Genomic DNA, 71,839 nt, shown 5'->3' with positions numbered 1-71,839 from the left:
TATTTATAAATAAATATTTATATTTATTTGGGGTCTCACGACCCTGCCCTGATCATTTTTTTATTTTTTGCAAAATTTCTAAATTGTTTATTTATAAACAAATATTGTTTTATTTTTAAATAAGGCAATGATTGTGTTCAACCACAAACGATAAATATTAAACAAAGCATAGAAAATAAATGAAATTAAAAAAAAGAAAAACACAACATTAAATAACACTCCCCAAATATATATATAAATTAGAAAAAATAAAAAACAAATGTTTTTATTGATTAATTAAATATCATTATTTTATGGTTTGTTTAATAATAAAGAAAATTTAAAAAAAAGAAATAAACACACATACATTGTTGCTGTTCACACTTAATTATTTTTTTAATGAGGTATATAATGATTAATAATAAAACAAAATTAGCAAAAAAAATATATACAAAAATTTCAAAATTAATTTCGAAAGCCAAAAAGAAATCGCTTTAATTTTATTTTTATATTGTTGGATTAAGTTATAAATAAATCTCGTGTTTAAAAATATACTATATGTACATAACATTATAAATGACAACAACTTTTTTTGAAAAAAAAAAAAAAATAACTAATAACAATATTAATGACGTCAATTGAATAATTAATGGAGAATAGTGATAGTAGTAGTAGAAAAAAATTTAAAAAAAAACTACAACTTTGAACAATGCATTTTAATTCATATTTAAACATCTGTGTGTATGTTTGAATTTTTTTTACAGACAAATCCATAACAAACACCAGTGTACAAAAACAACAACAACATCATGATCTATTACAACAATAACAACAAAAAATCGCAATAAGTTTGATTGCAAACAAAGAATTTGAATTTATAATTATAACCTCACAGCCAGCTAGCCAGGCAGGCAGGCAATCAGACTGGGAGGCATGCATCCGACTTTAGACGTCAATTTCATAATATGTATTTTCGAAAAAAAAATCTACGTCATCTGAGATAGATAAGTAATATTAAATAATTTTTAAATTAGTAGACCCCAGGCGGAGATCAGTCATAACGTTATATGGCTGATTTGAGGAGAAAATGTTAATTTGTTATAGTGATTTTGAAATGGTATTAAATTTCAACATTAATTTTCACATTAGCGGGTTGATGTTAATGGAAAATATATTCTACATGAAATTTCACTAAGGGTCTTGGAGTAACAGAAATCGGTAGCTATAATATATGGCAATAAAATATCGGCAACAATTTTGGTATAAAAACTAAGAATTTTATTTATGGTATTATTTTGAAGTGAGATCAATATTATCGGTAGTACTTCAATTTAGAGGATTGGTGTCAATGGAGGAAATATTCTACATAAAATTTCACTATATGTTCTCAAACAACAGAAATCTACAGCTGTGATATATACCAATAAAATATCAGCCACATAATTGGTATATAAACAATGATATATGATTTTGGGTAAGTTGGGTATTATTATCGAAAGTGGCCAATTTTGGCACACCAACTTTATTTTAGAGGTATGGCCGCAATGGAAGTTATGTTCTACATACAATTTCACTATGGGTTCTCAAACAGCAAAAATCTGTAGCTATGATATATACCAGTAAAATACCAGCCTCAATTTTGGTATAAAAATAATGAAGTATGATTTTGGATCAATTGGGTATTATTGTCGAAAGAGGCCAATTTTACCCTTACTACCTTATTTTTGAGGTATAGTCCTAATGAAAGTTATGTTCTACACTAAATTTCACTATAGGTCACCAACCAAAAGAAATGTCTAGCTATGATATATACCAATAAAATATCTACCTCAATTTTGGTATAAAAAAAATGAAGTATGATTTTGGGTCAATTGGGTATTATTGTCGAAAGTGGTCAATTTTACCCTTACTACCTTATTTTAGGGGTATAGTACTAATGGAAGTTATGTTCTACACTAAAATTCACTAGAGGTTATCGACCAAAAGAAATCTTTAGCTATGATATATACCAATAAAATATCTACCTCAATTTTGGTATAAAAATAATGAAGTATGATTTTGGGTCAATTGGGTATTATTGTCGAAAGTGGCCAATTTTACCCTTACTACCTTATTTTAGGGGTATAGTACTAATGGAAGTTATGTTCTAAACTAAAATTCACTAGAGGTTATCGACCAACAGAAATCCGCAGCTTGATATATACCTAAAAAATATTAACAGCAAATTTGGTACAAAATTTAAGAATTGTGATTTTAGCTTAATTGGGTGTAATTCCAATTGGATGCCAATTTTAGCAAGACTACTACAATTTACAGGCTTGTGCCTAATGGAAGATATAATCTACAGCAAATTTCACTATAGGTCAAAGACCAATAAAAATCGGTAGTGTTAATATATACCAATAAAATATTAATCTCAATTTCCATTTAAATCGAATAATTAGGGTTTGCTGCAAATTGGGTGTAATTCTAATTGGAGGCCAATTTTACCAACACCACTTAGTTTTAGAGGCTTAGTCTTAATGGAAGTTATGTTCTACACTAAATTTCACTATAGGTCTCGGAAAAGAAATCTGTAGCTATAATATATACCAGTAAAATATCAGCCTAAACTTTTGGTATGTAAACAATGATGTATGATTTTGGGTCAATTGGGCATTTTTGGCGAAAGAGGCCAATTTTGTCATTCCAACTTTATTTTAGAGGTTCAATCTTAATGGAAATTATGTTCTACACTAAAATTCACTATAGGTCACCGACCACACGAAATCTGTAGCTATTACATATATCAATAAAATATCGCCTTTAATTGGGTATATCAATATTTTTGGGTCATTTTGGTATTATTCCCTTAATGGGGACAATTTTACCATCAATACGGCATCTTAGAGGGTTGCTGTCAAGGAAAAAATAATCTCCATCAAATTTCACTGTAGGTCACCGACCACAAGAAACCTGTAGTTATCACATATTTCAATAAAATATCGCCTTTAATTGGCGTATACCGACCTTGAACAATTTTTGTGGGCATTTTGGTGTTATTCCCAAACAGGAGCCAATTTTAACCTTACAACTGCATTTTAGAGGTTTGGAGTCAATGTAGAAAATAATCTCCATTAAATTTCACTATAGGTCACCCACCACAAAAAATCGGTAGCTATGACATAAAGCCTTATAACTGTCCCCTCAATTTTGGTATAAAAACAAACAATTTTATTTTTGGGTCAAATGGGTATTATTTGCAATTTAGGCCAATTTTACCAACATTAATGCATTTTTGAAGGCTCGAGTCAACAAAGGAAATATTCTACATAAAATTCTAGTATAGGTCACCGACCAACAGAAATCTATAGCTATAACGTATATGCTTATTACCGCCCTCTCAATTTTGGTATAAAAACTAAGAATTTTATTTTTGGGTCAATTTGGTATTATTTACAATTTGGGCCAAAATAGCTGCATTTTAGAGGCTTGCCATCAATGAAGGAAATAATCTACACAACATTTCACTATGGGTCACCGACCACAAGAAATCTGCTGCTATGACATATAGCTGCAAAATTGACACCTCAATTTTGGTATAAAAACAAATGACTTAATTTTTGGGTCAATTGGGTATTATTTGCAATGTAGGCCAATTTTACCAACATTGGTGCATTTTAGAATTTGGAGTCAATGGAGAAAATATTCTCCATCAAATTTCACTATGGGTCACCGACCAACAAAAATCGGTGGCTGTGCCATATACCCTTATAACTGCCCCTCAATTTTGGTATAAAAACAAAGAACTATTTTTTTGGATCAATTGGGTATCATTTGCAATTTAGACCAATTTTACCAATATTGCTGCATTTTTGAAGGCTCGAGTCAAAGTAGGAAATATTCCACATAAAATTCTAGTATAAGTCACCGACCAACAGAAATCTATAGCTATAACGTATACCCTTATTACCGCCCTCTGAATTTTGGTATTGAAACAAAGAACTTAATTTTTGGGTCAAATGGGTATTTTTTGCAATTTAGGCCAATTTTACCAACATTACTGCATTTTAGAGGGTTGAAGTCAATGGAGGAAATATTCTACATACGATTCTAGTATATGTCATCGACCACCAGAAATCTGTAGCTATAACATATACCCTTAATTCCGCCCTCTTAATTTTGGTATAAATACTAAGAACTTTTTTGGGTCAAATGGGTATTTTTTTGCAATTTAGGCAAATTTTACTAATATTGCTGCGTTTTAGAGGATTGCAATCAATGGAGGAAATATTCTCCACCAAATTTCATTATGGGTCACCGACCACAAGAAATCTGCAGCTGTGACATGTAGCTGCAAAATTGACCCCTCAATTTTGGTATAAAAACAAATGACTTCGTTTTTGGGTCAATTGGTTATTTTTTTCAATTTAGACCAATTTTACCAATATATCTGCATTTTAGGGTGTTGCAGTCAATGGAGGAAATAATCTTTATCAAATTTCACTATGGGTCACCGACCATCAGAAATCTGTAGCTATGGCATATACCCTTATAACTGACCCCTCCATTTTGGTATAAAAATAAATAATTTTATTTTTGGGTCAAATGGGTACTTTTTGCAATTCAGGCCAATTTTACCAATATATCTGCATTTTAGAGGGTTGCATTCAATGGAGGAAATAATCTACACAAAATATCACTATGGGTCACCGACCACAAGAAATCTAAATGAATAGAATTTCACATTTAAGTGGGATATAGCAACCTAGAATAACTATTTTAGCTCATTTTGATATTTGTGCAATTTTGACAGTATAACTTCATTTTACAGGATCGCTGCCAATAACAAAAATAATCTCCATCAAATTTCACTATGGGCCACCGACCAACAGAAATCTGAATATAATACTCGTGGGCCTGAAATACCACCCTCAAATTGTTATATGCCTTGTTTTTTTAATTACATGCACGCTCGGCTTAGTTCACCTCATTCATGTTATTGTTCTGACAGCAATAAAACAACAACAACAATACACACTTTTTATTAGATTAATTAGAGCTTAACAAATTTTACTGTTTTTGCATTTTTTGTAATTAAATTTTCACTACATAATAAAAAATAAAATAAAAATATTCAACAAATAGAGCGCCACAACGTCTATCTACCCCATGGAACAGAATTTTTGTTGAAAGCCGCCAAGTCACGAAGCAATGTTTGTGGTTGGGATCCGTCGCCGCCGTTTTGGCTCACTGGATGAGTATGCGCAGCAGGTTTTTTTTTATTGCTGCTATTGTTGTTGTTGTTATATTTTTATTTGTTGTTTAGAATTTGTGTGCTGTGTGAATAAACGATGTTGGGTGCCTGGCTTTTGGGTTTGCTGATTGCTGTTGCTGTTTGTTAACGACCCAGTGACACAATTTAACATGTGTAATTTTTTTTTGTTGTTGTATTTTATTGTTGTTGGCTTTTTTTAACTCCTCCTTTTTCAATTTGTTTTTCGTTCTACGATTTCTAGCATTGGCGAATTTGTATTTTATGTTTGCATGAATATAATTTGTTTGAATTTTTGTTTGTGAGAAACAAGTTTGTGTACTACAATCATTTTTAATATTTTTTCTAGCTGTTTAAATTTTTCATTTTTTTTCGAACCAGTTTCTATTTTCATATGTAACAGTTATTACATATACATAAATATAGTTTTTGTACAAGTATAATCTTGCCAATCAACTCTCAATGGCCACTAATGGGGTGGACAATTGTTTCTTTATATAAGGCTTTCGAATTTGTTGCGACTTCTCCCGTTTAACTTCAAATTAGCAGGATGGTCTCAAAGGCGAAAATATTCTACAGCAAATTTCACTATAGGTCACCGAACAAAGGAAATTTGTAGCTATAATATATATCAATCAAATATTGTACAGAAATTGGTTATAAAAAACGATTAACTTAAATTTTGAGTAAATTGGGTATTATTATGGAAAGTGGTCAATTTCATGGGTAAATCTTTAATGTAGACGGTTGATGCCAATGAAATAAATAATCAACATCGAATTTCACTATAGGTCACCGACCACAAGAAATCTATAGCTATGATACATAACCTTAAAACTGCCACCTCAACTTTGGTATAAAAACTAAAAACATGAATTATGGGCAATTTGGGTATTATTTTCAATTTAGACCCATTTTACCAGAAATGTTTCATTTTAGAAGGTTGGTACCAATGTAGAAAATATTCTACATCAAATTTCACTATAGGTCACCGACCACAAGAAATGTGTAGCTATGACATATAACCTTATAACTTCCCCCTTGAATTTTGGTATAAAAACAAAGAACTTTATTTTTGGGTCAAATTGGGTATTATTTGCAATTTAGGCCAATTTTTCTTACAATTCTTCATTTTAGAGGATTGGTGTCAATGAAAGAAATATTCTGCATCAAATTTCACTGTGGGTCACCGAAAACAATAAATCTGTAGCTATGATATATACCCTTATAATTGGTCCCTCAACTTTTGGTATAAAAAGTATGAACTTTATTTTTGGGTCAAATGGGTATTATTTTCAATTTAGACCAATTTTACCTACAATTCTTTATGTTAGAGGATTGGTATCAATGAAAGATATATTCTTCACCAACTTTCACTACGGGTCACCGACAACAATAAATATGTAGCTGTGACATATACCCTTATAACTTCAGCCTCAATTTTGGTATAAAATATAGAACATTAATTTTGGGTCAAATGGGCATTATTTTCAATTTAGGCAAATTTTAACAGTATTTTTCAATTTTAGAAGGTCGATGTCAATGAAGAAAATATTCTTCACCAAATTTCACTATGGGTCATCGACCACAAGAAATGTGTAACTATGACATATACCCTTAAGTCTGCACCCTCAATTTTGGTATAAAAAGTATGAACATTATTTTTGGGTTAAATTGGGTATTATTTTCAATTTAGGCCAATTTTAGCAGGCTTTTTCTCATTTTAGAAGCTTGATGTCAATGGAAGATATATTTTACATTAAATTTCACTATAGGTCACCGAACAACAGAAATCTGTAGCTATGACACATAACCTTAAAACTACACTCTCAATTTTGGTACAAGAAAACAAATTTTAATTTTGGGTCAAATTGGGTATTATTTACAAATTAGGCCAATTTTATAAGGAATTTTCCATTTTAGAAGGTCGATGTCAATGAAGAAAATATTCTGCATCAAATTTCACTATGGGTCATAGACCACAAGAAATCTGTAACTATGACATATACCCTTATATCTGCACTCTCAATTTTGGTATAAAAAGTATGAACATTATTTTTGGGTTAAATTGGGTATTATTTGCAATTTAGGCCAATTTTACCAATATTTCTTCATTTTAGAGGTTTGATATCAATTTAGGAAATATTCTTCACCAAATTTTACTAGGGGTCACCGACCACAAGAAATGTGTAGCTATGACATATACCCTCAATTTTGATATAAAAACAGAATTTCAATTTTCGGTCAAATTGGGCATTATTTTCAATTTAGGCCAATTTTAGCAGGATTTTTTAATTTTAGAAGCTTGGTATCGATGAAGAAAATATTCTGCATCAAATTTCACTATGGGTCACCGACCAAAAAATATCAATAGCTGCGATATATACACTTCTAACTTCCCCCTCAATTTTGGTATAAAAACAGAATTTTAATTTTTGGGTCAAATTGGGTATTATTTTCAATTTAGACAAATTTTACCAGAATTTTTTCATTTTAAAAGGTCGATGTCAATGATGAAAATATTCGGCATCAAATTTGACTATGGGTCACCGACCAACAGAAATATGTAGCTATGGCCTATACCAATAAAAATTCACCTTCATTTGACGTAGATTTTGAAAGAATATTTTTTAATGTAACAGCTGTTTAGTAGGCGTGGATTTTTAAAGAATAGTTTCTAGAGCATCAGCTGATAACAAGGCGGGTATTTTTATAGAATATTTTCTAAATCATATGCTGATCCCAAAGTCGTGGAGATTTTTTTAATATTTTTAGAGCGATTTTACAAATTCTAATTGGAAAAATTTACTCATTACACCTGTTCAACAACAGCTGCTTTTGGAATCAGCTGTTCTATTGATCATATGTTTAATTTATATGGCCTTTACATTTAGAAATAAAATGAGAAGATGTAATTTAAATGGACATCTTCTTAATTTTGTAATAATATTGAAAATTTTTTTTTATTTTTTTGGAAATTTCTGCCCCATATTTTCTTACCTTTTGAAAAAAAAAATTGTAATCCTAAAACGCGATCTTGGGAATTTTTACACAGATTTTAATTTATTTTTTATTTATTTTGTTTTTGTTATTTATTTTTTATTATTTTTATTTATTTTTTATTATTTATTTTTTTATTATTTATTTTTGTATTATTTATTTTTTTATTATTTATTTTTATTTCATTTTTTTTTTTTTTTTGTCAAACATCAAAACTTGTTCTCTCTAGGCCAAGAATCGAAAATGTAACACACACAAAAAATACATAAGCCAGGCCAAAAACTAGTTTTGATTTATTTATTTTTATTTTATTTTTGTTGTTTTAATTTCATTCATTTGAGGCGTTTGACGTAAATCTCAGCATTTCGAAGAACAAGAATTGGAACTTTGTTTTAAGTCGAAACTGCAGAAGATGACGTATTTTATTTCTTCTTGTTCTTCTTCTTTCTCTTCTCTTCTTAAAGCGAAAAATGTGAATGGCAAATTCTTCACAATTATTTAATACTGGGGGTGTTATTTTTTACATAAATTGATTAATTCAATTTTTTTCAAAACTCTTCAAATTTTTTTTCGTAATATATTTTAAAATATTTTTTTATAAATTCCAATTTTTTAATATTTAATTCAATATATAATTCTTTATTTTCACCGAAAACCGCCGCAAAATATCGCCACGCCGCGCCTTTCATCGACGAACGAATTGAAAAAAAAAAAAAACAAATTTTTTGGAGGTTTGTTTGGTTTTCGGTCTTGGGTGTTTGAAGCTTTTGATTTTCGTGTTTTTGTTTGTTTTTTTTTATTTATTTTCCAATTTGAATTTTGTTTTTGTTTCTGTTTTTGCCTTTTTTGTTTATTTTTCGTCGCTTCTATCCGAAAAGTCAGACTGTTGCCGCGCGCGTTTTTTACATTTCTGTTTTTTCATTCTTTCATTCGGTGCTGCGGCTGCTGGTCGGTCTGGTGCTGGCTGCTATTCTCTGTGTGTGAGTGTGTGCATTGAATGTTGGTGTTAATGTTTTGCCGCTCGGCTCACGATCGCAACTACTTACGGGATTCGTTAAACAAAAAAATTGTTATTTAAGAGTGTTTTAAGCAGCACTACACACCACTAATCCGATCTCATTTAGTACACTTGAAGAAAATAGAAATGGGGTCTTGAGAATATCAGCTGTTTACTAGTCGTGGGTTAAACATATTTTCCAAAGGAACAGCTGACTTCAAGGCATAGATTTTTAAAGCACATTTTGTAGAGCATCAGCTGTTTACCACATGTGGATTTTTTTAATAATTATTTGTAGATTATTATTTTCATGGAATATTTTATAGCTAACGATTTCTGTTGGTCAGTGACCCATAGTGAAATTTGATGGAGAATATTTTCTCCATTGACATCAACCTTCTAAAATGAAGCAATGCTTGAAAAATTGGCTCTTTTTGGAAATAAATGCCCAATTTGACCCAAAATAAATTTGTTTTCACACCAAAATTGAGGGTAAAGTTATAAGGGTACATATAGCTACACATTTTTTGTGGTCGCTGACCCATATTGAAATTTGCTGAAGAATATTTCTCCCATTGGCACATACCTTCATAAAATGAAAAATTCCTGATTAAATTGGCCTAAATTGAAAATAATGTCCATTTGACCCAAAAATAATGTTTTTATTTTGTACCAAATATTAAGGGACGAATTATATGGGTATACATCACAGCTACAGATTTCTGAGGGTCGATGGGTAAACACATGTTCTCTTATTTCTCTTCATGTCAGTAGTTGTTAATGGTGAAATATTGGTAAAATTGCACACACTTGCTCTCAATTTAATTTTGCCCAACACTGTTTTATACCAAAATCAAAGGACCAATTATAAGGGTATATATCATAGCTACAGATTTCATGTGGTCAGTGACCTATAGTGAAATTTGATGTAGAATCTTTTCTTCATTGATACCAAGCTTCTAAAATGGAAAATTCCCGATAAAATTGGCCTAATTTGTAAATAATACCCAATTTGGCCCAAAATTAATATTTTATTTTTATACCAAAATTGAGGGGGAAGTTATAAGGGTATATGTCACAGCTATTGTTTTTTGTTGGTTGGCGACCTTTAGTGAAATTTGATGTATAATATTTCTTTCATTGATACCAAAGCCCTAAAATGAAGAATTGTAGGTAAAATTGGCCTATTATGGAAATAATACCCAGTTTGACCCTAAATTAAAATTCTTTGTTTTTATACGAAAAATTGAGGGTGCAGTTACAAGGGTATATATCATAGCTACAGATTTCTGTTGGTTGGCGACCCATAGTGAAATTTGGTGAAGAATATATCTTTCATTGATACCATTACTCTAAAATCAAGAATTTCTGTAGAAATTGGCCTCTGTAGGAAATAACATCAAAATGACCCAAAAAATATAGTCATGATATGCTCAGATGACAGTGATATTTTTTTGCTATATATATTATAGCTACAGATTTTTGTTGGTCGGGAACCTATAGTGAAATTTGATGTAGAATATTTTTCTCCTTGACATCGACCTTCTAAAATGAAGAATTAGTGGTAAAATTGGTCTAAATGGGAAATAATATCCAATTGACCAAATAGTACAGGTTATAGGTTTTATACCCAATTTGGGATTGATATTTTATTAATACCTATTATACATATTTCTATTGGTCGATGATCTATAGTGAAATTTGATGGAGAATATTTCCTCCATTGACACCAACCTTCTAAAACGAAGAGTTATTGGTAAAATTGGTCTAAATGGGAAATAATACCCAATTGATCAAATAGTACAGGTTATAATTTTTATACCCAATTTGGTATGCATATTTTATTGGTATATATTATAGCTACAGATTTCTATTGGTCGATGATCTATAGTAAAATTTGATGAAGAATATTTCGTCCATTGACACCAACCTTCTAAAGTGAAGAATTGGTGGTAAAATTGGTCTAAATGGGAAATAATACCCAAATTTACAGGTTATAGCTTTTATACTCAATTTGGAATGCATATTTTATTGGTATATATTATAGCTACCGATCTCTGTTGGTCGGTGACCAATAGTGGAATTTGATGCAGAATATTTTCTCCATCGACACCAACCTTCTAAAATTAAGAATTGCTGGTAAAATTGGGCAGAACTGGTTTTAATACCTAAGTTGTCCAACATTGCAGTTCATAGTTTTTTATAGCCAAATTTGGATTGATAATCTATTGTTATATATTATCGGTACCGATTTCTGTTAGTCGGAGAACTATAGTAAAAAATCGTGTAGAATAAATCTTCCATTGACACCAACCCTCTAAAATGCAGTAATGTTTCTCAAATCGGCCTCAATTGGGAATTAACCAAACTATGTTCCTCTATAAGAATAACATTCGGTGTTTTTTAAGCAGTTAATTTGGCCATCTTTAAGGAGACCTTTTGGGCTTTAAAAAACCTTATGGGCTTCTATAAATTCCATAAATGTTGCTGAATATCATTTTTTCGAGACATCTCTTTTTGTTTTTAATTTCACCATCTCTCCACCAGTGTCCATTTTGTCTCCAAGACTCCTTTTTTATTTCGATTTTCCTGAAAAAAAATTTAGAAAAAAAATGGTTACTTATTTCCTCAGTGTACCCAAAATAATAATATACAAACTACACAACAACAACAAGTGCAGCTCTTTATTTTGTTGTTTTTCGTATTCTCCACACACATTCTTGGTCATGTACTTTAACGTCCATTGACTTTGCATGCATTCCCTTTTCATGTTCATGTACTGCTGCTGCTGTTTGCCAACCCAGTTCACCCAGTATTCCAGTCGGAACATTTTCAATACACTTCGTATTTAAAGCTGCAGCTGGCACTGGGCTGGCTATCTCCACTAAAACATACATGCAAAACAAACAATGAAAAGAGCAGCTCTGAACAGAACATGCAGTTTGACAGGCAATTGACTCTCCCCCAAAACAGCAAACTCACACACACACAGAGATTTATATTCACATACGGCAGGTGTGTGTCGGTGTCATTTTTTTTTTAACTGAGAAATTATGTTTTCATTCATAAAATATATTAAATAATAAACAAAGTTATCAAATTGCCTACTGTGCTGCAATGCAAAGAGAGAGAGAAAAAGCAACATTCCCATTTATGGCAAATTTCACACCTATCAACAATGTAAACAAAAACAAACACACACAAACCCTGGGTTGATGTTTACAAATTAGAGCGGCTCACATGCCGCCATGCAAAATCAGCTGTCAATGGCCTTATCAACATCTTGTCAAAGAGAGAGCAAATGAGAGAAAGAAGTTAGAATGAAATGAGAATATTTAAATAATTTGTTAATTTTTTTTTAATTAATAAAAGGAATTTTTTCTAGCTGGCGCTAATTAATCAATTTTTTATTTTAAAAAATAAGGCTTGGTTCAAGACCAACAACAAACAATCAATTGTATTGTTATTGCCAATTAAATACACGTATTAATTGTCGAAGTGTTAACAAATGACGTGTGAGTGACAAACAGACAGACGGACACATTCCGGCGAATAATGGTCGATTAATTACAAAAAATTAAAACAACAACAATAAAAACAATTGTAATATATCATTTTAATTAAATAGCACCCTGGGTCCAACACAAAGGGTTGATGGGAACTAATCGAACTCTATTAGGAGAGGTTCAAATTTTCTAAAGGAAGACCCTTTGGCACATCCTAGAAAGGCCTTCTATAAGGAGATTTTTTGACCACTTCTTTAAAAGACCATTTCGTCTTCCATAAGTAGAAGTTGCGATTTTCTGTAAGACCCATTGATACTCCAACAGGAAGATCTCTTTGGGCTTGTTTAGGAAGTCTCTTAGGGCTTCATTAAGAATATAATCTGGCCTTCTATGGCGATTTATTCAGAAAATGCTCATAAAAGATTTACGCCTAGTAAAAAGGGGATGCTCTAGAAATTTTTTTGCATAATATCCACGCGAACTTTACAACTGTTTTTTCAGAAAATATTCTTTTTAAAATCTCCTCCTTATGCTCTAGGAAATATTGTGGAAAAATTCAAGGCAGAATTTCTTAAAGTATTCTTAAAAAATCCTCGCCAAGGTGCCCTACAAAATGTTCCTAAAAGTCTTAGCCTTGTGATCAGCTGATCCCTTAGTGTCCATGCCAAAAATCAGCTGATCCCTTAGAAAATATTCTTTAAAAATTCATGGCTAGAAGTCAGCTGCTTCCTTAGAAAATATGATTAAAAAATCACGAATTGTAATCAGATTATTCTTCAGAAAATATTCTTAAAAATCCACAACTGGTGATCAGCTCATCCCTTAGAACATTTTCTTAAAAAATCCTCTATTTGGAAATCAGCTGATACCTAACAGAATATTTTTTTTTAATCCATTCCTAAAAATCAGCTGATCCCATAGAAAATATTATTTAAAAATCGATGCCTGATACTCAGTTGATCCCATAGAAGATATTCTTAAAAAATCCATGTCTAGAATTCAGCTGATCCCTTAGAATATCTTTTTAAAAATATTCATGCCTAGAAATCAGCTGATCCATTAGAAAATATTCTTAAAAAATTCGTATCTGATACTAAGCTGATCCATTAGAAAATATTCTTAAAAAATCCGTATCTGATACTAAGCTGATCCATTAGAAAATATTCTGATACTGTGAGATCAGCTGATACTGTAAAAAAGTCCTTAAATCCACGCCTATTAGACAGCTGATCTTCTTTAAAGAAAAATCCACGCCTATTGAACAGCTGATCTTTTTTAAAGAAAAATCCACGCCTATTAGACAGCTGATCATTTTAAAGAAAAATCCACGCCTAATAAACAGCTGATCATCTTTAAAGAAAAATCCACGCCTATTAAACAGCTGATCTTCTTTAAAGAAAAATCCACGCCTATTAGACAACTGATCATCTTTAAAGAAAAATCCACGCCTATTAAACAGCTGATCTTCTTTAAAGAAAAATCCACGCCTGTTATACACCTGATCTTCTTTAAAGAAAAATCCACGCCTATTAGACAACTGATCTTCTTTAAAGAAAAATCCACGCCTATTAAACATCTGATCTTCTTTAAAGAAAAATCCACGCCTATTAGACAGCTGATCTTCTTTAGAGAAAAATCCACGCCTATTAAACATCTGATCTTCTTTAAAGAAAAATCCACGCCTGTTATACACCTGATCTTCTTTAGCGAAAAATCCACGCCGATTAAACAGCTGATATTCTTTAAAGAAAAATCCACGATTATTTGACAGCTGATCTTCTTTAAAGAAAAATCCACGCCTATTAAACAGCTGATCTTCCTTAAAGAAAAATCCACGCCTATTAAACAGGTGATCTTCTTTAAAGAAAAATCCACGCCTATTAGACAGCTGTTCTTCTTTAAAGAAAAATACACGCCTATTAAACAGCTGATCTTCTTTAAAGAAAAATCCACGCATATTAAACAGCTGATCTTCTTTAAAGAAAAATCCACGCCTATTAGACAACTGATCATCTTTAAAGAAAAATCCACGCCTATTAAACAGCTGATCTTCTTTAAAGAAAAATCCACGCCTATTAGACAACTGATCATCTTTAAAGAAAATCCACGCATATTAAACAGCTGATCATCTTTAAAGAAAAATCCACGCCTAATAAACAGCTGATCTTCTTTAAATAACCTATTAAACAGCTTATTAATCATAAAATACTGAAAAAAATAAAAACCAATTAAATAGTATGTCAATGGAACTACGAAACTTCTACAAAATATTTTTAAAATATTACACGATTTTTAACCAGTTGGTGCTTTTAGAGAATCTTTTTTAAAAACTCCACGTCTTTTAAACTGCAGTTGATTTGGAATAAAAAAATCCTACCAATATTATTTATTATATTTCTAAAAACTACCTCGAATTACATCTCGCTTTTTTTCATATAAAAATATTTATATAATTTTCGCTGAAACTCCTTCCTAACTATTTTCTCAAATAAAAAACAAATACCAAATTCTATATCTCTTAAAAAAAAAGAAAATAAATTTCATAATAAATTGTGCGAAATATCCTTTTTTATTTTCATTTAATACGGCATTAACATTAGAACTTTTTACCGGGTTAACCTACTTTATGAGGATTTATTTGGCATATATTCAAAGAAATTGAAAATTTAAACCCACTACGTTAACCAAATCCGGTCTAATGTAAACGACCTTTAAATTAACTTTCTTTGCATCATAAGGACTTTTAGTGGGGGTTCACATGTCATGATATGTATGGCAACACTGCCATTATTTCTCACAGATGCAACCCTGAACTGTGATAACCTAAAATAACAACCCTGTTGACAAACACTCTTGTTTTTGACATCTTCTGCTTACACACACACAAAAACAACAACAACGCACACACACGCGCTTTTACACTGCACCAACGACGAACGAAAAGACTACAAGAGGAAGAAGAAGAGACAGAGATTTTTTTGCATTGTTTTAACAAAGTTAATTTCGTTCGTGCGTGTTTTTGGAGACATTTTTATAAAAAATAAAGCAAAAATATTGAAAATAATTCCCTATAATATATAAATAAAAGATTCCAGTAATTAAATATGCCCAAACCCCGCGGTGGCCAGCGTCCAAATTACAATAGTGGACAAGGTGGTGGTTCACGATATGCAGCACTGAACGACTATCAAAATGGTGGGTATTTATTTGTTGATGATGAGACAAGCAAGACATTGCGAAATACCTGCTGCGAAGTGGTGTAAACAATTTTTATCAATTTTTTTTCAATATTATTGTTTTTAGATCACGATGATCGCGGTAATGATGGCCGCAAAAAGGAGCGCAATACCACACGAAGGGTTAGTTTTAAGCCCTCAGCCTTGCAGAGTAAGGGCGGCATTAAGGGTCGTGTCAATGAGTTGGCCCTGCGTTCCCGTTTGGAGGATGATGAGGATATGGATGGTTTGGTTACCAATTTAAATGTAGGAATCAACAATTTTTTATTACGTCTTCAGGGTTTTGAAGTGAAATATTGAAATATGTGTTTTTTTCTAGTATGAAGATCGTTCACAAGGCCCCCGACGCAAAGGTTCACCCATACCCAAAGGCAAATTTGGCAAGGGCCGTAAATTGGGTATCAGTCAGTTTGGATGGTATCAAGTAACGGTGAGTCGAAAATGGATTTTTTTTTAAATTATTTATTCAATTCAATTTATTTCATAAACGAGAACCTAGCCCAAAGGGCCATGAGGGATTCCAAAAACTTTATTTAATTCTAAGATAGTATGTAGGGGAAAGACAATATTCGGGAATTGGAAAATTGTCCTCTGGAAAAAGCAATTCCAGTTGTTGCTAGAAAATGTAAATAAATTTGAAAAACAAAATTAAAGAATAGGTAGGAAAACTGCTGAAAATATCAATTTCTTAACGAAGGAATTTCAAAGTTCCTGAAACTTACTCAATTTTGGACCTCAAAAGCAACTACAACAACTAAAATCTATTCCGACGACAATCGGATCTACGCTCCAGAACGACCCCAGTTCGACTCGGCCAGGGATTGTCAACTCAGCGAAATCTATACCAAACGAAACTACAACAACTAAAATCTGCTACATTTCAATATATAAATTTACCGGAGTCCAACTCGTTTAGTGGCTGTTACAACAATCAATTTTTTTATGAAATGCTACAACAACAGCAACAACGAAATTTATGAATTTCCACGACAGGGAGGTCTATGATCGGAAACGAACCGAGTCTTACCTGGCCAACGTCTGTCATCTCAGTCAATTGTGTAAAAGCAATAAGGCTTCTACAACAACAATAAAAACAACGAACGTAAAGAATGCCATTCCCGCCAAAGGCCCTATAGAAAAAAATTCCAAAACGGATTTCCTCATCGTATAGAAAATTTCTAGAATTTCCATGTGTTGTTCTGAAGACATTTTTTGGCGGCATTTTTTTGTATGACAAAGGATATGATCAGCATGACGTCTCCGCATGTCCTTGTCCAAATTTAATTATTTTTAAAATGTGCCCTCACAGCAAGAATTCTAAGGTCAGGGTACCATTTATCTAATAAACAGACTAATGAGGTCTTCTCCACGCCTAAAAAGCGGTAATTTTTCAAACAGGACACTCAATTAGCGGTTTAGTCACAATGGCGGAAATATTCTTCATCAAATTCCATTATGGGTCACCGACCAAAAGAAATCTCTAGAATCAATGTATGTCCCTATAAAATCGATTATAATTGGAGGTTAGATTTTTTTTTTTGCTGAAAGATTTTTTGATTTATTTTGAGTCAAAGGCTTTTTCTCAAACATGGGTTCTAATTAGCGGTTTGGTCTCAATGGCGGAAATATTCTCCATCAAATTCCAGTATGGGTCACCGACCAGAAGAAATATCTAGAACCGATGTATGTCCTTATAAAATCGTGTATATTTTGAGGTTAGCTTTTTTGCCAAAATTGTTTTATCTATTTTATGTCAAAGCCATTTTCAACCACAGGGCTTTATAATATCAGGTTGGTTTCAATGGCGGAAATATTTTCCATTAAATTCCATTATTGGTCACCGACCAGAAGAAATCTCTGGACCTCTATAAAATCGGTTATAGTTTTAAGTTAGCTTTTTTTTTGCAAACAATTTTGTATTTTTTCCATTCATAGCCATTTCACCCTCAGGCCTTTATAATATCGGGTTGGTCTCAATGGAGGAAATATTCTCCATCAAATTTCATTATGGGTCACCGACCAAAAGAAATCTCTGGACCCCATATATATATTCCTATAAAATCGGTTAAAATTTGTGGTTAGATTTATTTACTTTTTTTATTTTTGTATATTTTAAGTTAAGCTATTTTCACGCACTTGGCTTGGAATTTTTAAAAAATCCACGCCTAATGTTGGGGCTGAGAAAAATATTTAAAAAAAAAATCACCCGTAAGACATTTATCTCGTTTAATTTACTACATTGTCTGTATATATCATCCACAGCCAGTTCTAAAAATTTTACAATTTTATTTAATCTAAATGTAAACAAAATTTTGTTGTCGGCAATATTTCTTGTTTTTATATTTTACAACCCCACCTACCTACCTCCCTTCCTCCACCACCTCCTCCTACAAACACCTCAAATAAATAGCAATATTTATTAACGACATTTAACAGATGCAAATATAATTAAAAACAAAATGCAACAAAACATTTAAACAAATGATAACAAACTGCAATGTAATAATGGAATAGATTGGCAAAAAAAAAGGAGACCACCTAAAACAGGTGGAAGGAGGAGAAGAGGATGTTGGTGGGGGGGACTTGAAGACAATACATAATAGAAATTATTAACTTTATTTTTAATAGAGCAAATTGGCAGAGAGAGAGAGAGAGAATAGAATTTCTTGTAATACCTCTATAATCATTTTCAAACTTGAGACTGTTCTCAATTATTCGAAACTTCTCTATTTATTATTAAAATATTGGTTTTGCTATGCGAATCTTCGTTGTTGTCGGCAAATAATATGTGGCGGCATATTTCCTTGAGTTTTGAGAATTTTGTCTTTCAGCCTGGCTGTCTGCTTGCCAGTTGTTTATATTTGCATAGCATATTGCGTGTGGATTTTTTTCAAGACCTGTGTCTTTATCTTTAGCTCTCTCTCGGTGTATCTTTTTTTTTAATACACTGCTGTGTCAGCTACATATTTATAAAAATCGGTTATAATTTGAGGTTAGATTTTTTTGCTACAATTTTATCTATTTTTATTTAAGGGGTTTTTCTAAAACATAAGTTCTAATTAGCGCTTTGGTCTCAATGGCAGAAATATTCCTCATCAAATTCCATTATGGGTCACCGACCAAAAGAAATCTCTGGACCCAATATATATCCCTATATAATCGGTTATAATTTGAGGTTAGATTTTTTTTGCTAGCATTTTTTGTTCTATTTTGAGTCAAAGCTATTTTCAACCACAGGACTTTCTAATATCGGGTTGGTCTCAATGGCTGAAATGTTCTTCATCAAATTCCATTATGGGTCATCGACCAAAAGAAATCTCTGGACCCAATGTATATCCCTATAAAATCGGTTATAAGCTGAGGTTAGCATTTTTTTTGCTAATTTTTTTTTGTTCTATTTTGAGCCAAGGGCTTTTTCTCAAACATGGATTTCAATTAGCGGTTTGGTCTCGATGGCGGAAATATTCTTCATCAAAATCCATTATGGTTCACCGACCAAAAGAAATCTCTGGACCCAATATATATCCCTATAAAATCGGTTATAATTTGAGGTTAGATTTTTGCTCAAATGTTTTTGATTTATTTTGAGTTAAAGGGTTTTTCCCTATATGGCTTCCACTTAGCCCTTTGGTATCAATGGCGGAAATATTCTCCATCAAATTCCATTATGGGTCACCGACCAAAAGAAATCTCTACAACCAATTTATGTCCTTATAAAATCGGGTTTAATTAGAGGTTAGAATTTATTTAAAGAAAATTGTAAGTCTATATTGCCATTATTATTGTTGTTGTTCTCTCATTATATTTTTTTGTATTCTCAATTTCCGTTAATCTCATAGTTTGTTATTATCTTAAAAAAATAATCTACAATTTATTCTTTATCTCAATTCAATCGACAAAACGAAACATGAACAACGTACAACCATTCGATGCATTTGTCGATTGTAACTGGTTGAAATAGGAAGTCGAAGCAGCAACAGCCAATATCTACTTTCTACGTCTGGGGTGGTGTGATACCAAGCAAAATTCCTTTGATTTGTTTTGGCAAAAAAAAAAAAAAAAAAAAATCGGAAAATCTGACCAGACACTTAACAATAAAAAAAAAAACAATTATAAATCTTGTTATCTAAATCGAATTAGAAATCTATATTTAATCTAGTTTTTTTCTTATTATTATTTGCTGGAGAGTCGAAGAAAAGCGTGTGTGTGTGGGGTTTTCGGGAGGATCATAAACAATCACTTATTGCTCTACCCTAAATAATCGGTTATTATTCTCAGAACTATTTGTTTTCGTTTTGTTTTACCGCGACAATTGTATAATCGACGATTGTATATGTGCAGTACTGGCTGGTACCGACTGCTGCTGGATTAATGTCTGATCGACGGACTCCGTCAGCCAAGTTTATATTACCTTGACGCCTATTGTGAAGATAAAAAAGAGTTGAATATCGGAAAAAAATAAAGTTTTAAATAAATAGTTCGCCGTCAACCACCACCCCAAATCATTCATCTAAAAAACGTTTAACTAAAAAGGTGATTATCATATATTGAGATTATAAAAACAACCACAACAACAAATATTTAAAGAAAATCGAAAAAAAATTAAAAAAAAAAATAGTGAGCGAAAAAATGTATGAAAAAAATTTGTTGATTTATAATAAAAAAAAACTGTTGAGGCTAATGGAAAAAACAATCCAAATAAATAATAACATTTTTTTAATAAAATAATTAGTGAAATTAATTAAAAAAAAAATATTTTCCCCCCTAATATGGAGATTTCTTATATCGACAGATTATATTTGGTTCATTTCTTTTGAGGCCAATTTCCAAAACAATGCTTCCATATAGCCGGTTGGTGTCAATGGAGGAAATGTTCTCCATCAAATTCCATTATAGGTCACCGGCCACAAGAAACCTGTGGACCTAATAGATATCGCTATAAAATCTGGTATATTTTAAGGTTAGAATTTTTTTTCCGCATTTTTTTTTCTATTTTGAATCTAAGCCATTTTTTCCCACTTGGATTCCAAATAGCGATTTGGTCTCAATGGAGAAAATGTTCTCCATCAAATTCCATAATTGGTCACGGACCATAAGAAACGTGTGGACCTAATATATATGCCTATAAAATTGGTTAAAGTTTGAGGTTAGATTTAATTTGTGTGATTTTCATATATTTTTAGTTGGTGCTAATTTTTCGAATTAGCGGTTTGTTCTTAATGGAGGAAATGTTCTTCATCAAATTCCAGAATGGGTCGCCGACCATAAGAAACCTGTGGACCTAAAATATATATCCCAATAAAATTTTGAGGTTAGCATTTTATGGGTCATTTTTGAAAAATTTTTGTTGAAAAGAAGTTAATTACTCCCTCAATACCTCCATATGGGGAGTAGCTATCAATGAAGGAAATATTCTACATCAAATTCCATTATAGGTCACCGACCAGAAGAAATCTCTGAAACCAATAGATGTCCTTATAAATTCGGTTATATATTGAGGTTAGATTTTTTTTATTGCAATGTTTTTGTTAAAATAAAAAGCCAAAGCCATTTTCTCCCATAAGGGTTCCTAGTAGCTGGTTGGTCTCAATGGCGGAAATGTTCCTCATCAAATTTCATTATAGGTCACCGACCAGAAGAAACCTGTAGTCCCAATATATATGCCTATAAAATCGGTTATAATTTCAGGTTAGAATTTATTTGTGTGATTTTAATATATTTTTAAGTTGGTGCTAATTTTTCCAACGGGGCCTTCAATTAGCGGTTTGGTCTCAATGGCTGAAATGTTCTCCACTATATTTCATTATGGGTCACCGACCAGAAGAAATCTCTAGAACCAATGAGTGTCCTTATAAAATCGGTGATAAATTGAGTTTAGCAGTAATTTTTATTTTTTTTTTATATTTTGACTCAGAGCCAATTTCTCCCATAAGGCTTTATAGTAGCTGGTTGGTCTCAATGGCGGAAATGTTCTCCACTAAATTGCATTATGGGCCGCGGAACACAAGAAATATGTAGAACTAATATAAGTCCTTTTAAAATTCGTTTATAAATTTGAGGTTAGATTTTTTTGGTAATTTTTTCCCCACATGGCTTCAAATTACCGGTTTGCTCTCTCTCAAGCCAGATGGTAACAACCCACAGGCGGAAGTATATTTTCATGGCCATTCCAAAAACATAAACAAATTGTTAACAATTTATGACTCCCACTTATCTTAGTGGGCCAATAACAATCTGGCGGAAAGGCAGAAAACAAACTTCTTATCACATCTCCATATCTTGAGAAGATCAAAAGTCAATAGAAATCTCTATAATAACTAAAAATTGAAAATCATTTCCGATTATTCTTATTTCCATATATTCCTGATAATTCAATATTCCCAATAATTGCGGATTTTCCACTTATCCAAATTATCCTCTTCACGGGTTTCCCATTTCAACAATCACTTGATTCAATTATACGCATACTAAATATTGCAAATTATATTTAATCTTATCTACTATATGAACAACAACAATAAATAATAATTGACTATAACATGCACAAACATGCTATATCTCCCAATAATAATCTGAAGAAGCCCAATCAATAATAATATTGAGCAGCAGATATCCAAGATAATCCTGCCGATTAAATGTGTGACGTTTTGACAAGGTAGTAACAGACTTGAAAATATAATTAAAGAAAATATATAAAAATAATATTAAAAAAAAAAATATTAAATGTATAAAAAAATTGTAAAATATTTAAAAAAATATATATATAAAAAAATTATAAAATATATAAAAAAAATTATAAAATATATAAAAAAAATATTAAATGTATAAAAAAATTGTAAAATATTTAAAAAAATTTCTTTGAATATTATTAGATTTTTTCGATTTTCTTTAATATTTATTCATATTTTGCTATATAAAAAATTTCAATAAAAACATGATCAGTCATGTTTTGAAATAGATAATTACCAAGATTTTGCCAAAGGCATTTTGAAAAAAAAAAATAATTCTCTGGGGTTTGGAAAACATTTCCCCCCAACCCTATCCGCTAGAGGTTTTTTGTCAATGAAAGAAATATTCTCCATCAAATTTCACTATAGGTTACCAACCACAAGAAATTTCTAGAGTCAATGGATGTCCCCATAAAATCTGTTTTAATTTGAGGTTATAATTTTTTTTTTGCTACAATTTTTGTTCTATTTTGAATTAATGCCATTTTCTGCCACTAGACATTCAAATAGCGGTTTGGTCTTAATGTAGGAAATATTCTCCATCAAATTTTACTACAGTCCACGGACCACAAGAAATTTCTAGAGTCAATGGATGTCCTTACAAAATCGATTTGATTTAAGGTTATAATTTATCTGTGTGATTTTTGTATATTTTTGATTTGGTGGCGATATATCCTCCAATTAGCGGTTTGGTCTCAATGGCGGAGATATTCTCCACCAAATTTCATTATGGGTCAAGGACCAGAAAATATCTCTAGAACCAATGTATGTCCTTATAAAATCGGTTATAATTTGAGGTTAGCAGTAATTTTTATTTTTTTTTTTTATATATTTTGATTCAGAGCCAATTTCTCCCATAGGGCTTCCTAGTAGCTGGTTGGTCTCAATGACGGAAATGTTCCTCATCAAATTCCATTCCATTCCATTATGGGCCACCGACCACAAGAAATATGTAGAAGCAATTTATGTCCCCAAAAATCGGTCATAAATTAAAGGTTCGATATTTTAGCCAAAATTTTAGTTCTACTTTGAGTTTAAGTCATTTTCTCCCTTAAAGCTTTCAATGAGCGGTTTGTTGTCAATGACGGAAATGTTCCTCATCAAATTCTATTATGGGTCTCCAAACAAAAGAAATCGGTATCTGTAATAGGTACCAGAAAAATATCGATTCAAATTTGGTTTTTTTTTAATTTTAAAGGATATTTTGTCTAGATGCCAAAATTTTGCTCTCAACGTCCTTGTAGCAGTTCGGTATCAATGGAGGACATGTTCTCCATAGAATTTCACTATGGGTCTCCAAACAAAAGACATTGGTATCTATAATATTTCCCCAAATGATATCGGTTAATATTTGAATATGTGAAAAAATTCGATTTTTTTTTATTTTAAAGGTTTTTTAGTCTTGGGGGCAAAATTTCCCACTTAGCATCCTTGTAGGGGTTCGGTATCAATAGAGAAATTTTTCTTCATCATATTTCACTATGGGTCTCCAAACAAAAGAAATCGGTATCTGTAATAGGTACCAGAAAAATATCGTTTCGAATTTGAATATATTAAAAAAATTTCATTTTAAAGGTTATTTAGTCTCGGGGCAAAAATTTTCCTCTCAACGTCCTTGCAGCGGTTCGGTATCAATGGAGGACATGTTCTCCATCGAATTTTATTATGGGTCTCGAAACAAAAGAAATCGGTATCTGTAATAAATCTCAGAAAAATCTCGCTTCGAATTTGTATATGTACAAAAATTCAATTTTTTTTATTTTAAAGGTTATTTTTCCTAGGGGCCAAAATTTCGCACTTAGCGTTTTTGTAGCGGTTTGGTGTCAATAGAGAACATGTTCTCCATCGAATTTCACCATGGCTCTCAGAACAAATAAAATCTGTATCTATAATATTTGCCCAATAAATATAGGTTCGAATTTGGGTATATAAAATTATTAATTTTTCCCACTTAGCATTCTTGTAGCGATTCGGTATCAATGGAGGACACGTTCTCCATTAAATTTTACTATGGGTCTTGGAACAAATGAAATTTGTATCTATAGTATTTCCTTAAAAAATATCGCTTCGAATTTGTATATGTAAACAAATTCAGATTTTTTTAATTTTAAAGGTTATTTAGTCTCGGGGCAAAAATTTCCCTCTCAACGTCCTTGTAGCGGTTCGGTATCAATGGAGGGCATGTTCTCCATCCAATTTTACTATGGTTATCCAAGCAAAAGTAACCTCTGGCTATGGTATAAATACCTAAAAATATTGAAGCAAATTTTGGTATTGAAAAAAAATCCTTGGCAAAATCTTGTAATTTTTTTCGATTTTATCCGACTTATATGGCAAAATATTGTTGTGGTATCGAATTTAAAAAAAATCAGTTTTGGAATTAATAATGAATTTTTCTCATATAGAAACAACAACAAGAACAACAATGATCAATTAAGTATTGAAAATACTGGAAAGAAAGAAAAGAAGTTAAACAAAAATCCCTGCAGAACCTCAAATTTCCAGCCTTTGAAGCAGAAAAAAAAACCAAAAAAAAATGTCCCAATTTGGAGTATGGGATTATACCATTTTGGCCATTGTCCTTGCCGTATCGGCTGGCATTGGTATCTATTATCGTTTCACTGGAGGCAAGCAGAAAACCACCCGAGAATATCTTTTGGCCGATCGTTCCATGTCTGTGACCCCAGTGGCCTTTAGTTTAATGGCTAGTTTTATGTCGGCCGTCACCTTGCTGGGTGTATCCGCCGAGAATTATCAATATGGCACCCAATTTGTCATCATCAATTTTTCCTATGTGATTGCCACCCCGATTGCTGCCTATTTGATCCTGCCCGTTTTCTATCGCCTGAAAACGGCCAGTGTTTATGAATATTTGGAATTGAGATTTGGTTATGCCACCCGGCTGTGTGCCTCCTTGGCATTCTCGCTGCAAATGATTCTCTATATGGGCATTGTGTTGTATGCCCCTGCCTTGGCCCTGGAAGCGGTGACCGGGCTGAATTTAGTCTTCTCCGTTATTATTGTGGGTGTGGTGTGTACCTTCTATGCGACATTGGGTGGCATGAAAGCTGTCCTGGTAACCGATATATTCCAATCGTTGCTAATGTTTGCCTCCATCTTCGCCATCATCATATGGGCTGCGATAAAAGCGGAAGGATTTGGCGAGATATGGGAAACAGCCCGTGAAGGTGGTCGCCTGGAGTTCTTCAATTTCAGTGTGGATCCGACGACAAGGCATAGTTTTATTACACAACTGTTTGGTGGCATGGCAACCTATTTGGCCATTTATGGTGTCAATCAGACCCAGGTGCAGAGGCTGCTTTCGGTGAGCACCTTGAAGAAATCCGCAACGGCTTTATGGTGGAGTTTACCAATTTTGATGTTGCTCAGTATCTCCACCTGTTTTAGCGGCTTGTGTATCTATTGGTACTACAAATCCTGTGATCCTTTGCTGGAGGGTAGAATAACATCCCGCGACCAATTGATGCCCCTCTTTGTGGTGGACACCATGGGCCAGATACCAGGAATTTCCGGGCTCTTTGTATCGGGTATGTTTTCTGCCAGCTTGTCCACCATATCCTCGGCAATATCATCTCTGGCTGCTGTCACCTTGGAGGATTACATCAAACCCCTGGTTAGCTATCGCAAGGGAGGAGAGGAGCTAAGTGATGCCCGAACCACTTTCTATTCGAAGTTGTTGTCCATAATTTATGGTGGTGTGTGTTTGGGTTTGGCCTTCTTGGCCGGGTCAATGGGAGGTCTACTCCAGGCAGCCTTATCCATTTTTGGCATAATTGGTGGTCCTCTGCTGGGGCTCTTCACCTTGGGCATGTATTTCCCCAGAGCCAATCAAAGGGGTGCTTTGGCGGGTTTGGCCCTCAGCTTGGCGTTTTCATTTTGGATTGGTTTCGGGCAACCAAGGCCACCGATTAAAAGTCTACCTCTCGAAACTGATGGCTGCCCCAATAACGCCCTATTTAATACCACCCACATTGGTGAGGTGTTTTACAATCTCGGCAAAGCGGAGGAGGTGGCCCCCAAAGAAGACTCCGATTACTTCTATCTCTATCGCATCTCTTATATGTGGTATGCCGTATTGGGTTTCTTCATTACCCTGATCGTTGGTTGGATCTGTTCATGGCTATTTGAAAAGCTGCAATGGGCCAACAACAACCAAATCTATACGGACACATCAAGGACCCTTGTAAAATATGATCTCTTTGTGCCGCCCATTGCCAAGAGGATACGACAAAAACAAATGCCCTTGGTTGTGGTCACAGCCAGTTCGGAAATTGGTGGAAATTCTTCGAGGACGCCAAGCTTTGTGGAAGAGGATTCGACGACGGCGTCGACGGGTAATAATTTAACTAAAACTTATACGAGATCTACGGAATTAAATGAAATTGAGGAGGATAATGGACCTACTCATCGGCAGGAGGAGGGGAAGCATGAAGAGTTGAATGCAAGTCGAAAAAGTTCTACAAGCAGTGGTAAAGGCAGCATGGAGGAGCATGATCATACGCCGCCGCAGCATCAACAACAAAATAACTCCACACAAAAATGTTCCGAATGAAGAAGGAAAATCCGAACAATAAAGTATTTTTTAGGTTAAATTTTTTTCTACGTATTAAATAAAATTTTCCTACCCTTTAGGCGTGGATTTTTTAAATATATTTTTTATGGGTTACCAATAGGTTAGGTTAGGTATGGGTATGTGGCGTCACTTTTTATCAATCCCGCTGCCTTCCAAATCGCAAAGATTTCAGCTTGGAAAACACGACAGTTGCAATCCAGCTTGTAGGTTAACTCAAGGCCTAGCCTTTTGGTAGACAGAGTCAGCCAAATGGATCTTGACACGTTGCACCTAGGCTCGTTGTGCCAATTTTCAGAGGCGGTTCTTTCGTCGAAGAACCCCACAAAGTTCTACTCTATAACGACATCTACACATCGTCAAGTTTCAGGACTAGTGATATATAGTCACTTAGTTTTACGCGTTGGTCCAATGTCATACCAGGCTCGTTCAAGATACGACCATGCCCAAAGGTACAACTTCGCCAGAGGTTTTGTTCATGCAGCCTTAGGGCGTTACGCGCGGCCTGACACTTAATGCTGAGGCCCAGGGCCTAAAATTCACCATTGCGTTCAGAGCGGTTTGTAGCGTACTTCTGGCTCCTGTAACTAAAATCGAGGCGGCTCTTTGTACCTTATCTAATTTACTGGATGTCTACTTGTGGCGCTGACAGTTCCACCACACAAGAGAACCATAGGATAGGATGCCTTTCCCGAGGAGGTTTATGCCTTCTCTGTACTAGGCTGTTTCTCCGCCCTTTGTTGTCCAGCCACAGCCGCATATGAGGTAAAAGGGTCTGCCAGACGAGAAGTCATCGACTTCTTATGTGAAGGTTGCGGACCTTCTGAAGAGCGGATGCGCTTCACAGATTTGCTCTGTGGGGGCGACATTTGATCTCCCAGGAGACGATGGTTCCTTGCCTGACTTTCCATTCTTCCTATTTCGATCATTAGTGGATTCACCCAAAACTTTAGCTCTACATTTATCGCTAGGCGTAGAATCGGGCTTTGAGACAGATCCCTCCACACGTTCATCACCCTTGTACGTGACATTTTGCTTCGGGATGATTTCAATAGCCTTTTCTTGTGTCTTTTCACTAGGGTTCGGCTTCGAGCTGGGCTTCAGGTCTGAAGTCGGCTTAGCAGTCTCAATAGCCTTTTCCTGTGCTTTTTCACTAGGGTTCGGCTTCGAGCTGAGCTACAGGTCAGAATTCGTCTTAGCACCCCCTGTCAGAGACAGTGGTCTTCGCCGATTCTACCACTATTATGCGAGCAGTAGGATTCGGGAGGGAGATCCTGTCCATCTCAAGTTCGCGATGGAGAGCGTGCGGATAGATTCTTTTTAACTTCCTTACGTATCTCATTTTGCCCTTGATGAGGTGCACCCCTTGTCAGAGACAGTGGCCTTCGCCGATTCTACCACTATTATGCGAGCAGTAGGATTCGGGAGGGAGATCCTGTCCATCTCGAGTTCGCGATGGAGAGAGTGCAGATAGATTCTTTCGAACTTCCTTACGTATTTCATCTTACCGTTGATGAGGTGTACCTCCCTCTCCGAAATCAAATTCGCTTCTCGCCCCACGAATTTGCGGAGATACCAAACATCACGTTTGTAATGTTTCGCATCAGCTACTTCTCGGGCCTTCCCAACTTTTGATCCGTTGACCGTTGCTGGGGTCTCGACAGATTCCCCATCGTCGGACATCGCCTCCGTCGCAGATTGCCTCTGAAGTTTACTGTCGGCAGGTGCCGACACAGAACCTGTTGTAGTCAGACTTGATGTTGGTCGGTCAACAGGGTCCTTTGTTAATACTACAGCAATGCCCCTGTGTAGACTTGGCTGGGATCACCGTGGAATCCAGCTCATCATCATCAGTTAGGGTCAGATTCAGTAGCAGTTCCTCCGGAAGCGTATCTAACTGGTCGAAGAGTTCCTTAATTTGCTCCTCTAGACTATCGCGGATAGCGTTTAGAGTCCTGTCAGCCAGGGACAGATTTTCTTCAATTTTGGTCCACGGGGTATCCGAAGATCCCCAAGGTTTCCACGAAGTGCAGAGAAAAGTTTTTAAATATATATTTTTTTTTTTTTGGTTTTAAAAATTTATTATGGTACATTACGGTTCACCCTGTACCCCAACCAAATAAATACACCATCTTCCACCAAAAAATTTGGTTTAATGAATTTCTGTATATTTTATTTGTATTTAAAAAATATAATAAGCACTTGGTAAACAATTCCGCCTCTCACCTACTTCCCCTCCCCTTCCCCTCCGTCCATAGAACTCTTATCAGTTGTTTTATTTGTTGTTGTTGTTTTTGGCATTAATACTACCGACAAATGAATCTTAAAACAATTTAATTAATATTAAATACAAATGTTCGGATTCCCTCTTCTTCTTCCTCTTCTTCTTGGTAATTAGCCCGCTCCCTCAGTGGATTTTCGTAACATTTTCAGGTTGCTGCATTTTATAGAAATTCTGTTCATGTTCCAATTGCCATAGGGCCAAATATTTCATTAGCTCTGTATAGGTCAGTGTATCTTCACCACCTTCTTCTTCTGCTTTGGGGTCGGTCACGTCTGGCATAGTTTCGGCATTCCCGCTCAGCTTATCACTGCCAATGAAATTGATTATTTCTTGTAGATTTTCAGGTTCTTTTATCTCGGAAGGTTTTACAATTTTTCCAATATAGCCCAAGGTGCTGGTATCTCCTTCGCCCAGTGTTTCGGTAACATCATTACGACCTTCATCATCGATCATCGATTGGGTGGTATCTATAACAACATAACCACTCAATTGCTTTACAAATAATCCGACGATTAGAAGTAATTTGAAAAAATTAATCATTTTTTTCTAGATTCGAATTTGATTTTTTTATTTGTTTGGTTGGTTCGATTCGGTGCGGTTCGCTTCACCGAGTTTTCAATGATTTTATGACAAGTGTCAAATTGAAACTAGACTCAAATCTTGAGATTTTTTTTTGTATTATTTTTCTTTATTTGATTTCTTTTTTTTGTATTTCCTTTATTGTCTTGTGCTTTTGGGTTCACAGAAAAATTGATATGATGCTGCTGTTTGGTTTTTTTACAGCAATATTAGGGGTATGAATAATAAATGGCAGATGGAAAAAATATTTTTTTAGGAACCACGAATAATTAAAAATGTTTTTATACTCTACCTTAGGCCGTAGATTTATTAAAAATATTTTTCCAAAGTCTATTAGTAGGTGCGGATTTTTTAAAAATATTTGTTCAAGGTCTATTGATATGAACTCGATATTGATTGGAACTCCTACAAAGCTAGTTTCACACGGGCAAAGAAAAAGTCTTGGATACATTTCTGTGAGTCAACGATAGAAGTAGTCAACGACGCTGCAAGGTTCCGAAGATTACTATCCAAGGATCCGAAGTCCATCGGAAGTATCAAGAAGCAGGATGGAGCGTGGATGGACTCTGGTTCTGAGACTCTTAATCTCCTAGCTGAGACTCAATTCCCAGGTTGCAAAGATATGGTTACCATCGGCGGTGAACGTGATGACCCTCAGCCTCTTGTGACTCTAGATTTGGTTCTCATTGGCAAGGTGGTTAACAGAAATAAGATACGATACGGGCAGTCAATACATTCAAACCGTATAAATCGCCAGGACCAGAAGATGGAATCATATCGGCGATGCTTCAATTTGCCTCGCCAAGTATATATCTGATCCTTGAGAGGATCTATACGACGTGTTTGACTCTCTCGTATGTTCAGGATCTATGGAACTTACATTCCCAAAGTGGGGAAACCAAGCCACTCTGCACCAAAGGACTATAGACCCATTAGCTTCTCATTCATTCTCCTCAAGACTCTCGAAAGACTGATCGACCTGGAGATTAAGAGTCGTATAGACACCACCTGTCTTAGCTCAACTCACAACAGGCATACATAAATGGCAAGTCTGTAGAATCTGCACTGTACGAGATGGTAGGTTACATTGAGAGGAATATGAAAAATTCAAATTTTACGCTGGCCGCCTTCCTAGATATAGAGGGAGCCTTTAACAACATTAAAATTGAATCCATAAACCACTTACTTAACGAAGTTGGCATTCCTGATATCCTTACGTATTGGATAGATAAAAATGTTTAAGTGTGGGGCATGCAAAAATATCAGGAAAACGGTAACTAGAGGCACACCGGACGACGTGGTGATATTGATTTCCGGAAAATTTCCGTCAACAATCTCGAAGCTCTTATGCAAAGAGCCTTTCTGACGCTGTCGCGTTGGGTCAGGGCGAACGGTCTTGGTGTAAATCCAACAAAGACGGAACTGGTAATGTTCACCAGGAAGCGTAAGCTCGGCGTTTTAGCTCCACAAACACTGGATGAAATGCAACTTCATCTATCTCCCGAAGCAAAGTACCTCGGCACAATCCTGGAACTACAATGGAATTGAAACGCTGAGGAACGGGCGAAGAGAGGGCTGATTGCACTCTATGCATGCAAGAACTCTGTGGGAAAAAGCTGGGGGCTAAAACCATCGACTATACACTGGTTGTATAACACCGTGGTAAGGCCCATCCTATCCTATGGTTCTCTTGTGTGGTGGAACTGTCTGCGCCACAAGTCGACATCCAGTAAATTAGATAAGGTACAAAGAGCCGCCTCGATTTTAGTTACAGGAGCCAGGAGGAGTACGCCACAAGCCGCTGTGAACGCAATGCGGAATTTTAAGCCTCTGGGCCTCAGCATTAAGTGTCAGGTTGCGCGTAGCGCTCTAAGGCTGCATGAACGAAACTTCTGGCGAAGTTGTACCTTTGGGCATGGTTGTATCTTGAACGAGCCAGATATGACATTGGATCAACGCGTAAAACTAAGCGACTATATATCACCAGTTCTGAGTTTTGACGATGTAGATGTCGTTATTCCTAGTAGAGATTGTAGACTGGAACCGAAGTAACCCTCCTCTGGGTGGTCTGGCCTTCTATTCAAACCGATCCAAGATGGATGGAAGGTACAGGGGCGGGCGTCTATTGTCGCTTAGATCTGTCCTTTGTAAAAAATTTTTTCATGGCCTACCATTAGGTGCGGATTTTTCAGGGTCTATTTTCTGGATCTGGTCTGGATTTTTTTAAAAATATTTTCTAGGGTATATTTATAGTTGTGGATTTTTAATCTATAGTTCTAATAGTTGTTGAAATATCAATCTCTTTTATCAATAATAATAATAATCTCTTGGAATTTCGATTTTAAGTTCTACCATTAAGTCCAAGCTATTTCCTATCTGCTGACAATCTTATCAAATTTTTTATTGTGTTTCGACAAAAAAAAAAAAAAAAATATTAGTCAAACTATATTTTTAAAAAACAAATATTAACGTCATTTCAGATAAAACTCCCAATCCAACACTAACAACTAATTGCACTTAGTCATACCACCAATATTAGCTCTTATTAATATTATTACGACGCTTCGAGAGTTCAATTCTTTAGATAAATTCAATTTGGAATTTTTTTTTGTTCTGCCCCAGACATATACGAGTCGAAACAACGACGCATTTCCTGTGGAGTTTTTTTTTTAATTTTTATTATTTTTAATTTATTTTTTTTTTATTTATTTTTTGTTTCTCTTAAAAATATTAAAAAAATGATCTTATTCTTATAAAATATAATATATCGTTTTTATATATTTATTTTTTGGTATATCTGTATGATTTTTACATCGATTCTCGTGGCGTTTTTGTCTCTTCGACTTCTGTTACCATAACTGGCGGTATTGTCAGCTCGGTTGTGGGCGTTGTAAGGGTTTTTCGAAAGGTACCCGTGTCACTGGGCTGCGCAACAATTGTCGATGTTGTGCTCTGTAAAATAGAAAACAGAAAAATAAATAAAAATTAATCGGAGGTAGGGCCTTGAAAAAATATAGAAAAAAATCTTTGCCCATATTATGTACTTGATTCAAGGTCAATTTCCCACACAAAATGTGGTTTAAGCGTAATCTTTTCAATGGATAAAATATTCTCCATCGTATTTTACTATAAGTCTCCTAACACAGGAAATCGGTATATATAATATATAACCACAAAAAGCCTGATCGAACATGAAAAACTATTTTTAAAAATTTTTCATGTTTTTTTATTGGTTTATTTTTGAATTTGGCCAAATTCTCAGCCAATACTTTATTTTAGAGAGAGGGTTTCAATGAAAAAAATACTCCTTATCATATTTCACTAGAGGTCCCTGAACACAAAAAATCGATATATATATACTATATATCCAAAAAAATATCGGTTCAAATACAAAAAAAAACATATTTTAGCCTATTTTTTCTATTTATTTTCATATTCTATCGATTTTTGGTCAAAATCTTCCCTAATACTTTATTTTAGAGCTTGGGTTTCAGTGGAAAAATTGTTCCTTATTAAATTTCACTATGGGTCTCCGAACACAAAAAATCGATATATATAATATATATCAATGAAAATATCGCTTCAAATGTGAAAGAAATATGTTGGACATTTTTTTCAATTAATTTTCGCACGTTTCCGAGTTTTGTTAAAAATCTCCTCTAATACCTAATTTTATGGACTCGGTTTCAATGGAAAAATTCTTCCTCATTAAATTTCAATATATATCCCCGAACACAAGAAATCGATATATATATATAATATATATCACTGAAATATCCGTTCAAATGTGTGACATTATTTTTGGGAAATTTAAAATTTTAATTTTTAGGTTATTTCCGATTTTGTCCAAAATCTTAGTTATTTCTTTATTTTAGGACCCGGGTTGCAATGAAAAAATTGTTCCAAACATATTCTCCATAAAATTTCCCTATAGATCCCAACACAGGAAATATATGTGGCTTTACTATATGTTCGGAAAAAATCACCAACAATTTGGAGATATTGTTTTTGGGCAATTTTTCGCTTTTTTTCTGATTCCATGTCAATTTCTGCCACAAAAACTAATTTTAGGCAAGTGATTCCAATGGTGGAAATATTCTCCATTAAATTTCACTATAGGTCCCCACACAGCAAATCTTTGTGGTTCTACTATATATTCGGAAAAAATCGGAAAATAAAATTCGGAAATATAAATTCTTGATTATTTTTGATTTTGTCTCTTACGATGTCAATGTCTTCCACCAAAACTAATTTTAGGCAAGTGATCCCAATTGAGAAAATATTCTCCATAAAATTTCACTATAGGTTCCCACACAGGATATCTTTGTGGTTGTACTATATATTCGGAAAAATTGCCAACAATTTGGAGGTATTGTTTTTGGGCAATTTTTCGTTTTTTTCTGATTCAATGTCGATTTCTGCCATAAAAACAAATTTTAGGCAAGTGATCCCAATGGCGAAAATATTCTCCATAAAATTTCACTATAGGTCCCCACACAGGAAATCTATGTTTCTCTACTATATATTCGGAAAAAATCGTCAAAAATTTGGAGATGTCGTTTTTGGAAAATTTTTTCTAACTCCACGCGCTCAAGAACACCAAAATATTGAAAATTGGGGCGGTACACTGGGGGCTACCCGAAAAACTGGGCCTATATTTATAATTTGGACCTTTATTTATTGGAAAAATTGGACCTATATTTATAATTTTTAGTAAAAATATCGAAAATTGGGCGGTACACTTATATGGGGGCTACCAGGAAAAGTAGACCGATATTTATAATTATTAGTGGAGACATTTGGCATCCAATAAGAACCCATTGTATCAAATTTCAGGGAATTCGGTTGAAAAACGCGCTCAAGAACCCCAAAATATCGAAAATTGGGCGGTACACTTATATGGGGGCTACCCGAAAAAATGCGCCTATATTTATAATTTTTAAAGAAGAAATTAAGCACCCAAAAAGAACCCATTGTACCAAATTTCAGTGAATTCGGATGAAAAACGCGCTCAAGAACCCCCCTAAAAATGTCGAAAATTGGGGGGTCCGTTATATGGGGGCTACCCGAAAAAATGGACCGATATTTATAATTTTTAGTGGAGACATTTGGTATCCAATAAGAACCCATTGTACCAAATTTCAGCGAATTCGGTTGAAAAACTCGCTCAAAAACTCCAAAATATCGAAAATTGGGCGATACCCTTATATGGGGGCTAGCCGAAAAAATTGACCTATATTTATAATTTTTAGTGGAGACATTTGGTACCCAAAATGAAACCATTGTACCAAATTTCAGCGAAATCGGTTGAAAAACGCGCTCAAGAACCCCCCAAAAATACCGAAAATTGGGCGGTACACTTATATGGGGGCTATGCCATAACGTGGACCGATATAGACCGTCTACGAACTTGACCTGCCTGCAGACAAAAGACGACTCTATGCAAAATTTTGGCGAACTATCTCAATTCCTTCAGAAGATAGCATGATTACAACTGATGGATGGACGGTCGGACCGACGGACGGACATGGCTAGATCGTGCAAATTTCAAAATGTCATTTTTTTTTTAACACAGCACTTGATTTTTGAACACCACCTACATCATTATTGGCCTCCGAAGGACTCCATGATTTCTTTTTATCCAAATCCTTTGATCCGCAGCAACCCATGATGAATTTTTTTCCGATTTTTTTTTTAAATTTTTTTTTTAATTTTTTTTAACTCCAAATATTTTAATTTCCACTTAAATGCAAATTTTCAAAAAAAAAATTTTCAAAATTGAAATTTTTTTAAATTAATTATTTCGATTTTCCTTTATTATTATTTTTTTTCGATTTCACTTTCGAAGAGCTCTCGTAACGTACTGAATTATTATGATTTGGTTTTTTGAGAAAAAACCGCAACTTCACCTCAACGATTTGTGTGTGTGTCCGTCTGTCTGTCTCGCTGTTCTTAATGCGGTCTATTTTCCCCGCAGTTTGTGTGCCGCGCCGCCTCCATTCATTCATTTGTACATAATATGAGGGAGCTACTGCAGCACCAATAACAACAACAACACCAAAGATAAAGTAAATAATAAATTGGCAAAAAATGAATGACAACAACAACAACAACACAATGTACATGTGTTGTTGTATATATATATACAATTCATATATATTTTTTATCAGAAAAAATAATAACACAATACAATTTACTTACAAACCAATTCAGTCCCGACCCATACTATGAGTAATAAGACATGGAAGTGAATGTGTTCTTATTTAAGAAAAAAACAAAATAAGTCATGTTTCTTTTTTTTCCAAAGCTGATAATCGCCCGGAAAGCGAACGGGAGAGAGAGAGCGTGTAGTTTTTTTTCGCAACTCCTGTTGCATATTTTTTCTATTTGGCCTTGAGGGTTACCAAGTTAGTTAAGATTGGAAAAAACAAATTAAAAATTACCTGACCTAGCTTTACACAATGTGTGTTAAGTTAACTAAGATCTCAAGGTGGTTATGGAAAGGGTGGGAATGTAAATTGGACCCAATAGACAACATAACATCTACAAGAAAAAAAGGGTTTTCAATTTCCTTTAATATCTACCATAAATTGTCATTTTATAATTGTGGTTCCAATGGCAAAAATATTCTTAACAAAATTTCACTATAAGTCCCCGAACAAAAGAAATTTGTGGCTCTACAATATATTCGCAAAAAATCGGAAAATAAAATTCGGAAATATACATTTTGGCTTATTTTTGATTGTTTCTCTTACGATGTCAATTTCTTTCATATAAAATGATTTTAGGGAAATTTTCCCAATGGCGGATATATTCTCCATGAAATTTCACTATAGGTCCCCACACAAAAGATATTTGAGGACCCACTATATATTCGGAAAAAATCGGGAACAATTTGGAGATATAGTTTTTGGGTAATTTTTCGGTTTTTTTTCAGATTCCATATCGATTTCTGCCACAAAAACTAATTTTAGGCAGTTGATCCCAATTGCGGAAAAATTCTCGATGAAATTTCACTATAGGTCCCCACACAAGAAATCTATGTGACTTTACTATATATTCGGGAAAATTTAGAGATATAGTTTTTGGGAATTATTTTTTTTTACTTTTTTCGGAATCCATGTTGATTTCTCTCACAAAAACTTATTTTAGGCAAGTGCTCCCAATGGAGAAAAAATTCTCCATAAAATTTCACTATAGGTTCCCACATAGCAAATCTTTGTGGTTCTACTATATATTCGGAAAAAATCGGCAAAAATTTGGAGATATAGTTTTTGGGTATTTTTTCACTTTTTTCTGATTCATGTCGATTTCTACCACAAAAGGCAATTTTTGCGAAAAGATTCCAAGGGTAAAAATATTCTCCATTAAATTTCACTATATGTCCCCGAACAAAAGAAATTTGTGGACCCGCTACATATTCGTAAAAAAATCGATAAAAATTCGGAAATACGAATTTTTGGTTATTTTTTGCATCTTTTTTGATGCACCGCAATTTTCTGCCACAAAAAACAATTTTAGGAAAATGATTTCAATGGCGAAAATATACCCCATCAAATTTCACTTATAGGTCCCCGAACAAAAGAAATTTGTGGACCCGCTATATATTCGTAAAAAAATCGATGACAATTTCGAAACATGATTTTTTGGTTATTTTTAGACTAATTCCCCGATTTACCGACTAATACTTCATTTTAGAGGTTAGGTTTCAATGGAGAAAAAATTCTCCAGAAAATTCCATTATAGGTCTTCGAACACAACAAATCGGTATATATAATATATATCAAGAAAAAAATCGGTTCAAATATGGAGCATGATATTTTTGTATTTTTTTAAAGTTAGTTTTTTAGGTTATCTCCGATTTTTGCCAAAATTTCGGTTAATACTTCATTTTGGAGGTTGGGTTTCAATGGAGAAAATATTCCTTATCAAATTTCATCATAGGTCTTCGAACACAAGAAATCGGTATATATAATATATATGCAACAAAAAATCGGTTCAAATATGGATCATGATTTTTTTTTCATTTTGAAGTTTATTTAGTTATATGCGGATTTCGCCAAAATTTCGCCCACTAGTTCATTTTAGCATCTGGGTTCCAATGGCGAAACTGATCCTTATCAAATTTCACTATATGTCTCGGAACATCGTTAGGTCTGGAACCTCATATATACCCGTCAAAAATCGGTGACAATTTTGACTTAACTTTTCTCTTGTTAATTAAAGACGAAAGGTCAAATTTTATCCCCTTAATCCTTATTAAGCTTTTTTTTTTTTTTTTGGTTGAGTGGCAACCCTATTTCTTCCTCCCTCATTTAATTAAGCGACTTCAAAAAAAATTTTGCCATTACCGATAACAAGTGTTTACCTTCATGATGATGAGTTATTCACTTCGCCGGTATGTGGATAAGTAAATAGAAAACTTTTTTTTTTTTTTTTGAATAATTTGTCAAAAAAATATACCTGAGACTCATTTCAAAATCATTAGTAGGTTATGGTCACCCAACCCAAAACTCCCAGAAATTCCTTTGTGTCTGTGTCAGAGCGAACATTTCGTTTTTTATTGTTATTATTTTATTGGTCCCAATGTCTGTGTCGGATGATATTTGCGTTTGCATTTAATTTCCTACGTTTTATAATTGTTGTTGTTGTTGCTGGAGGTCATCAACAGTGCGCTGGTGTTGTTGTTGGTGTGTTTCAAGAACAAAAGGATTTATTTTTTTATTATTTTTATTCGATTGTAATAAATAAATAAAAATGGATTTCTTTGCTGGAAGGCACGTTGCATTATCAGGGCAGATTTTTTTATTAAAGGTTTCAAGTGGCTCGAGTTTTTTTATATATAAAAATATATGATATATTAGTTGCTTGTAGGGTTTGTGACAAATCCAGCTCCACGCACCCTTTCCTTTTTCTTCTTCTTCTTCTTCCTCTTCCAAAAATCAAAATACAAACAAATTGTAGTTTAATTTCATATGTCTTTCATTTACCTTCAAAATCTCGTTCAATTATTAATCCTAGACAAGTGGTTCCAATGGAGAAAATATTCCGCATAAAATTTCACTATAAGGCTCCACACAAAGGATTTTTGTGGACCCAATATATACTCGTTAAAAATCGGTTACAAATTGAAAAATATTATTTTAACGTTAATTTTGTTCGTTTTTCCGATTCCAAGGCTATTTTACCCACAAAACCCGGTTTTGGGCCTATGACTCCAATGGAGAATATATTCTCCATAAAATTTCACTATAGGTCTCCACACTAAAGAATTTTGTAGACCCAATATAAATTCGTTAAAAATCGGTTACAAATATATTATATATATATTCCAAGGCTATTTTACCCAGAAAACCCGATTTTGGGTCTATGACTTCAATGGAGAATATAATCTTCATAAAATTTCACTATAGGCCCCCACACAAAAAAAATGTTGTGGACCCAATATATATTCCTAAAAAATCGGTTACTATTTGAAAAATTTTATTTTACGGTTAATGTTGCTAATATTTTCTAATTCCATGACTATTTGGCCCACAAAACCCGATTTTGGGCCTATGACTTCAATGGAGAAAATATTCTCCATAAAATTGCACTATAAGTCTCCGAACACAAGAAATCGGTATATATAGTATTATATATCAAAAAATTACACTCAAAAATCAAGGAAATATATATATTTTCGTATTATATATCAAAAAATATACCTCATCAAATTTCATCAAAAATCATATATACTTAAATTACTTTTGTAGGTATTTTTAGGTATTTTTGGGTTATTTTCGAAGTTGGCCAAAATCTTCCCTTTTATTTCATTTTAGAGATTTGATTTCAATGGAAAAAATATACCTCATCAAATTTCACTATAGGTCTTCGAACACAAGAAATCGGTATATATACTATATGCCAATAAAATATCGGTTCGTATTGTTCGAAAATGTATTTTGTAAAATTTCTTAACATTGTTTTTGGGTTATTTTCGAATTTTACCAAAATTTCGGCAACCACTTCATTTTAGGGACACGATTTCAATGGGAAAAATATTGCTCATCAAATTTCACTATAGGTCTCAGAACACAAGAAATCCGTATATATAATATATAGCAATAAAAAATCTGTTTATTTTCGGCTGTATTAAAATAATATTAATCTTGAGGTTATTTCTTGGAATAATTTCAATTTTTGCCAATATTTCACCCAATACTTCATTTTTTGGATTGGGTTTCAATGGAGAAAATATTCTCCACTAAATTTCACTATAGGTCTCCGAACATACGAAATCGGTATATGTAATATATACCATTAAAAATTGAGTCTAATTTTGTGTATAGTAAAAAAATATTATTTTATAGGTTATTTCTTGGAATAATTTCAATTTTTGCCAATATCTCACCCAATACTTCATTTTTCCGATTGGATTTCAATGGAGAAAATATTCTCCATTAAATTCCATTATAGGTCTCTGAACATACGAAATTGGTATATTTAATATATACCATTAAAAATTTAGTCAAATTTAGGGTGAATTAAAAATTATTATTTTATAGGTTATTTTTTTGGGATAATTTCAAATTTTGCCAATATCTCACCCAATACTTAATTTTTCGAATTGGATTTCAATGTAGAAAATATTCTCCATCAAATTTCACTATAGGTCTCCAAACAAACCATTTCACTAACCATAATATTAATAATAAAAAAATCAGTTGCAAATTGCTTATCAAAAATTCATATAAAAAATTGTATTTCATTTTTTTTTATTATCATTTCATAATTATTTGTTTACTATTATAATTAAATTTATATCTTATCTAAATTCATTTGACTTTTATGAATTATTGCTGCCATATCACCAAAACGATCATTTTCAAAAATATTTAAATGTAAATCAATTTTTGATAGGGTGATGCTGGTGGCATCATCATCCTCTTCATTTTTTATGGATTTTTTTTCGGCATTTTGTATTTGGGCTGGCATGATGGTGCCGGATGAGGTATCTGTTATTTCAATTGTCACTTGTGGTGGAGGAGCCTTAAAAAAATAATATTTTTATTTTCAAAATTATTAAAATGCCCCGATTTTGTTGAAATTACATACAGTTGTCACTGTTTCTTCATTGGTGTCAAAACTTTTATTAACCTCTCCAGCTGTCCATGATTTCACCGATTTGGTATCTGGCGATTTTGTGCGACAACAACAAAAACAGCACTTTAAGAGCATCATTATTTTAATTATTATTGTAAATATCGAATTTATTTTACACTATCTGAAAATTCAATCACTTTTGATCAGTTCCAAGGCGATTTTAATACTAGCATATTTTGATATATTTATCGGTATTGTTATTTGCGAATGCCGGCTGATATGGTTTTACACCAAGCTACAAAAAAATGAAAAAAATTTAATTTGTAATTTTTTTTTAACTCAAACTCAAATTTTAGAATTTGTTTTATTTTTTTATAAAAATTATAAAATTTTTTAATTTGTTTTTGTTGTTGTTTTGTAGCACAGTGTAATTGCTTATCTAAAAATAAATAAAACATGTAATAACCAAATCCACAAAATAACCCCCGTCATCGATATTGACTCATTTCAAACCACAGTAGTTACACTATTAAACAAAATTCATGTTCAATATAAAAAATAAAATACATTTTCAAAAAAAAAAAAAAATATTTTTTTAAGAAAATTAAAAAAAAAATAATTTTTGGTAGTTAATTAGATGTTAGGTTTTCGAATAAATGGCAAAATCTCCCTTAATACCTTATATTAGCCAGTCAATGTTAATGGACAAAATATTCCGCATCAAATTTCACTATAGGTCCCTGAACAAAATAAATCGTTAAATATAATATACGACCTTAAAAAATCGGTTCGAATTCGGAAAAACTATTTTATTATGATTTTGTAGATATTTCTGCAATCGTTTTTGAATTTTGCCAAAATCTCCCCTAATACCGCATTTTATGCGGATGAAGTCAATGGAAAAAATATTCCACATCAAAATTCACTAAAGGTCCCTGAACACAAGAAATCGGTATATATAATATATAACCATAAAAAATCGGTTCAAAGTCGAAAAAAATATTTTATTATGATTTTGTAGGTATTTCTGCAATTGTTTTCGAATTTTGCCAAAATCTCCCATAATACCGCATTTTAGGCAGATGAAGTCAATGGAAAAAATATTCCGTATCAAATTTCACTATAGGTCTCCGAACAAAAGAAATCGGTTAATATAATATATAACCATAAAAAATCGGTTCGAAGTCGGATTTGTAGGTATTTCTGCAATTGTTTTCGAATTTCGCCAAAATCACCCCTAAAACCGCAGTTTAGGCGGGTGAATTCAATGGAAAAATTATTTTACAACAAATTTCACTAAAGGTTCCCTGAACACAAGAAATCGGTATACATAACATAACCATAAAAAATGGCTTCGAAGTCGAAAAAAAAAACTATTTTATTATAATGTTTTAGGTATTTCTGCAATTGTTTTTGAATTTTGCCAAAATCTCCACTAATACCGCATTTTAGGCGATTGAAGTCAATGGAAAAAATATTCCGCATCAAATTTCACTATAGGTCTCCGAACACAAGGAATCTGAATATATAATAAATATAGTATTAAAATCGTTTCCAAACTCAGAAATATTTCTTAAAATTTTTTTTATTTATTTTACCTATTGTTTTTCAAATTTGCCAAAAATCCACCCTAATACATGATTTTTAGTGGATGGTTCTAATAGAAAAAATATTCTACACCAAATTTCACTATAGGTCTCGGAACACAAGAAATCTGAATATGTTATGAAAATAATATATAAATCGGTTTAAATCTCAAAAAAAAAAAAAAAAAAAATTCTAAATTCTGATTTATTTCACCTGTTATGTTCCATTTTTCCAAAAATTCACCCTAATACATGATTTTTTGTGGTTAGTTCCAATGGAAAAAATATTCTACACAAAATTTCACTATAGGTTTCCGAACTAACGAAGTGGCTATATATAATATTTAACATTAAAATAGGGAGATTTTTATTAATGATTTATTTTTTTATATTTTTTACAAACAAATCTAATTTTCTCTTTATTTTATACCTTCCAGATTCATTGCGGCCAACGTTATGGCAAAGATGATCTCATACGTGCCCTACTGCATAATCTCACACCCGATGTCTTCATACCACTCTTTTGGCGTACGGAAAAAAATTGTGTCATCTTTTTTGTGGATGATTATGCCATGGCATCACGTCTCATGCAATTGGATCGTAGCGTACAAATGTCCGATGGTTGTCGACTTGCTATTCGTGTACGCGAAAGTTGTCCCATGGTACCCGTCGATGAAGAATTTAAAGAAAAAATGAAATTGGTTATGGCCAAACGTTATAATCCGAATACCAAGGCACTCGACTTATCCAAATTCTATGCTGATCCAGATTTTCGTCAAACATTTGTGGGGTTGCATCGTACCGCTGTTATGTCGGCGGCATTGGATATTATACAAAAGAATATACCCGATTTGGAGGCGCTGAATTTAAATGACAACGATTTGAGTACAATGGAAAGTTTTCGTAATATTGAGACCAGATTGCCACATTTGAAGATCTTGTATTTGGGTGGTAATAGTGTAAGTATTGAGATTTCAAACCTTTTAATAATTTTTTTAATCACTCTCTCTCTCTTGCCTTATTTTCTAGTTACCCTCCTTGGCAACTTTGCTGGTGTTCCGTAATGCCCCCATCATCGAATTGGTTTTGAAGAATAACCCCTTACGGCAACGCTATAAAGATCATTCACTTTATGTCAGGTATCAAAATTTAATATTTCTCTAATTGTGCGATTATTTTTTTAAATTAATGGTTTTTTGTTTTTTTCTGTACGTGTGTGTATGTGTGTGCGTTGTCTTGTGACAATGGTAACACTTGGCTCTTGAGAGAGAGAAATTTACTACATGTAGCAGTTTGATGGCAACGAACCAACGAACTGTACCTGCGTGTGGTGGTTTGTAAGAGCATGGAGCAGTTAATGACAAAATTTCGTCTAGTGTGGTGGACCCATATGGAGTTTTTAATGTCGATCCTATTATTATTTTTAATTTTTTTTTATATTTTATTTCCTAAAAGGAACACTTCTAATCGCCACTAATTTTATTCTCTTTTTAATTTATTCTTAATTTCAATGCATTTTCTAATTTTTGGACACCTCACTTCGTTTCTGATCTAATAATTTTCCCATATATAATATATGGCTATATAATATATCTGTTCCAAATCGGTGGAAATAATTATCACACATTTTTGTCTCATTGTTTTACAATTTTGTCAAAATCCACCCTAATACATGATTTTTGCGCCATGGCTCCAATGGAAAAAATATTCTTCATCGAATTTCACTATAAGTCTTCGAACAAATAATTTCGGTATATAGAATATATAACATGAAAAAATCGTTGCCGAAATTAATATGTAAATTATAAATTGGAATCTATAAGGTTTCCTAAGGTTTCGCTTAAAATCTCCCCTTATACTACTCCTTAGGGATGTGATGTTAAAGTAGGAAATGTTCTTCATCGAATTACACTATAGGTCTCCGAACAAATAATTTCGGTATATATAATATATACCAAGAAAAAAAATTGTATACAAATTGACAGAAATATTTTTCAAAGATTTGCTGGCTAATTTTATGTATTACGTTCAAATTTGGTCAAAATCCACCCTAATACATGATTTGTGCGCCATGGTTCCAATGGAAAAAATATTCTTCATCAAATTTCACTATAGGTCTCTGAACAAAAGAAATCGGTATATATAATACATACCAATAGAAAATTGTTAAAAATGTCAATATATAATTGTTGATAGCGAAATCCATATGGTTTCCCAATTTGGCTAAAATCTCCCTTTATACTTCCACTTAGGGTTGTGATGTTAAAGTAGAAAATGTTCTTCATCGAATTTCACCATAGTTCTCTGAACAAAGAATTTCGATACAAATAATATATAACCAGAAAAAAATCGTATCCAAATTCAATTAAAGAATTTTCACAGATTTCTGACATATTTTATAAATTGGGTTCTAATTTGGCCAAAATCCACCTTAATACATGGATTTTGAGGGGTGGTCCCAATGGAAAAAATATTCTTCATCAAATTTCACTATAGGCCTCCGAACACAAGAAATCGGTATATATAATAAATATGCCAATAAAAAATCGATACAAATTTCAATATATACTTGTTGATAGATAAATCCATATTGTTTCCCAATTTGGCTAAAATCTCCGTTTATACTTCCACTTAGGGTTGTGATGTTAAAGTAGGAAATGTTCTTCATCGAATTTCACCATAGGTCTCTGAACAAAGAATATCGGTATATATAATATATACTAAGAAAAAAATCGTTTCCAAATTGGAAGAAATATTTTTCAGAGATTTCTGAGTAATTTTATATATTGCGGTCCAATTGGGCCAAAATCAACCCTAATACATGATTTTTGAGGAGTGGTTCCAAGGAAAAAAATTTTCTTTATCGAATTTCACTATTGGTCTCGGAACACTTGATTTACGTATATATAATATATAGCACGAAAAAAATATCATTTTAAAATTCAAAAGAAAAAAATTGTTTTTAATTTTTTGAAATAGTATTTCTTTTTGTTTCGATATACATTTTTGAATTTTTTCTTCCTTCCAATCAGGTCTAAACAAGGTTACAGATTTTTGAAAAACAATTAGATGATATTATAAGAAGAACGTTTTTTAAGAATTATTTATATTAAATCGTGAAACACATAACCTCAAAGTGCTAACACAACTGTTTTAATTTTCTTTGAAATATTTAGAAAGCAAATACATTTTCCTATAATAAATATGGGATGTAATTTGAAATCCTCCTAGAAAAAGGCCTAAAGGGGTTTACGGAGAAAATAAAAAAAAAAAAATACAAAAAAAAGAAAAAAAATAATAAAAAAGAAAACAAAGAAATGAGAAAAAATCAAGAAAAAAATATATTTACGAGTGGCAATAAATTTGATTGCTTGATAATATATTTGTGTTTTCTTTTTATAAATGAAAAATTATAATATAAATAATAATTAAGACCCCCATGAAGCCGCCCACAAACAAACACCACCATTTACAAATTTATTTGTGTGGTTGTTTTGTGAAAGGTTTTTTTTTGTTGTAAAGCAATTTGTGTCATACATAGTGTTGGGTATCCCTATATCCTTTTGTAACAAGGATATTGCAAAGAAAACCACACTGCACAATTGTTAAAAAAACTGCACAGCGGTTTTGGGAATTTCCCAAAATAAAAAAAATGTTCACCCCACACCCTAAACACAATGTTTTGTTAGAAGATTAAAAAAAATGGTGTGCCAACCCTAACCTATATTTTTTTAAAGGTTAGAAATACACCAAAATTAAATCCTGGAGACATTGTTAACTTTGGGTGAACTCTTAAAATAAAATGGGGTTAATAAAAACAATTAAACTATAAATAAAAAATTAAATTATAAAAAGAAATAAATTAATTTTAAAAGATAATAAATTATAAATTAAAAAAAATTATATAAATTGTAAAAAAATTAAATTAAAAAAATATTGAATAATAAAAATTAAAATATAAAAAAAATAAATAAAAATATAATATAAAATAACAATAAAAAATATACAAGAAATAAAAAAAACCTATAAAAAAAATAATAAAAAAAATAATTTTTATAAAATTATTAATTTTATAAAGATTTTAAATAAAAAATAATACCAAACCAAAATAATAAATAAAAAAGAAAATAAATTATTTATTTTTTTTAATTAAAAAAATTGAAATAAATTGTAAAAAAAATAAATTATAAAAAAATATTGAATAATAAAAATTGAAAGAAAATATAAAAAATATATATATATAAAAACAATAAAAATGTACAAGAAATGAAAAATAAATTCTATAAAAAATAAAATAATCAAAAAAAATAAATTTTAAAATAATTGATTTTTAAAATATTTCAAATAAAAAATAATAAAAATTATATTAATAAAAAAAATAAATAAAATATGTCAAAAATAAAAAAAATATTTATATAAAAATATTAAATTAATAAAAATTTGTATTGAAATTTAAAAAATAATTTTTTAAATTAAAAAAAAAAATAAATTAATAAATAAGAAAACACAAACTAAGAAAAAAGTAAGCTACTAAAAAATCTGGAGATCATTTTATTGCTGCTCAAAAAAAAATATTAAATATAAAAAAAAAACAAAAAATTAAATAAAAAAATATATAAAAAAATTTTAAAAAAAGAATGAAAAAAACAGAAATCCTTTTTTGCCTTGAAATTCATTTTTTTTCAATTCAAAGCCTTGCAAAAAATTAGGCTTGTGAAAATTTATTTGCTTTCTCAATATTTTTGCGAAATAAGATTTAAAATATTTTGATTATTGTTTTAATATTTATAAAAAAATATATATATATATATATATATATAAAAACTATACAATTGAAGCTCCATTATATGGCTGTCTTTTTTTCAATTTATGACCTCTTAATATTATTGAAATTTAAAAAAATATATATCATATTGAATATTTTTGAAAAATTTTCGAAAAAAAATTACTCTTGGAAGAGGAATTTATTAAAAGGTCATGGTTGTGCAAGCCCATAATGGAATTTCAAATGTTGAATATATGAAATTAAAACAGTTGTGTGGAGACATAGATTTAAAAAAAAAAATTTAAAAAAAAAATTGAAAAAATTAAAAAAAAATTGAAAAAAATTTTTTTTTTAAAAAATAATTTGAATTTTTTTTTCATAAAATCTGTAACCTTAAAAATTAAAGTTTTTTTTCAATACTAAAACATTAGAGACTATTGTTGGCATTATAAAACTTATAGGTTTGTCCAAAAATTGAATTATTTTGGATGGATGGATTTTTTTTTTAAGAAAATCAAATCCCCCTCGGGCCGAAAAATCCTTATAATTATTGAAAAACCAAACTACAAATTCAACATCACATCACATTTTCACAATTTAATTCATGCGCTTAATGCTCTTAATATACACATTTTTATGTTTCAATTCACAGCGAAGTACGGCGTAAATTCCCTAAACTAATTAAATTGGTAAGTTGCAATTTGAAAATTAAAAAAAAAAAAAAATAACCATTCAATTTATTAATTTTTTCTCAACATCTCTACTACTACAAATTTTTAATTTTCTAGGACGGTGACGATTTAGAACCCCAAATCCTTTTCGATGTCAATGACAGTTCGGTTATGCCCAAGGCACAAGCCTCATTTTTATGCGATGCCTCTGGTGCCGATATAATACGACAATTTTTGGAACAATATTTCATCATTTTCGATTCGGATAATCGTCAACCATTGCTGGATGCATATCATGAACAGGCAATGATGTCCATATCTGTACCGCCAGCCAGTCAAGCCGGCCGCTTGACATCATTTTGGAAATATAATCGTAATTTTCGACGCATTGTTAACAACGAGGATGTCTCCAAGTTGAGACAATTGAAAGTTGGCCGTTTGCAGGTGGTATCAACACTGGCCGAATGGCCAAAGACACAACATGATCCGCAATCGTTTTCCGTGGATTTGACATTATTTACAGTAAGTAGATTTTTTAAGGAAACAAATTTAAAACTAAAAATTATAACCAAATTTGTAACCTAAATTTTAGGCCTTAAATATTATAGCTACAAATTAGAGTTCCATGGGGAGCCATAGTAAAATTTAATGAAGAATATGTTTTCCTTTGGCACCAACCGCCTAAAATAAAAACTTCCAAAAAAATTAGGGCCAAACAAAAAATTAAAAAAAAATTAAGCAAATTTGCAACGGATATTTTATATCATAAATATTATAGCTACAAATTAGAGTTCCATGTGAACCCATAGTAGAATTTCTTGAAGAATATGTTTCCTTTGGCACCAACCCCCTCCAATCAAAACTAGTAGCAAAATTAAGATCAAACAGAAAATAACCTAGGAAAAAGTAAAATATTCTTAATAGGCAAATTTGCAACTGATATTTTATACCATAAATATTATAGCTACAAATTAGAGTTCTATGGGGATCCATAGTAGAATTTCCTGAAGAATAATTTTCCCCTTGGCAGCAATACCCTAAAATAAAAACTTCTCTGCAAATTAGGGTCAAACAGAAAGTATTACAAAAATAACCTAAGAAATGGAAAAGTGATATAAAAGCAAATTTGTAACTGAGTTTTTCTATCATAAATATAATAGCTAGAGAATAGACTTATTTGGGGATCTATAGTAGAATTTTATTACGAATATTTTGCTCTTTGGCAGCAATCCTCAAAAGTCAAAACTTCTATAAAAATTAAGGACAAACTGAAAACACTAAAGAAATAACATTAAATAATGATTAGCCCAATTCCGATGGTTATTTTTATCGATAACTATTAGTTCTACATAGATCATTTGTTCCGTGACCCACCCTGGAATTTGATGCTGAACACTTTTTCCATTCACAACATTTCCATAAAATTAAGGTTTCAAAGGATTTTGGGTCAATTTGAAAAATAACCTAAAAATGCGATTTTCCCAAAAATCTCGAACATTATTTCTTGGTATAAATTTTATATCTAGAGATTTTGAGATGTGTGGTTACCTATCATCGATAAAATTTTGTGGCAAATCTATGTCCTCTTGGCATCAACAGCCTAAAATGAAAGATTCCATTAAAAATTGGGTCAAACAGAAATTATAACAGAAATAACCTAAAAAATTCTAAGTCAAATTCCGATTAATTTTTTAAACATTAACTATTAGTTCTACATATTTCATTCGGGAATTTTATGATGAACATTTTGTCCCTTTGGGGAAATTTAAAATAACCTAAAAAATTAAATACCAAATAATAGTTTTTCTTCGGGAATTTTATGATGAACATTTTGTCCCTTTGGGGAAATTTAAAATAACCTAAAAAATTAAATACCAAATCATAGTTTTTCTTCTTATAAATATTATATCTGGATTCAATTGTATTCATATTTTAATTTTCATGTTTTTTTCCTTTCAGCCCAAACTAATATCCTTTACCGTTGCTGGTCTCTTCAAAGAATTTGAATCGTCCACCTCGACCACTGGCGAAATTCGCTATTTCCAAAGACAATTTGTTATTGTACCCGCTGGCGGTGGTTTTTGTATACGCAATGAAATGATTTTGGTAACAAGTGCCACGGGCACCCAGGCACGTACCTTCCTTAAGCCGCCCCCCGCAACAGAGCCACCAGCAGCTGGTACTGCCACAAATCTACCGCCCACAGCTGCAGGCAGTCTACAAAGTCGCTTACAAATGCAACAGCCATCGGTGAGTTTTCGAAAAATGAAAACAAAAAAGACAATTTATTATTGGAATTGTATTTCAAAATTTATTTAAAAAAAAATATTTTTTTTTTAAATTAAAAAAAAATTAAATTAGTTTTGAAAAAATACATTTTAAATTAATTTCGAATCATTAAAACTTATTTATTCACTTATTATTATTTTTTATTATTATTTTTTTTTTTTTTTTTGCAGACCTCCGCAGCCGCCGCTTTAATGCCACAGCCCGCGATACCCACCCAACCAGACGATGCAACAAAAATGCAAATGGTTCAGGCTATGTGCACCCAAAGCAATATGAACATCGAATGGAGTAGAAAGTAAGTCGGCTCCTTCTCCTATCATAATTTTTTTTAAAAATTAATAATTTTTTGGTTACCTTCTTCCAGATGTCTCGAAGAAACCAATTGGGATTACAATCATGCAGCTTTTGTTTTTGATAAATTACACAAGGAGGGTAAAATACCTCCTGAAGCTTTTGTAAAATAAAAAACCTTACCCTAACTAGGATTATATTTAGAGATGAACAAAGTAAAGAAAAAAATACACATTCTTTTTTGACTTTGCAATAATTCGCTTGCAAATACACCACTAAACTCTATTCCACAAATAGGGTTCCATCATCTACTATCTTTTCTGACGGATTTGAAGTTTAATTTTAAGTTTCTTCATCAAAAAATCAAGACTTTGTTTTTTTACAAAATTTCAATAAACTAAAAAATATACAAATATGTGTATGAACTTTTAAGATAACAAAAAACAATAACAAATGGAAATAGAAATTTATTTGGTAAAAAATAATTTTGTAAAGCTGCCGTCATTTCTTAGCTAATAATTCTCCATTAATACTAATTATTGTTGACTCAGTTTTTATATATATATAGAATAAAATAAATACCCTAATTTTCCATTTGAATAAATATTTATAAACCATGTTTTTTAAGTTTTTTTTTAGTAAAATAAATTATAACAATAAAATACAGCAATTTAATAAGACTCTAAATATCATTAAACATTTGATTTTATTATCGAATATTTTTATAAAATTTTTTATAAATTTCCCTCCTCTATTAGCCATTGTTCATATCATCATAGCGAATAACATTATTTCAAAGACTTTTTTGAAGAACGTTCAATGTAAATATTTTCCCCCATTTTTTTATTTAATATAATTTCTCATTCTCTCTCTAATATATACAATAAGATGCTACAATATAAATCTAATAAAAAAAGGGAATGTTAAAGATTTATATACATATAAAAACCAGTAATATTAAATACAAAAAAAAATAATAATAAATTGTAAAATTCTTTAAAACAAACTAAACAATGTGTGGTTTTTGTTTTGCTAAATTTATACCTTAAATATTATAGCTACACCTTCGACTTATTTGGGGACCTATAGTGGAATTCGATGAAGAATATTTTTCACCTTTACACCGATCCGCTCAGGTGAAGACTTCTACAAAAATTAGGGCCAAACGAAAAACACTACAAAAATAAATTTAAAAAATTATATGTCAAATTTCGATGATTTTTTATCGATAATAATTAGTTCTACAAAATTCATTTGTTACGTGACCCACCCTGAAATTTGGTGCTGAACACTTTTTCCTTTCATAACATTTTCATAAAATTAAGGATTCTTAAGAATTTGGATCAACTTAAAAATAACCTCAAAAATTTATAACTATAATTTATAACCATTTTTTTTTTTCATATAAATATTATACCTAGAGATTTGGTTTGTTCGGTGACCTACCACAGAATTTGATGTAGAATACTTTTCTCTTTGGCACCTATACCCTCAAGTAAAAATTTCTATTAAAATTAAGGCCAAACTAAAAGTACTACAGAAATAACCTTTAAAAAATTATATGTCAAATTACGATGATTGTTTTATCGATAACTATTAGTTCTACATAGAATTTGATGCTGAACCCTTTTTCCATGCATAACACTTTCATGAATTGAAAGATTCTAACGAATTTTGGATCAGAAATATTTTGTTCAGATTTATAACCATAATAATGTGAACCCCCCTAATTACCAAACAGACCATTAAATGCAACTCTGATTTCTGATAGTCGACTAAAGTCATGTATAAACTATTAGTTTTGAATGGCAGTTCTGTCTATTTTTTTTATTATTCTATATAGTTTTACATTTGGGAACTGCTCACATTATAGGTATTCTGATTGATTATAATTTTTATTCATAATTGAATTTATATTCGTTTAGCTGCTGTTTTTAACTAATTATTTTTATTTATTTTTTAATTTATTTATCTTTATATTTTAAGAAAAAAACCAAAAATGTATTTCCTTTTATTATTATTTGTAATTGTTTATTGATTTTTTTTATATATTTTTTTAATAAATATTATTTGTTATTAATTTTTTATTATTCAATTTGTATATTTAAATTATTCCATAAACCCCATATTTACACTGCATCAATCAATCAAAAACAAAAGTCGATCTAACTATACCTAACCAATACTGCAGCAACGGCAGTGGCAACGCCGTTATTGTTTGACAGTCAAAAGTCGATCTACAAACACCTAACAACATTCAACAACAACGTCAGAGAGAAACACGTGCAAGCATCGTTTCTGTGCGAGCGGTGCATTTTCCTCCATTTCTTTTTTAATTTTTAATAGAATTCCAAATAAAAAGGAAAAGAAAAATATTTAAATACCGTTCTAACATCTAAACAAACACAATGGGTAAAAAGACCAAAGTTGGAAAAGCCCGTAAAGATAAGTTTTATCAATTGGCCAAAGAAACAGGTATGTGTGCTACAATGGACATGATGGACTCTGTGAGGGCAAATTAAAACAATTTTTTTATTTCATTGACTCGTCCAGGTTATCGTTCACGTGCCGCCTTCAAATTGATACAACTTAATCGTAAATTCGGTTTCTTGCAACAGTCACAGGTATGTATCGATTTGTGTGCTGCCCCTGGTGGTTGGATGCAGGTTGCCAAACACAACATGCCCGTATCGAGTATTGTGATTGGTGTCGATTTATTCCCCATACGTGCCATACCCGGTTGTATTAGTTTGGTGGAAGATATTACCACGGAAAAGTGTCGCCAGTCGTTGACCAAAGAACTGCAATCGTGGAAGGCTGATGTTGTACTGCACGATGGTGCTCCCAATGTGGGTCGTAATTGGCTGCATGATGCCTATCAACAAATCTGTTTGACATTGATGTCTCTGAAATTGGCCACAGAATTTTTACGTGGTGGTGGTTGGTTTGTCACCAAGGTGTTCAGATCGAAAGATTACAATGCCCTTCTGTGGGTGCTGAAGCAATTGTTCAAAAAGGTCCATGCCACCAAACCCAGTGCCTCACGTAAAGAGTCAGCTGAAATTTTCGTTGTATGCCAAGGGTATTTGGCTCCCGATCGTATTGATCCTAAACTGCTGGATCCCAAATATGTTTTCGAGGAGCTGGACTTGGAGGGTGGTAAAAAAGTCAGTCTACTCCACCCCGAGAAACAGAAACGCATCAAGGCCGAAGGTTATACGGAGAGTGATATTGCCCATAGAAATGATTTGGCAGCTTCGGAATTTATGAAAAGTGAAAATGGTTTGGCTGCACTGCAGGGTATTGGTTCGATTACCATCGATGATAAGCGTATTGCCGAACATCCAAAGACCACAGCGGAAATTTTGGAGTGTTGTAAAGACATAAAAGTTTTGGGTCGTAAGGATATTAAGGGCCTTTTGGCTTGGTGGAAGGCCATTAAAGAGGAACTCTTCAAGGAGGGTGAAACCGCTGTCATTGAGGAGGAAGAAGAGGTGCCGGCGGCCCGACCCTTAACCCAAGAAGAAATTGAAGATATGGAAGATGAAGAACTGCAAAAGCAGATACACGAATTGGCCGAAGAGGAGGAAAAGGAATTGAAACGTAAAAAGAAAAAGACCCTGAAGGCCAAGGCTAAACTCCAAGAGAAAATGAATTTGAAAATGGTTATCAAGGGAGATGATGGTCCCAAGGAAGAGGCCGATCAGGAGATATTCGATTTGAAGGAGGTCAAGACCCAAGAGGAACTGGACGAAATGTTGGATGTGGTGCCAGACTTTGAGGTGGAGGGTGAGGTGATGGATATGCCCAAGTTGCCAAAATATAAAAAGTAAGGAACCCCATTCATGGAATGAATCGAGTTTGATTAATAATTTGTGTGTGTGTTTTTCTAGGTACGACAAAGATGACAAACGTTTGGATGATGATGGCAACTACGAAAACGATGATGAACCTGAAATTTCCGCCGATGAGGAAAGTGAAAGTGATTTGGAAAAGGATGGTTTGGGTTTAAGTGATGAAGAAAATCTGGAAGAAGATTCCAAAAAATCCTTAAACAAAAAGAAAAAGAAGAAGGCCGAACATCCTTTGATCAAATCAAGTGATTTCCGCGACAAGGATACCAAACGTCAACAAAGAGTACAGTTGTGGTATGAAAAAGAAAATCTCCAAAATCTCGATAACGACGATGATGATGAAGATTTCGATTTGGATCGTCTGGCCAATGAATATAAAAGCAAAGGTGTTCAAGTACTGGGAGAGACCCAAGATACCAGTAACTCTTCCAATCTGTTGCTGGGTAAAAAGGCCAAACGTCGTGCCCGCCATGCTGAGGCCAAAGAGGAATCCTCTTCCTCGGAATCATCAAGTGATTCCGAAGAGGAGGTTGATGAAGATGATGAGGAAAAAGTCGCTGGCGATATGTCCAAAGAACCCAAGGCCAAGAAGATTCGCCTGACGGAAGAAGAATTGGCATTGGGCGCCATGATGATCAAGGGCAAGAAAACCCGAAGGGATTTAATTGATGGTGCCTGGAATCGTTATGCCTTCAATGATGACAATCTACCATCGTGGTTTGTACAAGACGAACAGGTACATATGACCAAACCCACCCCAGTACCCAAGGAACTGCAAGAGGAATATCAACGTAAGGTACAAGAACTTAATGTGCGACCGATCAAAAAGGTTATGGAGGCCAAGGCCCGCAAACGTAGACGTGCCGTTAAACGTTTGGCCAAGGCCAAGAAAATGGCTGAGAAAATTATGGACAGCCCCGATGCTACAAATCAAGAAAAGGTTCGACAACTTAAGAAGATCTACAAAAAGGCCCAAGAGAAAAAGAAGGAAGTCACATATGTTGTGGCCAAGAAACATCAAACAGGACGGCGGGCCAAGCGTCCGGCTGGTGTTAAGGGTCGTTATAAGGTTGTAGATCCGCGTGAGAAGAAGGATAAGCGTGCCCTGAAAGCCAAGGATAAAAAATCCAAAGGTAAAGGCAAGGGAAAGGGACGTAAATAGATAAAAAACATTGTGCTTCTTTAGGTTTTACTAAATAATAAATATTAGTTAAGTTTTAATGTAAATTAATAATATTTTTATAAATAAATAAAACAAATATTTAGTAAAGAAAAAAAAAACAAATACATTTTTGAGGTTATGTTTGCAAATTTTCAGATTTGTCTAAAGTCTTCCGAAATACTTTATTTTAGGGTTAAAGTATCAAAGAAGTAAATGTTCTTTGGCAAATTTCACTATGAGTCCATGAACAAAAGAAGCCTGTAGAATCATTCAATAAAGGCGAAATTTCACGTTTTTAAGGTTATGTGCGGAAATTTTTAGATTTGGCCAAAATCTTCTTGAATATTTCATTGTAGAGTTTTAGTTTCAAAGGAGAAAATGTTCTTCAGAAGATTTCAATATGGGTCGCCGAACAAAAGATATCTGTTAGAATGAAAAAAAATCAATTTTTGAGGTTAAGTCCGATGTTTTACGAATTTTGACAATATTTCCGAGAATGCCACATTTTACGGTTATAGTTTCAAAGCAGAAAATGTTCTTTAAAAGATTTCATTATGGCTCGCCGAACAAAAGACACCTGTAAAACCATTAAATGTAGGAGAAAAAATAAGATTTTGAGGTTATGTTGGAACATTTTAAGTTTTGTCCAAAATATGCCAGAGTTCTACATGTTATGGTCATAGTTTTAAAGGAGAAAATAATCCTTGGAAGATTTCAATGTCGAAACCCATAAAACTAATGTGGAAACCCATAAAACCATCCAATGTAGAAGAAAAAATTAGATTTTAAGGTTATGTTCGAACAACTTTCCGATTTGTTCAAAAGATGCCAGAATTCTAAATTTTAGGGTCATAGTTTTAAAGGAGAAAATATTCTTCGGAAAATTTCACTATGAGTCGCCGAACAAAAGAAGGCTGTAAAGCCATTACAGTGAAAAATATTTTAAATTTTTGAGTCCGAAAGAAAAAATCAATTTTTTGAGGTTAATTTTTTTCATTACATTTGTTGATTTTATTTTTACTGAAAATAAATAAGTTTTTTTAATGTTAGTAGTCGAGTTAACAACAATTTGGCCAAAAATATACATACGTAACATTTACAAAATTAAGAGGGGCGGGAGGTCATGTTCAGGGTATATAATAATCATCATGTGGTAACGAAGTATCACAGTACAACTCAAGATTTTATGTTAAATGTTTTCTTATTTCGAAAAAAAAGGAAAACAATATTTTGAAATTTATGACTTAGAACATGCACAGCAGTTTCCACACTACAATATTGAATACTTCAAAATACATTTTTTTTTTTTTGGGTGAGGAAATCCGAAAATAATTTTTCTAGCCATTTTAAATATACAAAACAAAACACTTCGAATAGTTGCGATTTAATCAACCGACCGGTTACCCACACTATTCTCATCTATATCACTACCTGAACTTAGACTACGTGATATCGTTGTGGAATTCGAATTCAGTCCACGATCCAAATTATAATATTGTACAACTTTTTGTGGAGGACGACTGGATATAACTTCCGTGATTTGAGTAACAACCCATTTGGTTAGCTTTATAACAGCAATATGTGCAGCAAATTGTAATATAATGGCCCCAAAACCCTTATATAGTCCGGCAAACCCCTCTGTTGCCACTGTGGTGCGATAACAATCCACAGCTCCCTGATAATTGGTGAGTATGGGCACAACGGCATAACCATTATCCAGATTATCAATAATGGTGCGGGTACCCTGCAACTGGATGCGGTGTAAAATTGTTTCCAATGGGAAAAATATAACTTCGGTTGTCAGCATCGATATTAGATTCGAATAGATTTCAACATTTTGTGTTTCGAGAGAGTCATCTTTAAATTTGGCGCCCTTACGTTCCTGGGCCTGTTGGATGCGTCGTCGCATGATGCGTGATGAAATGCCTTTAATAACTAAACTGTAAAAATAGAATACAATCATGATTAGGCAAACCACAAAAAAAACATTGAGGTTATGTTCGAAGATTAGGCCAAAAACATCCACAAAATTTTATTTTAGAACAATGGTATAAACATCCTAAAACAATATCTGTGTATCATTTACATTTAAGAAAAAAAATCAATTTTTGAGGTTATGTTCGAACTCGCAAAAAACAAAAAAAACATTATGTTCGAAAATTAGGTCAACATTTTTTTTCAGTATTGAGGTTAGGTTTTTGTTAGATGACAATTTCTCCCAGATAACTTGATTTTAGAGGAAATGTTCTAATGGAGGATATGTTCTACAATAAATTTCTCTATAAGTCACCTAACAAAAGAACTCCGCAACTGTAATAGATAATCGGGAAACTTAGGAAACATAATTTTTTTCAGTATTGAGATTAGGTTTTTGTTTGGTGGCCATTTCTCCAAGATAACTAGATTTTAGATGAAATATTCTAATGGAGAATATATTCCGTTTTAAATTTCACTATAAGTAACCTAACAAAAGAACTCCGCAACTGTAATAAATAATCGGGAAAATTTCAATAAAAGTTAGGAAACATAATTTTTTTAGATTGAGGTTAGGTTTTTGTTTGGAGACCATTTCTCCCAGATAACTTGGTTTTAGAGGAAATGTTCTAACGGAGGATATATTCTCCATAAAATTTCACTAGAAGTCTCCCCACAAATGAAGTCTGTAGATGCATGGGATAACCAATAAAATAATGAAAACAAAATTCGTGTCTTACCCAAATAGATATTTTGTTATACCCACACCAATCGTGGGTCCAATTAAACACCATACTGGTAACATGCGTCCCTTCTGTGGTGATTTCCAATAGAGCAAACGTAAACTGCCCTCACGGAATACATCAAAAAGGCCCGGTTTTTCGCTGGCAATATCACTTTGAACACTCTCCACCAAGGATGCAGCATAGAAAGGCATAACAACAGCAATGCTAATGCTAAAAATTATGAAATAAAAAGGTTAATTGATTTTACAAATTGAAAAGAATCAGAAAACAGCAGGTTACCATTTTAAAATGACATGTTGGCCAAAACGTTTTAATGAGGTGCGGCTATCCACTTCTCTGCAAAGAGGGAACATTATTTAAAAAAATTCAAATTCAAATCTTGCTGATCATCACGGCAATCTTACTTAGGCCATGATGTTACTTTTGATATAACATCATCCACCGCCATGGACATGCCGCGTACCAATAGGCAACTACCCAAACCCTTCCATAAAGTGGTGACACCCTGACGTCTATGTAAATGTATTATGGAAGGCATTAATGCAAATGGATGCAGATGATATCTGAAGGAAACAAAGAGAAGAAGATTTTTTTAATTCAAAATAATTTGGAAAAATAAATATCATTACCTTTGTGAGGCATTATACACCTGGCACTGACGTCTTAGTACTATAAAAGGATGTGATAGCAGATTTTCGGTAACCAAACTAACCCATTGAACACCAATTCCCAAATATTTACGTATTGAGATTTCTAAATAGATATAATATTAAGTAATGTTTGATAATACAGTTAAAATAAATTTAAATTTTTTGTTTTTTTTTTTTTTTAATTAAAAAAAAATATTAAACCAAAAGGACGAAGGTCATGCATGAAGGTACAACAACATATAATTAGGTTACATACTTTTTGTATCATCAAAACTTAATAAGTTCGTAACACTGTGCTGCTCGGGATACTCTAATATATATACATATATATAGATGGTTGGGGAGCGTATGGTGGTGGTGTTGGTGGTGTAACACAAAACAAGGCATAAACAAAAACATGACAACTAAATAAAACAAAAAATAAATTCATTTCTTCTTCCGGCTTACCATCTTCCTGACTGTCATAGAAATTTTCCAATGCCCGGTGTTTTTCAATTGGCAAAGACAAATCCCGTTCCGAATTGACATTTTTCAGTCCAGAATCTGGACCAGAATTGAGACCAGCCATATATATTTGATATTGGTCATCGGGCAATTGGAATCTGCGAAGAGGAAAAAGTATTTAAACTTGCAAAAATTTACATCTAACCGAAAAAAATACTCACTGCATTTGTGATTGTCTTTGATAGGGCATACCAGTAGTGCTGCTGCTACTCGGCGGTGGAAACTCACCTGCCGCATATGAACCGTAGACATTACGTGGACGTTCTGGCCGTTGGTCAGTCATATCTTCACCGGGTTCCATTGCCTTTTGATTGCTGGCATACCTTTAATTGGGGAGGGAGGATTAGTATTTTTAATCAATTTGTTTTATTTCAATAGTTGTTGTTGTTTAGATTTTTGGTTGGAAATTTACATTAAGGTTGAATAATTGTTCAGGCCTGCCATTAGGAAATAGACACAGAGAATTTGCAAATAGATATATTTACGGTAATTTCTCCAGTTCCGGGTTCCTGTTTTTCTGTCCACAGCAACTCCAAAATATCCCAATCTGTGTTTTGTAAGGAATAAACCTTTACTTCCCGGAATATGTGCTGAGCTAAAAAGATTCAATTCACCCAAAAAAATATCCCAAAATATTTCGTTGAAGTCGATAGGAAATTGTCAATTGCAAAAAGAACGGTGATGCCATATCACTGTTAACCAAATATAAACAAAGAGAAACAGTGTTACCCTCAGAGAAACAGCTGTTCGCTCCCCATGACATATTCACATGAAAACAAACACATTTAGTCAAAAGTCGATCTAGTGATCCCTATGCGGTGCTCATTGAATTGCTGAGAGAGCGACATTCATTGTGAAAGAGCATTGGCTTTTTTTCTTATTTTATTAATTAAATAATAAAATAAAACATGATTAAAACATTAATTTTAGATCTAGGTAGATTAAGGTGAGTTACTTTTACAAGCAGAAACACAAAAATACCGCTTAAGCTATGGAAATTTCTAACCTCAAATTTTTGTTTTGTTTTCGTGCTGTGGCAAAAGGCTCTCTCCAGTGGCTGTTACACAAGTACGCGAAAAGGGCCAATTGAGTAGACCCCATTTAAGGAATCCATCATGGTTTTTACGCAAGGAACGGAAGGTGGGTTCAATGGAAATTCAAAAAAAGAATGACTATAAACATTAATTGTTTACCCTCTCCCACCTAAATAGATGCGTGACAATCATGTCACATCGGAAAACAAATCATTTGTCCAAGAAATCGTTCAGGATAAATATGGACCACCGGCTCTTATCAAAGGTGTGGCCACCTATGATCAATCCAAACGTGAGGAATTGGTAAAGACAGAAAAACTTGAAACTGAACCATGGACATCTTCGTCAAGGCGTACCGGTTTAATTGCCCGTAAAATCGGCCAATATCCCTTATGGTTGAAGAATGGTGAAAAGATACGCACAACCCTACTGCAAATTGTGGATAATCATGTTGTTAAATATATACCGCCGGAATTGTATCGACCTGCCCAGGTACCCAGTGTGGCAAAGCTGAATAGTTATGGTTGTTTGTTGGTGGGTGCAGAGAGTTGTGACCCCTCCACCTTAACCAAGGAATATTGTGGTCTCTTCAAGGATTCTGGTCTTTTGCCCAAGAAACATTTGGTACGCTTTTTGGTAACACCAAATGCAGCCATACCCGTCGGCACACCATTGAATGTCAATCATTTCCGGGTGGGTGATTATGTTGATGTTAGAGGGAAAACGTGAGTGAAAATGGGACACAATTTTTGAAGACATTTTTAAATACCTGAATTTTCTTCCAGTGTCGATCATGGCTTCCAAGGTGTTGTCAAACGCCACGGTTTCAAGGGTATGCCGGCCTCTCATGGTGTCACCAAAACTCATCGACGTCCCGGTAACATTGGTGGCGGTGGTGAAAAGGGCCGTGTCTGGCCTGGTACCAAACTGCCCGGTCACATGGGTAACAGATGGCGCATTGCCAAGGGTCTGCGCATTTGGCGCATCAACACAAAGTATAATGTTATGTGGGTTAGTGGTAGTGCCATTCCCGGCTCCACAAATGGTCTCGTCTACATTTATGATACAATATTGCCATTGAGGAAACATACCACCGCACCACCATTCCCCACAATGTTCGATGTGGCGCAGGAGGGTCCAGATGACATTTGGTTTGATGCTGTGCATAATTTCAAAGATGAAACCATTACCTTCCAACCGGAGGAGTAGTAAAATGCAATGCCGCCTACTTATGCTTTAGTTTATTTTATTTACAACTTTTCTTTTTTGTTGAAAAAAAAAACGGAAATAAATTTGTTAACAATTATTAATATTTAAGTAATCCTATTTGGTTATTTTTTCCCCTACAAGTTGCTAGATTTTTGGAACACATAAAAATGATCATCATCGTCATTTTCGGCATTTGGTAACATTTTTAGCTTTCCCTCCTTTTGCAGTTTGGTCAAATGATGACTAACATTATAGGCTGCCGCTGGCCACAACTGTTCCGGTGTATCCTTATAGACAATTTTCACCACATCCATTGCCTGCATTTTCTGGTCCTTGCGTTCAACAAAACAATTGAATATTTGTTGCTCCCGTTGATTGCGATGATTGATGTAGTATTTGATTTTCTCCAAAGGGTCCGCAATGATATTACCATGGCCGGGATAGATGACAGAGGGTTTGAGGTTTAGAATCTTCTCCAAACTTTTCATGTAATCATAAAGATCCTCAAATACTGCTGTACCCTCACCTAAATAGACCAACAACAAATTAGAATAAATTCTTTTTATCGAGTTTCTCCAAATTCTTTACCCAATATACAATCACCACTAAACAGGGTACCCTCCTCAGTGGTCAAGATCACATGATCTGTGGTATGGCCTGGGGTATGATGTATTTTCACCTTACCACCCTCCACCTCAAAGACTTGTTGATCCTGCAACTTTTCCACTTTAATATCTTTAGGTATTTCGGGGCAGATATCTTCGGCATCGGTACGTGGAAATTTGAATACCTGGCAATCTTTATGAAGATTAACTTTAAATATTATGGAGGAAAAAAGTGGGAAATTATATAAAATGAAACCCTCTTGACACCTCATCGCAATAAAACAACACACATGGAACTGCACAATGATAACAAAAAAATTGGGAAACAAAAATACTTACCTTTATCACCACATATTTTCAAAACATCCTTAACACCGCCCACATGATCATGATGCCAATGTGTCAATAAAATGGTACCAATGGACGCCTTTTCTTCTTTCAATACGGTATTTAGGTGTTTGATATATTCCGGTACATCTGGGTCGCCAGTATCAATTAAAATCCGCCTTAAAAAACAAGCGGTCATTGCAGAGTAATTTCTAATAAATCAATTAACTTACTTTTTACCCGTTCCTATGAGATAGGTGTTTGTACCCTGTAATGTCATATGACCGGGATTGCATCCCAAAATTCTTATAATGGAAGAGGATAGACGTGTTACCGGCGGAATTAGAGCCATTCTTGGTGTCTGCCGCAACTCAATGTACTTTGGAATGGGTGTTTTTGTTATCAATAAAAAAATCAGCTGTTTATTAATTTTATTCCAACAGATTTAAAAGGGGTAGTGAAGGTGGAGAGGTGTTCAACATGAAGATTTATTTAATATACCTCACCCCTCTTAACAAATTCAAAAATTTCAAGCCAAATAGAGGGATCAAAAAATGTAGGCATCAAAAGATCGATTTTTGATGTATTACATTTTTTGTTTCAAAGACACATAATTGAATATATATATATATATATATATATATATATTTGTTGGCTTTTCTTGCCCTTCTTTTAACTGTAATTGTAATTAATTCAAACGATTCCTTTCAGCTGCTTTAAATACCGAATTAGGGATCAAGAGATCGTTTTTTGACACTAATGAAAACGAATAGGGGTCAAGAGATCGGTTTTTTGACACTAAAAGAAAAGTAATAGAGATCAATAGATCGTTTAATGGTACCATAACGTTTTCTTTTTGTTTAAAGTGATGGATTAAAATCTCATGTTTTATCTTGTTTTTGATGAATCGCTTTGCCTTTGCAACATATTTTTCTGCAACAGTTGTTTGTTGTAGAAATTCGCCTATGCGGCAGAGTATGCCATGGCGTCTAATAAAATCCATTGGATTTATGAATATGTCATGGAAAATGTCAACAGTTTGCCTCCGTCAGAATATAAGTTGCCAGTAATTTGTATTTGCCATATTTTCTCAATTGTTTTTTTTTTTGTAATTTGAATTGTGAAATTTCAATATTTTTTTATAGAATTCCATTCAAATGTCTTTCATTGTGGATAAAAATAATTACAAATTGTTGGAATTTGCCGCCGAAGTTATGGTCTATTTTGAAAAACATAAAATAATAGAAATCGCCAAGGTATGTCAAACAATATTCTAATAAAATTTTGTAAAAAAATTGGGGTAGAGATTGAAAAAAAAATATTTCAGAGAATTTTGATAGAATGTGCACTAGAACGTCCCCGTAATACCCAGTTATGGATTGCAAAAAATATTAAACGTATTGCTGTAGAAATTTATGATGATTGTTTGAAGGGGGGAAAATGTGGTATGGTGGCCAGCTTAAATATGACACCCCGTTATCTATATCGTGTAGTTATGTTTGGTAGGCATGGTTCGGGTCGGAAAACACAAGCCCAATATTTGATAAAACGTTTTAATTTGATTTTAAGTAAGTTAAATATTTAAATTAAATTTAAAATATTATTTTGATGTTGAAAAATTAGTTGATGCTGAAAAATTAATATATCAACATTTAAGAGGTGATGATACGGCACCTCATGATCCTTTGGCTCGAGAATTGCAGCGTGCATTTTATTATGATAATTGCCAGGCGAAATTGCAAGCTTTGGCCAATATTATTTCCAGACGTTTGTTGGATTGTGATTGTTTGCGACATGGTTGGATTTTAATAAATTTTCCCCATACTTTGCAAGATATTCAAGAACTAATGGAGAGATTTAAAATACCACCCAATAAATTTGTCTATTTAAGGTGTCCCGAAAAGATGTGCATGCTAAGGCTTATAAATATGCCAAATATGAAAGAAACATTGCAAGCAAATTGTGATTATTATGAACAGAAGGTAAGAATTGGCTAAAGACCTGAAAAAAACTGATCATATGGAATGTATTTTGACAGCACGAGATTGTTTCAGTTGTATCAGCTAATCCCGCACATTCCACCAATAGAACAGCTGATACATCTGCCTGATATTTGACATTTCATTGCACCAAGAGATCAGCTGACACGTCCATTTTATAAAATCTAAATTGATTCATTGAAGTTTTTCTTTTAATTTAATTAAACTATCCTCTCCAGATGCGTTTTTTCAATAATCAAGAACCACAAATTGAATCATATCTCATGAAGCGTCAAGAAACTATTATCGTAGATGCCTCACAGCCAACGAATGTGGTAAAAACCGAGATGTTATCACTAATCGAGAAAACACCATATCTCATGGGATTTAAACATGATCTAATAGAAAAATAATCTATATAACGTCACATTAATATTTTTTGAAGCAACGTGCAAATATTAAAAAAATTACTCTTGTTATCTGTTTATTTTAAAAATCTAATCTGTAATCTTTGGTTATAATAAAAAATATCTCCTGAGTTATAAACAAATGCAAACAGATGATTGTCATAATATTTTATTTAACTTATTTTTTACAATTATTTGTACAAAATTTCTAACTAAATATTTGTGCCATGGCACCTCAATTAATTTGACATTATCTGACCCTTTATTTACATATTTTTTTCTAATAAAAAAAAAAACAATTAATTAATTTACGTTATTCACACATTCCTGTTGCTCTATTTTTTTTAAACATGATTTGTCAACAATTTGCGTCGTTCTCGCTCTCTCTCTCTCTCTCTCTCTCTCTCACATACTATTTAAATCTTCTATGACAAAACGGTTTTTTGTGTTTGAGAGGGGGACAAGAATTTAATGTCAACAAAAGAACAACTCATCAGCATTAAAATTATCTATTCAGGGAATTTTTGTTGCTGTTCCCAGTGACGAACGCGCCCTTGCAAAACTCTTTTTTTTTTGTGAGATTCTTTCATTCCCCCCAAACGTCATGTTACGCACAAACATTATTTTGTTGTGGTTATTACTCATTCACTTTTGTGTTGGTGTTGTAGCTGTTGTTTGCATATACATGCATATGTATATACAACAAAACAACCCACATACCGCCCGACCCACCACAACAATGCCTGCTTGCTTTATTTTGCCGTTTTCTCTTACCTTTTCTTTCCTTTCTTTCCGTACTAAATTTGAAAATAAGAAAAGTAAACAATAAATGCCTTAAGTAAAGCAAAGGAAAAACATTTTGTTTTTGCATGACTCGTTTTGTATATTCCAGCGCGCTGATATCTATCACGTCTCCCCAGAAAATATAATTTGTAAAATTTTTGCACACTTTTTTCCCCAAGATAACGGAAGGTGGTCTCCTCCCTTTTCACAACCATTCATTGACCAATTTTTTTCTGCATTTCTACTTTTTCTATATTTTTGCTACTACACTCATCTGTCTCTCTCATCTATTAGCTGTCAACCATGCACAGTGGCATGATTTGCCATGCTAAAAAGGAGTAAATTATGAAGTAACGGTTTATCAGGCCTGATTTACATTAGGTGATTTTGCATGCGGAAATTGTCAGTTTGTGGGCCGTGAGAGAGGTAAATGGTTACAATACAGAGTGGAGACAATTCAAATTGTATTATGTAGGTAAATAAGGACTTGTTTTTTGCTTTTTCAATAAAAAAAAAAAATTAAATGAAATTTTAAATTAAAATCATGAAATGAAATTTTAAATAATAATCAAACAAAAATTCGGTTATTTTTTTAATAAATATCGTTGCGTATGAGATTTTTATTATGAACGAATTTTTCTTGGAAAAACAATTCAGCTCAGGTTTTGCTATAAATACAATTATTTTAAATTAAAAATATGTACAGAGGTTCCCTTAGGGTCGAATTTTGCACAGCAAAATAATTCAGCTAGGTTTTGCTTAAGAAAAACATCTATATTGTGATTAGTAGTGATCACTTGACCGAAGTGTAAGATTTATTTGATAACTGATGAACTCGATTCCAGAAATTATAATATTTATATAATATTATATATAATATTAAATATAATATATTATATTATAATATTTATATATTATTTAAAAATTATTTTTTATGGCCTTTTTAAAAAATCCATGCCATAAAAAAATAATTTTTACAAAATCCACGCCTTGTTGATTTTGTAAAAATTATTTTTTTATGGCGTGGATTTTTTAAAAATTATTTTTTTCAGATTCCCATAGGGCGTGGATTTTTTAAAAATTATTTTTTAGATTCTCATATGGCGTGGATTTTTTAAAAATTATTTTTTTATGGCATGGATTTTTTTTAAATTATTTTTTTATGGCATGGATTTTTTAAAAAATATTTTTTAAGGCCTAAACTGGAAAATGTTCAACAAAATTTTACAACATTACAAACTAAAATAGCACTATACAGTGAGTGTAATAAGTATTTTGCCTCAATAAAAATTTGAAAAAAAATCCAATATATACGCCTAAAGCCAGCAAACTAAAGATGTAAAATGAATTATGTATAATGGAGTATGTTTGTGGACATATTTAGATCGTATTTCTGCAAGAATCACTGCGAAAGACCTATTGGTCTCGAAGATATCGGCCGAAATATATAACAATCCAAAAATGTTTATCACAAAAAAGTATTTTGCTTTTTATTATTATTTTAGAAAAAATTGTTACATAGAACACGTTTGGTCTTTTTGTGGTTACCATTGCGGGTAACGACATACTATAAGCGATTTGGCAACGATTCCAATAAACGACGGCATTTTTCGCGAGTATTTTCTCACATTTACGTTCAATACATTCTGCAGCAACATTTCATTCAATATTTGGTAATTTCTCGTCCTAATCTCAAAATCAGAGCATTAAATATAGTCGTCGGGGCTTCAAAACACCCCAAATATGTTAAGAATAATAAAAAGGAGGTTTTACAAAATATATCGCGAGGACAGGACCTTAAAAACTATTAAAACCAAAATCCGACAAACAAATTATTTAAAAAAATGTCGCGAAACCCCATTTTTCTAACTTCGAAAACTTTATGGTTCATTTTTATTGATCTAGGAACCAAAATATACGATGAAAATAGCGATAAGGAGGTCAGATTCAAAGATATCGACGGTTTTCTGGCAATAGAAATACATCTTATTTCGAAAATAAATAGATCGACCAGTTTATTCCCTACTGCATTTTATTCGCAACTGATGGTGTTAATCGGAGATAAAATATAGAATGCGTATTCGCCACCAGCAACCACAGTTTTTCAAAAGACAATAGGATTTCACGAATAATGATGTTTTCTCCCAACTTCATGTATTGTTGTTTATTACTATTGTTTTAGAACTGTCCATATCTTTGAATCTGACCCCCTTATTGGTATTTCCATTGCATATATTGGTTCCTAGATCAATATTACTGGACCATACAAATTTCGAAGTCAGAAAAATTGGGTTTCGCGAATTTTTTTAAATAATTTGTTTGTCGGATTTTGGTTTTTATAGTTTTTAAGGTTCTGTCCTCGCGTTATATTTGGCAAAACCTCTTCTTTATTATTCTAAACATATTTGGGATGTTTTGAAGCCGCAATGACTATGTTTAATACTCTCATCTTAAGATTAGGACGAGAAAATACCAAATATTAAATGAAATACTGATGGAGAATGTATTGAATGTAAATGTGAGAAAATACCCACGAAAAAATGCCGTGATGTAATGAAATCGTGGTCAAATCGCTTATAGTATGTGGTTAACCGCAATTGTAACTATAAAAAGACCAAACGTGTCCAATGTAAATTTTTTTTTTAAAATAATAATAAAAAGCAAAATACTTTTTTGTGATAAACATTTTTGGATTATTATATATTTCGGCCGATATCTTCGAGACCAATAGGTCTTTCGCTGTGATTCTTGCAGAAATACGATCTAAATATGTCCACAAATGTACTCCATCATACATAAGTCATTTTACATCTTTAGTTTGCTGGCTTCAGACGTATATATTGGAATTTTTTCAAATTTTTATTGAGGCAAAATACTTTTTACACTCACTGTATATGCATATAAACAACATATTTTCAATAAACAATTGATGCTTTACATCGCCTTACTTTTTTTAATATTACAAACTCGTCGTTATTATTATTTTATCTATAATTCTTTTCCGTTTCATTTTACCATGACTAACACCTATTTTTATGGCCCCCTAGCGATTGTAATCTTATTTAATGTAAACATGTCATAAAACAAGTAGGCATTAACAGCAACAACAACAAAACAGCAACACCACCAACAACAACAACATGAATGCGACCATTGTTGTTTATTTATAAACTCAGTGCAATGGCATCTCGGTACTGTTGTACTCATTTACTTCATTTACTCATTCTCGTGACACTGTGTCATTTCATTTAGTCATTCATGTTATTCCTTTTTCTCGTTGTTGCTGTGACTGAGAGAGAGAACGTTACTCTATAGACATTTTAATTGAGAAACAGCTGATAGAAGAACAACCACACATAATAAAACGTCAAAAAATTGATGTACAGCAATAGAAACAAGAAACAACACCTCTCGCAGGATTTACTACCGCCCGCAGTAAACGAATCAAGAACTGAAAAAAACACACACACAAGAATAAAAAAGAAAAGAGCAGAACAAGACACGAATAAACATTGATTTTTGCAGAAATTAATTGAAAGAACATTACGGGAAATAATTGTTTGTAGTTAGCAGCCGCCGTTGTTTTTTTGTTCGCCTTGCTTTTTGGAGAAACCAAAGAAAAGAGTGTGCTGTGGTGTGGTGTAAAAGAAAAAAAATCGGTTTACTTTGAAAAATCTATACTCGTTGGTGTGTAGGACCCGACGAAAAACATGGATAAGAAAGGTTCAGGTTCGTCCGAACCACGTATACTGAAAAAGAAACACTTTCGTGTCAAACACCAAAAGGTAAAGCTATTCCGTGCTAATGAGCCCATACTCAGTGTCCTGATGTGGGGTATAGATCACACGATTAACGAGCTGAGCCATGTGAATATACCTGTGATGCTGTTGCCGGATGATTTCCGGGCCTACTCTAAGATTAAGGTCGATAATCACTTGTTCAACAAGGAGAACATGCCCTCGCATTTTAAGGTTAAGGAATACTGTCCATTGGTGTTTCGCAATTTGCGCGAACGTTTCGGCGTCGACGATGTGGACTATCGCGAATCGCTGACCCGTTCCCAGCCCGTACGCATCGATTCATCGGGCAAATCTGGAGCCCAGTTCTACGAGAGCTACAACAAGTTCTTCATCATTAAGAGTTTGACTTCGGAGGAAATCGAACGCATGCATGCATTTCTAAAGCAGTACCACCCCTATGTGGTGGAACGTCACGGCAACACCTTGTTGCCCCAATACCTGGGTATGTACCGCATCACCGTGGAGAGCGTACAGTATTATTTTGGTGTGATGCGCAACGTCTTCAGCTCCAGCCTGACCATACACAAGAAGTTCGATCTGAAGGGCAGCACCGTAGACCGCGAGGCATCCGAAAAGGAATTGGAAAAGCCATTGCCAACCTATAAAGATAATGATTTCATCAAGCAAAAGGTACGCATCGAAATTGGCGAGGAGGCCAAGAAGAAACTTATGGATGTGCTGACCAACGATGTGGAACTGCTGACAAAACTACACATAATGGACTACTCACTGCTGGTGGGCCTACACGACTGTGTTCGGGCCGAGGAGGAGGAGTTGCAGGGTGGTAACCCCCAAAGTGCTGCCGGACGCAGCGAGAACAGTGACAGTGAGGAGGGTGACAGCGGTGAACGATGGACCTACAATACGCCCCCAGATTCGCCACGATGCGCCCAGTACAAGGAGGTGGTGTACGAGGTGGACAAGTATGCAATTCCCAGTATTGAAGAGAGACGTGAGATTTATTTCATTGCCATTATCGATGTGTTGACTCAGTATGGCGTCAAGAAGCAGGCCGCGAAGGCTGCCAAGACGGTCAAGTATGGCAGTAACGTGGATGGTATATCGACATGCGATCCCGAACAGTATGCCAAAAGATTTCTCGATTTCATGGATAAGGCCATAGAATAAGAATTATTAAAAAAAAACGTAAATGTAACGTATAAAATTACTACAACTACTACTCTTATTTACTGTATTTATAACTTAAAACAAAAAACGACGACGACAAGAAACAAAAAAAAAACCAACTCACAACAAAATTATTATTATTATAAAAATAACAAAACAAAGAAGAAAGTGAAGAAAAACATTTAAGCGCGATGATGATGAGTAAACATATTAAATAAATAATAAAAATTAAACAATAAACTTCTTAAATTTTTATTGTAATGGGTATAAAAAATCCACGCCTGTTTGGGCTGATGGTCCCCTAAAAAAATTTTTCTTTAAAAATCCACGCAAGTTTGGGCTGATGGTCACCTAAAAAAAAAATTCTTTAAAAATCCACGCAAGTTTGGGCTGATGGTCACCTAAAAAAAAAATTCTTTAAAAATCCAAGCTTAGGGATCCGATACTTCTTGAAAAAATTTTCTTTAAAAATCCACGCATGTTTTAGGTACTTCAAAAAATATTCTTTAAAAATCCACGCCTGTTTGGGCTGATGGTCCTCTAGAAAAAATATTTAAAAATCCAAGCCTATTTTTGAGATGGTCCTCTAGAAAATAAAAAAACCACGCCTGTTTGGGCTTTAAAAAACCACGCCTGTTTGGGCTGATGGACCTCTAGAAAATATTCTTTAAAAATCCACGCCTGTTTGGGCTGATGGCCCTCTAGAAAATAATCTTTAAAAATCCACGCCTGTTTGTGCTGATGGTCCTCTAGAAAATATTCTTTAAAAAACCACGCCTGTTTGGGCTGATGGACCTCTAGAAAATATTCTTTAAAAATCCACGCCTGTTTGGGCT

At 33.0% G+C, this 71,839-nt stretch overlaps 8 protein-coding genes across 9 annotated transcripts; 6 read left to right on the top strand and 2 right to left on the bottom strand.

The window, feature by feature from the left end:
- The first annotated feature begins 15,837 nt into the window (after positions 1–15,837).
- LOC133335839 (nuclear RNA export factor 1) lies at positions 15,838–51,018 on the top strand. Its single transcript, XM_061544133.1, has 10 exons — positions 15,838–15,931; positions 16,040–16,198; positions 16,299–16,402; positions 43,263–43,784; positions 43,855–43,964; positions 48,243–48,279; positions 48,379–48,783; positions 50,221–50,511; positions 50,721–50,845; positions 50,915–51,018. The coding sequence occupies exons 1-10, from the start codon at positions 15,841–15,843 to the stop codon at positions 51,012–51,014; spliced, it is 1,944 nt and encodes a 647-aa protein (XP_061400117.1). The 5' UTR covers positions 15,838–15,840; the 3' UTR covers positions 51,015–51,018.
- On the top strand, positions 25,237–27,273 carry LOC133335843 (putative sodium-dependent multivitamin transporter). Its single transcript, XM_061544137.1, has one exon. The coding sequence runs from the start codon at positions 25,237–25,239 to the stop codon at positions 27,271–27,273; it is 2,037 nt and encodes a 678-aa protein (XP_061400121.1).
- A 2,179-nt stretch (positions 51,019–53,197) lies between the features above and the next one.
- LOC133335835 (pre-rRNA 2'-O-ribose RNA methyltransferase FTSJ3) lies at positions 53,198–55,857 on the top strand. The gene is made up of 3 exons (XM_061544129.1): positions 53,198–53,316; positions 53,395–54,670; positions 54,735–55,857. Exons 1-3 carry the CDS (start codon positions 53,250–53,252, stop codon positions 55,855–55,857), a joined length of 2,466 nt encoding a protein of 821 aa, XP_061400113.1. The 5' UTR covers positions 53,198–53,249.
- A 1,384-nt stretch (positions 55,858–57,241) lies between these two features.
- LOC133335841 (mitochondrial outer membrane protein SLC25A46) lies at positions 57,242–59,810 on the bottom strand. The gene is made up of 6 exons (XM_061544136.1): positions 59,675–59,810; positions 59,207–59,330; positions 58,982–59,140; positions 58,857–58,913; positions 58,572–58,787; positions 57,242–57,797 (listed from the first exon to the last, which is right to left on the bottom strand). The coding sequence occupies exons 1-6, from the start codon at positions 59,793–59,795 to the stop codon at positions 57,242–57,244; spliced, it is 1,233 nt and encodes a 410-aa protein (XP_061400120.1). The 5' UTR covers positions 59,796–59,810.
- An 829-nt stretch (positions 59,811–60,639) lies between these two features.
- Positions 60,640–61,974, top strand: LOC133335837 (large ribosomal subunit protein uL3m). Its single transcript, XM_061544131.1, has 4 exons — positions 60,640–60,677; positions 60,775–60,871; positions 60,943–61,490; positions 61,551–61,974. The coding sequence occupies exons 1-4, from the start codon at positions 60,640–60,642 to the stop codon at positions 61,972–61,974; spliced, it is 1,107 nt and encodes a 368-aa protein (XP_061400115.1).
- Positions 61,975–62,108: 134 nt separating this feature from the next.
- On the bottom strand, positions 62,109–63,258 carry LOC133335840 (beta-lactamase-like protein 2 homolog). 2 transcript variants are annotated; one of them, XM_061544134.1, is made up of 4 exons: positions 63,140–63,258; positions 62,919–63,085; positions 62,563–62,787; positions 62,109–62,500 (listed from the first exon to the last, which is right to left on the bottom strand). In XM_061544134.1, the coding sequence occupies exons 1-4, from the start codon at positions 63,256–63,258 to the stop codon at positions 62,109–62,111; spliced, it is 903 nt and encodes a 300-aa protein (XP_061400118.1). The 2 variants fall into 2 exon arrangements, with proteins under 2 accessions (XP_061400118.1, XP_061400119.1); XM_061544135.1 differs by having other exon boundaries at positions 62,563–62,772.
- A 630-nt stretch (positions 63,259–63,888) lies between these two features.
- On the top strand, positions 63,889–65,298 carry LOC133335836 (adenylate kinase-like). The gene is made up of 5 exons (XM_061544130.1): positions 63,889–63,972; positions 64,052–64,162; positions 64,234–64,474; positions 64,530–64,888; positions 65,125–65,298. Exons 1-5 carry the CDS (start codon positions 63,889–63,891, stop codon positions 65,296–65,298), a joined length of 969 nt encoding a protein of 322 aa, XP_061400114.1.
- A 4,487-nt stretch (positions 65,299–69,785) lies between these two features.
- Positions 69,786–71,006, top strand: LOC133335838 (phosphatidylinositol 5-phosphate 4-kinase type-2 alpha-like). The gene has a single exon (XM_061544132.1). The coding sequence runs from the start codon at positions 69,786–69,788 to the stop codon at positions 71,001–71,003; it is 1,218 nt and encodes a 405-aa protein (XP_061400116.1). The 3' UTR covers positions 71,004–71,006.
- Positions 71,007–71,839: the final 833 nt, after the last annotated feature.

The sequence above is a fragment of the Musca vetustissima genome, unplaced genomic scaffold (assembly GCF_032173495.1).
Source record: "Musca vetustissima isolate MV318-11 ecotype Yass unplaced genomic scaffold, APGP_CSIRO_Mvet_v1 utg2624, whole genome shotgun sequence".
Taxonomy (NCBI): Eukaryota; Metazoa; Arthropoda; class Insecta; order Diptera; family Muscidae; genus Musca; species Musca vetustissima.
The sequence above is the reverse complement of the archived record's forward strand: the minus strand, read 5'-3'. Positions and strand labels throughout refer to the sequence as shown.

Coding starts and splice junctions, on each gene's coding strand:
- LOC133335839 (XM_061544133.1), top strand. CDS start 15,841: ATGCCCAAACCCCGCGGTGGCCAGCGTCCAAATTACAATAGTGGACAA. Junction 43,785..43,854: donor TGTATTTGGGTGGTAATAGT/GTAAGTATTGAG, acceptor CTTATTTTCTAG/TTACCCTCCTTGGCAACTTT. Junction 48,280..48,378: donor TCCCTAAACTAATTAAATTG/GTAAGTTGCAAT, acceptor TTAATTTTCTAG/GACGGTGACGATTTAGAACC.
- LOC133335843 (XM_061544137.1), top strand. CDS start 25,237: ATGTCCCAATTTGGAGTATGGGATTATACCATTTTGGCCATTGTCCTT.
- LOC133335835 (XM_061544129.1), top strand. CDS start 53,250: ATGGGTAAAAAGACCAAAGTTGGAAAAGCCCGTAAAGATAAGTTTTAT. Junction 53,317..53,394: donor TCAATTGGCCAAAGAAACAG/GTATGTGTGCTA, acceptor TGACTCGTCCAG/GTTATCGTTCACGTGCCGCC. Junction 54,671..54,734: donor AAGTTGCCAAAATATAAAAA/GTAAGGAACCCC, acceptor GTGTTTTTCTAG/GTACGACAAAGATGACAAAC.
- LOC133335841 (XM_061544136.1), bottom strand. CDS start 59,795: ATGGCTGGTCTCAATTCTGGTCCAGATTCTGGACTGAAAAATGTCAAT. Junction 59,331..59,674: donor CTATGACAGTCAGGAAGATG/GTAAGCCGGAAG, acceptor ATATCTATTTAG/AAATCTCAATACGTAAATAT. Junction 59,141..59,206: donor GTGTATAATGCCTCACAAAG/GTAATGATATTT, acceptor TGTTTCCTTCAG/ATATCATCTGCATCCATTTG.
- LOC133335837 (XM_061544131.1), top strand. CDS start 60,640: ATGATTAAAACATTAATTTTAGATCTAGGTAGATTAAG. Junction 60,678..60,774: donor TTAGATCTAGGTAGATTAAG/GTGAGTTACTTT, acceptor CTGTGGCAAAAG/GCTCTCTCCAGTGGCTGTTA. Junction 61,491..61,550: donor GTTGATGTTAGAGGGAAAAC/GTGAGTGAAAAT, acceptor ATTTTCTTCCAG/TGTCGATCATGGCTTCCAAG.
- LOC133335840 (XM_061544134.1), bottom strand. CDS start 63,258: ATGGCTCTAATTCCGCCGGTAACACGTCTATCCTCTTCCATTATAAGA. Junction 63,086..63,139: donor CTCATAGGAACGGGTAAAAA/GTAAGTTAATTG, acceptor TTGTTTTTTAAG/GCGGATTTTAATTGATACTG. Junction 62,788..62,918: donor GAAAATATGTGGTGATAAAG/GTAAGTATTTTT, acceptor TAATATTTAAAG/TTAATCTTCATAAAGATTGC.
- LOC133335836 (XM_061544130.1), top strand. CDS start 63,889: ATGGCGTCTAATAAAATCCATTGGATTTATGAATATGTCATGGAAAAT. Junction 63,973..64,051: donor CGTCAGAATATAAGTTGCCA/GTAATTTGTATT, acceptor ATTTTTTTATAG/AATTCCATTCAAATGTCTTT. Junction 64,475..64,529: donor ACGTTTTAATTTGATTTTAA/GTAAGTTAAATA, acceptor TTGAAAAATTAG/TTGATGCTGAAAAATTAATA.
- LOC133335838 (XM_061544132.1), top strand. CDS start 69,786: ATGGATAAGAAAGGTTCAGGTTCGTCCGAACCACGTATACTGAAAAAG.